This window comes from Antennarius striatus, chromosome 19, assembly GCF_040054535.1.
Source record: "Antennarius striatus isolate MH-2024 chromosome 19, ASM4005453v1, whole genome shotgun sequence".
Lineage (NCBI taxonomy): Eukaryota > Metazoa > Chordata > Actinopteri > Lophiiformes > Antennariidae > Antennarius > Antennarius striatus.
In genome coordinates this window covers 8,649,253-8,721,341 of record NC_090794.1, presented here as the reverse complement: position 1 = coordinate 8,721,341, position 72,089 = coordinate 8,649,253, and the positions used below count along the sequence as shown (strand labels likewise).

The 72,089-nt window shown below is 39.7% G+C and overlaps 4 protein-coding genes across 6 annotated transcripts; 2 read left to right on the top strand and 2 right to left on the bottom strand.

Annotated features, from left to right (window-relative positions):
• Window positions 1-2,446: 2,446 nt before the first annotated feature.
• LOC137613860 (hormonally up-regulated neu tumor-associated kinase) lies at window positions 2,447-12,036 on the top strand. The gene is made up of 10 exons (XM_068343316.1): window positions 2,447-2,707; window positions 3,524-3,646; window positions 3,768-3,937; window positions 6,007-6,062; window positions 6,191-6,329; window positions 6,449-6,576; window positions 8,714-8,849; window positions 9,304-9,505; window positions 10,540-10,834; window positions 10,910-12,036. The coding sequence occupies exons 1-10, from the start codon at window positions 2,447-2,449 to the stop codon at window positions 11,662-11,664; spliced, it is 2,265 nt and encodes a 754-aa protein (XP_068199417.1). The 3' UTR covers window positions 11,665-12,036.
• Window positions 12,037-18,961: 6,925 nt separating this feature from the next.
• On the bottom strand, window positions 18,962-28,725 carry selenoi (selenoprotein I). Its single transcript, XM_068342273.1, has 10 exons — window positions 28,558-28,725; window positions 26,878-26,946; window positions 26,323-26,431; window positions 25,589-25,663; window positions 23,081-23,343; window positions 22,592-22,700; window positions 22,463-22,511; window positions 22,197-22,377; window positions 21,932-22,111; window positions 18,962-21,793 (listed from the first exon to the last, which is right to left on the bottom strand). Exons 1-10 carry the CDS (start codon window positions 28,612-28,614, stop codon window positions 21,686-21,688), a joined length of 1,200 nt encoding a protein of 399 aa, XP_068198374.1. The 5' UTR covers window positions 28,615-28,725; the 3' UTR covers window positions 18,962-21,685.
• ost4 (oligosaccharyltransferase complex subunit 4 (non-catalytic)) lies at window positions 28,010-30,068 on the top strand. The gene is made up of 4 exons (XM_068342274.1): window positions 28,010-28,027; window positions 29,034-29,116; window positions 29,672-29,809; window positions 29,953-30,068. Exon 3 carries the CDS (start codon window positions 29,673-29,675, stop codon window positions 29,784-29,786), a length of 114 nt encoding a protein of 37 aa, XP_068198375.1. The 5' UTR covers window positions 28,010-28,027; window positions 29,034-29,116; window position 29,672; the 3' UTR covers window positions 29,787-29,809; window positions 29,953-30,068.
• A 347-nt stretch (window positions 30,069-30,415) lies between these two features.
• Window positions 30,416-43,533, bottom strand: agbl5 (AGBL carboxypeptidase 5). Of its 3 annotated transcripts, XM_068343241.1 has the most exons (18): window positions 43,452-43,502; window positions 42,161-42,199; window positions 41,923-42,088; window positions 41,626-41,797; window positions 41,368-41,534; window positions 39,838-40,015; window positions 39,537-39,715; window positions 37,997-38,522; window positions 37,700-37,869; window positions 37,301-37,436; window positions 36,749-36,966; window positions 36,443-36,645; window positions 35,767-35,943; window positions 32,994-33,136; window positions 32,829-32,881; window positions 32,419-32,612; window positions 31,653-31,783; window positions 30,416-31,564 (listed from the first exon to the last, which is right to left on the bottom strand). In XM_068343241.1, the coding sequence occupies exons 4-18, from the start codon at window positions 41,734-41,736 to the stop codon at window positions 31,499-31,501; spliced, it is 2,652 nt and encodes an 883-aa protein (XP_068199342.1). In that variant the 5' UTR covers window positions 41,737-41,797; window positions 41,923-42,088; window positions 42,161-42,199; window positions 43,452-43,502; the 3' UTR covers window positions 30,416-31,498. The 3 variants fall into 3 exon arrangements, with proteins under 3 accessions (XP_068199342.1, XP_068199340.1, XP_068199341.1); XM_068343239.1 differs by having other exon boundaries at window positions 41,923-42,199; window positions 43,452-43,533; XM_068343240.1 differs by lacking the exon at window positions 35,767-35,943 and having other exon boundaries at window positions 41,923-42,199; window positions 43,452-43,533.
• Window positions 43,534-72,089: the final 28,556 nt, after the last annotated feature.

Below are 72,089 nucleotides of genomic sequence, written 5' to 3'. Positions count from 1 at the left end.
GTTGATGCACACGTCACTATACTTACACAAACAGCTTTCATTTGTGTATGCATAAAACACAAATAGAATGAGATCTCTGGGGGTGAGAATGACCTTTTCTCAACCATGGAAACACACATTAACACACACAGAGACACACACACGCACAGCGAGCAAAAGAGAGAGAGGGAGAGAGAGAGAGACAGAGAAACCTCTGCAAAACATTTGAGCATGGCAGTGCCAAGGTTATATAAAATACCCTTGAGGTCTTATTAATCCACATTTGTTTTTCACTTATGATGCTCGGTTTCTCTCTTTCTCACTCATCCCATCCCAACAGTTGCCAGTTTTTCCACTTTCTTCCTGTCACTTATCTATCACACTGCCGGACGTGGACGCCGAACACCTCTTTGTCACACTTTGCTCCTTTCTTTCTTTTTTTTTTTCCCTTTCTTGCTTTCTTTCTTTCTCCTGTTTCCATCCACTGCATAGCCAGATACAGCTTGACTCCTTTTCCAGCATTATGGAGGTTGTGTTAACACCTCCTCCCACACACACATGCCGGGGCCTTAAGACCTGTTTATGAAGTGTAGGGCTTCTGGTGTATGAGATGGCGTGCAGACATGAAGAAGAGGAGGAAGACAGAGACTAAATGATTGATTTTCACAGTCGGTTGCAAGCTGACAATGTTGTCGTGGTTCACAAAGTGCTTGATATGTGATTATGCACAAAAACAGGTAGGACTGTTATGGCTGGTGCAACTCTGCTTATACAAAATTAGATTCTAGAATACATTAAATATTCCAAGAGCTCCACTTGGCTAATGCAGTCAGCCAGTTAAAGGTTGCATGAGGCTGTATGAGTGTATTGGAGAGTGTGCTAGTGTATCGAGTTACATGGCGGATATGAGCCTCTATCCCCCTTTTCATCAGCAGAGTGAGGAAGAATTGCAAAGCAACAAACTGCAATGTGACCCTGCCGTACACACACGCACACTTTAATACACACAGTAGCAGTAAAACTGTCATACTTCGATGGTGGCCACCGCTCATCATCATTAAAACCTCACTGCTTTCCAAAGACCGCAACGTACACACACCTCTGTGCTTCACTCTCTGGTCCTACGTCATATCATTAACGTCATTAAAAAACTACGAGTGTGTTATTATGTGAACCAAACATTCAAGTTAAATTGTGGTAATGATATAAGAAAGACATTTCTGCTCTGCTGAAGGTCTGTTGAAAAAAAAAAAAAGATACAGAATCTCCAGTGGCTTGACGGGTGCTGATCTGTTGTCAACCCCAACCTCTGACCTCCATGAGACACAAAGGACATCAGAGGAAGAACATAATACATGAGGCAGTGTAAAGGAGAATGTCTGTGTAATGAACATCACTGCTCCCTCATCAACCATGTTTACAGTAAACATGATATAATAATGAGCAAATTAAGAAAAGCATGAAAACTAGAAATACATTTTAACAACTTAGTCCAAATGGAAGAAAATCTTGAAACTCTAATTGACTTCTTTCACCTGTGTAATCCTCACAAAAACACCTGTGTTAACTGTGTTTGAATGATCTCATGTTCTCACTTGCTACTTAAAAAAGACTTGTTCAATAAAAAATAATGAAGAGCCTCACAAAATACAATGTGTAAAATTGATCATTTTGTGTTTTATATGTTGTTGTTTTTTTAACCTTTGGGACAGGCCAGCTGTTTGCTCATTCTCAGCATTTGTGCTAAGGTAACATCGGCTAACACTTTTGTTTTTTGCACAGACATCAATTATTTTTTTATAATCCCAGGTAAAAAATGGAGTGAAAATTGAATGTACATATTGTGAACACGAACAATGTCCAGTTAAAATTTTTTTAGTTGCTTAAATGATAAAAAATATATTTTTTTAAATCTTTCTTTTACAAATACATGATTGTATGTATTTATGTATTGTATGACAACAAACCTGTTCCTGTCAGTGACGAACAGAAATGTACAGAATTAGAAAAGATGATTTGAAGGAAGTGAAGTAGGGGTTACTGTGTAACTGTGTGTACCTTTAGCGAGTGCAAAAGGGGGGGTAATTACGGTGTAGAATGTCCTCTTCATCGCTAGAGCTGACCTAAGTACACAACAGTTAATCATCCACTAACCAGCAGAGAGAGACAGAGTGAACAAAGGAGAGAGGAGTCAGTGTTGCATGCTGCACAGTTGGGTTTGAAGACAGACGTTCAGGCACCTGCGTGTGTTCAAACTGAAAGAAGAGAAGAAAACTTCCATCGGATGACCTGGAATAAAGGATGCTGTTACCCATAAGTGGAAGTAGAGCAACTCTGTGTCCGTATTCTCTTCATCCGACCGGTTTGAAAGCATCTGTTTGTGTTGGCATGAGCACCGCTGTCCTGTCTTTGGATCTGATTGTATGTGCGTGAGAGGCGGCCCCATGGGGCCCGGGCCCCGTCCGAGATGCCATCTGCAGCAGTGAAGCCCTCTCCAGAGGACATGGTGGCAGAGGAAGGGGGCAAAGGGGAATGTGGCCCATCCCAGTGGGATGCTCCAGGGCCGTCCCGGGAGCGGCTCCCTCTGCCCTCCCTGAAGGTCCCCAGGGAGCTGCTGAGGAGTTTCCCCCACTCCAAACGGGTGGGGTCCTACCTGGTGGGGAAGATGATCAACAAGGGATCGTTTGCCAAAGTGATGGAGGGGCTGCACATCGGCACGGGAGAAAAGGTCAGCTCTTTCTCCTCATTTGAGAATGAACACATGAATTGCGACGCCTCAGACGGTGGGGCCGACACGTTGGATCAGGAAAAGATCACACACACACTAGATTATGATTATATGCTTACAACTTGGGACTGGTAGACTTGCAGCTGATGATTACATTCAGTTGTGTTTGAATAACAGGGTGGACTGTTATTATTCTTGCCATGTGTACAAAAATCCAGTCAGACCTTTCTGTAATTGGTTTATTTATCCATCTCTTAAAGGAACAGAATCTCCTACTGCTCATCTATAAAAAATCTCTAAAAACAAATTGATGAAACAGTCAGAATTTGATTCTGATCAATATTACAAAGCTGTTTCTGTTTGCTGAGTGTTTTACTTTGTTAATTGTATATGAAAATACTGTATATATATATTTACTTATTATGTGTTGGAGACATTTCGTTCTTTCAATCATCACTGACTCCCTGACCCTCACTCATGTGTACCTGACCTGGTTGTCTTGGTAACGACAAACTCATCTCCTGGGGGGTGTTTGCTCCTCTTAGCCCTTGTTAACCTCTGCAGGTACGAGAGCTGTGGAGCAGAGGTCTGGTGATTTTTACACACACACACACACACACACACACACACACACACACACACACACTGCTGTCCACTTTTAAGAACTGGACTCAAGTTTTACCACACGTTTTGTTTTTACACAGAGTGACAATGAAGTTAACCTGGCAAGCTAATTTAGAAATTTGTCATTTTAATCCATCATCAATTCACCAAATTCATTGAAATGTGTATGCGTTCCCTTGTGTTTGCACTCAGGTGGCCATTAAGGTGATCGATAAGAAGAAAGCACGCCAGGACTCATATGTGCTGAAGAATATGAAGAGAGAACCTCGAATCCATCAGATGGTCCGACATCCAAACATTGTGGTCTTGCTGGAGGTAGAACAATAACATCAGGAATTTATGTAATGGCAATAGTAAAACATGAATTAAAGTAAATGTTTCATTTATTTCATTTATTTATTCATTTGTTTTCTGCTTCTGAATGACTGCGTGCCAGACTCTGGAGACCGAGAACAGCTACTACATGGCCATGGAGCTCTGTGGTGGAGGAGACCTGATGGACAGGATCTGTGACAAGAGGAGGCTGGAGGAGAAGGAGGTGCGGCGCTACACCCGTCAGATCCTCTCCGCAGTGGATCACCTCCATAAACATGGCATTGTACACAGGTGTGAATACACACACACGCACACACACATACAGCGCAGCACTCTAACTCTAACCCTAGTTGATACTATAAATATTTATGGTTTAAAGTAATTCATAATTCTTGGAATCTTGTCTTTTGATCCTGGTTCATGTTTAAATCCACATGAAATAAAACCGATTTGCTACTAATCAGATTACTTCAATTTGTTTCAGGCCAAATTTGTAAGATTAAAATTAACCAAATTTTTTTAGGTGAAAATTAGGAGTCATGTCAGGGATTTACTCTCATGCCACTCCTGAATCACCCTTATTGCCTTTTGCCTTATTGCCTATGTCCTCATCCTATCAGAATGCTGGTTAGAGTGATGTTTATAGGGAGTGGCTGGTGGTCACCTGTCCTCCCAGAGGGGCTGACATCTTTATGCACTGCCTGGGGCTCATTTGTCTGCAACTCTCCGTTCTGAACTTGTACACACATCTGGTTGAACATTGTGTTACAATATCAGTAAAGAAAATACCAATGTGCTTGTTAAAAAATTATTTAACAAGCACATTGTCTTGTTTTCCAAAAATATTCAAATATGACCTGGGCAACTATGCTATTACATTAGTGAAACAAACGTGTGAGCTACTGAGCCCAGGAAGAAAAGCACTAATTTGTTATATTCTCAAAATGTCACAGCCCAGTATGGTGGAGCCAAACCTGCCAACCATCGGTAGCTGTTTGTTGCATGCTTGGCCCAGACTTCACACACACATGCATACACACTCAGTTTACAAGGCATTAACAGCTTACATGGGAGGAAGGGCTGTGAGCAAGGGGCACAGTACAGTGTGGGAGTTCAGAGTGTAATTTTATTAACATCTCAGTTGGTGTAGGTGTCAAAGACTCAATACCCAGTACGAGACCTACAAACATAAGCTAATATGTACGGCGCTGTGCTATAGCGTTTAAGACCTTGGCTCCTCTGTAGGTGGGAATGTGATTACCAGGCAATGACCTCATCATCCTGCGCCGCTGCCATGATTCACACATCATCACAACATCATGGACTTCCTCTCTAATGAAGTCCCTCAACGACACCATTCTCAACTCTTCAGTAGCACCTCTCTCTGTCACACACACACACACACACACACACACACACACACACACACACACACACACACACACACACACACACACACACACACACACACACACACACACACACACACACAGACACACACACACACACACACACACACACAGATGATTAAGATGTATATAAATGGAAAATTTGCACTTCAATCAACCTCAATACCACCCACATCCAGTAGGTTTACCGCAAACATTTTATCCTCCATAACAATGTCTGCTCTCACTCTTTCTTGCTCTCCTTCCCCTCTTTCTACCCTCCATTCGTCTTTGAAATTTCCTCTTGTTTTGCAAGTGGGGCTCTTTGGATTTTCTGAAACTCCGGTGTCTGTTTGTTAGATGAAGGCAGATGAAAGGAGCATGGCTGATTCCCAGGCTATGGTTTATAGGGGATCTCTCTCTCTCCCGACCACAGATTTTCATTTAGCTTAGTAGTTCCAGAGCAGACCTTGTGGTTGGTGCTGAGGCCAGGGCGAAGGGATGTCAAGCTACTTTTCCAGGTGAATTCGCAGTCGTCGTTATCGTGGAGAAGAGCGAGTAAGAGATCGACATCGCCCTGAGAAATTCACATTGGCCTGATTTGAAAATCACAATAATCCAAAAGCAAACAAATCCCCAGAGTGATTATTAAATGTTAATCCACATAAAGTGCAAATAAAACCATTTTTGAACAGCACCGTAAAAGTTTGAGCTGTAACCAAATCCACATTAAGCTTAGCTTTTCATTTTCTTCTGCGGGTTCCTCATCTGCTCATGAATAAACAGAAAAAAGCTCAGTAAGGCTATTCACACATTGCTGGAGTTTTAAACCGACTGACCGCCGCAGTAAATTGCTCAGAAACAATAACTCTATAAATTCTTGCATGATTTAAGTCAAAGGTTATGAAAGTAATGCATCAAACCATATTCATCCATTGTGACCTCACACTTCTATCTTCTTTCTGTCTGCAGGGATTTAAAGATTGAAAACTTCCTGTTGGATGAACACAACAACATAAAGATTGTGGGTATGCTGATGTTTCTGCTTTTACTGGTGACATCTGACTAAGAGAGCAACGATGATAAATGTAGGCCGGATCAGTGTGTCAGTCTCTGTAAATGTGCTTCCCTGTTAAAATGATTACGTTTCCAACAGACTTTGGCCTGAGTAACACTCTGAAGGCTGAATCTTTGTCTCTGGAGCTCCTCAGCACGCAGTGTGGAAGTCCCGCCTACGCGGCCCCAGAGTTGCTCGCTCACAGGAAGTATGGACCCAAAGTGGATGTCTGGTCCATGTAAGTCATAAAAGCACAGTGTGTTGCGCTCCATTATTTTAAAAAAATGCACATTCTTTTCTGTTCTAATCAAATCCCAGGCTGAAATTCTGTTTGCATGTTAAATGTCCTGGTTGTAGAGGCGTGAGCACGTTCGCAATGCTGACGGGGACTCTGCCTTTCACTGTCGAGCCTTTCAACATCAAACAGCTTCACCAGAAGATGGTCAATGGTGAAATCAGTAGCATCCCCAGTGATGTCAGCAAAGGTAACGCAACATTTCACCTTGCTAAAGAAAAAAACCCATCAACATATCTATTTGAGTACTGACATGAAAAAAAAAAAAACTTCAGAAAAGTCATAACACAGAAGGAGTGAAATCCAGATAAATGAATAAAACAATACAATGAAAGTTAAAGGGGTCCTATAATGAAAATCACATTTTTTTCCAGGTCTCTACATATACATACATGGCGCCCAACAGGCAGTTCAATATACAGTAGTCGCTACAGTTCAATATACACTGCTTGCTTTGGCTTACCTATCGCATGTTTCACGATAGTTTCACTCCCAGTGATCTCTCATTGTCTGTGACGATTGCCGAGAAACAGTGTACGTCCTGTCTGTGAACATCTGTTGTCTTTGCCACTGATTTTTGTCCCTTTGCTAACACTGTGTTAAATTCTTTGCGATGTTAACTGGTGGTCTCAATAGGATCAGCCCATGTAGTGTCTACATAATGAACAACGGAGTCACGTTCGACTGAGAAAGTGGCTCTACGCTCAGCGCAGAGAAATCAACAATCATTAACAAGAGAGACAAACACGAGAAAAATAAGAGCGAAATACGTAGTACAAAAGTTACTGAAAGTCAAAAAAGTTTCAGACGGAACTCTACTGTGCGCGCTCTAGTTGCTCATGCAAACAAAACACACGTTAACACGAGAGGGGAGGCAGGTGTTGATAGAGGCAGCTCAGAGGGGGTGGAGATAGAGAGCTACGCCCCACTAACAGAGCGTTTGGGGGCGGAAGTAATTTTATCAAAATTCAATGAAAGATATGGAGGACCATGGATCACTTTGGGGCAAGACATTTCAAATACAGTGTAGTTGGACATCTGGCAGCTGAATGACATGACTTGAAAAAAACATAATATGAGACCTTTAATTAAATAACATTTATCAGACTGAATGGTTTCTCAGACTTCCTCAGTTTCACAACTTGAAAGGGACCCGCATTGGACCCGCATTTTTACAACCTGCTTCAAAGTGATGATGTATTGTAATTGTACCGTAAGCGTTCATGTGTTTGTCCGTTCATCCGTCCGTCCATTCATTAGTTAGTCCACCAAATATCTTCGCAACCGTTGCAGATAGAAAGATGAAACAAAAAGCACATTACTCGGGCGGCAAAGGGGATGAAAATGAGATTGGTTCTAGTGTCTGCTTTAGTTTGGCCTTAAGTCACTCTGTTACACTTTGTCATGCTGACCTGTCTCCACAAGCTTAGCTTCTGTTACTGTGCACAAAATCAATTGAGCTTTGATTTGATTTTCCGAAACTGTGACAAGATGAGATTAGCGGCTGTGTTGCTGCCACAGGCGGCAATCTGAGACACAGCATAGACTCAGACTGTGTCCTGACTGCTCATTGATCAAGATCTGCTCAACTTTTACAAGCCAGAGTGCTCCAGTTGTCAACTGGGCAACTAATATATATATATATATATATATATATATATATATATATATATATATATATATATATATATATATATATATATATATATATATATATATATATATATATATATATATATATATATATCGCATTGCTGTCTCACATTTTAATGTATTATTAACATCCACACTGAGTGATGTGGTTAAATGTGAAGTTGTGAAAGGCGTTCTGACATGCTATTTCCTCTGCAAATATTACACAGACATTATTTTTGTGTGGATCAAAACTATTGTGTGCGGTCACATGAAACACATTTGTGGATATCACAACGCAGTAGGGCTCTGAGCCAGCTACTAGTGATCCCTTCACGAAGGAGGTGTGAAAGTGGTGTCCTGAAGAGACGTCCTGCTTCTCTCCATGATGTCATCCCTGATAAAGTTCCAATGAGGTCATCATGAGTGACATCAGTCCAGCAGTCTAGACAACTGTATTTACTGGTAGTTCAATGTGGGTAATAGGAGAAAGGTGAACAATAAAAATAAAGAAAAACAAAACAAAAAATATATACAGCATAGATAATGCACATTGTTAAATTCGTCTAAAATACATCCTAAATTCTAACAGAAGCACAGAATTTGTTGATAGTATTTTTTTTTTTTAAATTACCAAACTACTTACAGAAATCACCGAATTGAAATGAAATGTGTATAATGTGCTCCTGCTTCAGGGGCAGAGGCGTTTGTTTTGTCTCTACTGGAGCCAGACCCTACTAAAAGGCCCAGCATCAGAGCTGCGATGGAGGAGAGATGGATCAATGAAGGACATTCCAAGAAACCACTACACACACTTTCTTATAAGAACAGGTAGAGATCCACAGTGTTACATATTGTGTGAAAAACTGTGTAAATCCTTTCTTGATTTCAACATTTCCTTGAGTGTTAAATGAGACAAAAGCCGTCCTCAATAAAAGTTCTGCAGTAAACGTTATACTGTCAGCAGCAGAGCCGAGCTGGAAATGGCTGAAAGTTCTCTAACAGATCAAAATTTTTGTGGTCGGTGGGTGAACAGTTTTGTCTATTATAACATGACTTAAAAGCTTTTGTCACTTCACGCAGTGTGGAAATGCAATCATGTACGACTCTTCCTGGCAACAATGCTTTTTCAGAAATCCACATGAATGACTCAGTTCTGTTTTTCCCACAACTGAAGAATTTCAAACTAAAATTGTTCAATTACTTAACAACAAACTCTCAATGATCTCACTGTTAAATCGTCTTCTTTCCAATTCTCTGTCTCGTTATTTTTATGCTATTGTAGGTTATGTCCGGAGGAACTCAACTCATCTGCGCTAACGTACATGACGGAGAAGCTGGGCTACTCCCTCTCTGAAATCACTCACACGCTCACCACCAACCGGCCGTCCGCCATCATGGCCTCTTATCACCTGCTTCTCAAGCAGCTCAGCAGGAGCCAGAAAGGAGTCAAGGCCAGCAAGGTTCACAGCTCATTTGCAAACAAGGTTTGTGCCTCATACCTCATTCAGGCTTCATTCTCAAGTACAAGATTTATTGGATAAAGATGGTCGATTTGTCAGATGCTGGAAAGAAGTGACTGGAGTCTTCTGAGCAAAACTAAATGCAGGGAGAGCAATTTTTAGCAATTGTTATATACATATTTGGTTATATACAAATTTATAGGACCAAAAAAAGTCCATAGGATTTTCACTAGTAGGATCCCACACACAGCACAATGATGAGGAATTCTTAATAGAAAAATGCTCTATGTATTAGAAGGAAGTAGCAACAATATTGGCAATTAATCACAAGGAGATCGTTAGACATGAGACTATTTCTCCTAATTCACTAGGAGAATTAAATTTGACTCTGAGAATTGAATAAAATAAATCTCTTCTGAAACTTAAAAGGAGACTAAAGTGAGATTCAATGCATTTTTTTGTTCCTCAAAGAAAAAAAACTGAGACATAGGAGAAATAAGCCTTAGTCTCAGTTTGGCACCCTACAGGAGATGTACTGTAAATGAAACATTTTTGATTTCTGAGATCTCTTTTCAAATTTTATTTTACTCTTGGTTAATTAAACAGAATTTTTATTTCTGACACAGTTTAAGGATCTCAAACTGTTTTTTAATTCAAATGATCAATGACACTGAAGGTTTGAAGGTCTAGCTTTACTTACATTTCTTATGCATGTAAGTTTTGACTTCTTCCCCGACCTGGTGTGACTGTGTCAGATTTACTGTATATGCACAATGATTCTCATACTACTGCAAGACTTGGGTTTATTATTTTCAACCATAGATTCAAATATGAATTTTCGTCACATCTACACTTATAAATGGCATCTCTAACTGAGATCCTCCTTCTTTAAGTAGATGCTAAGTTAAAAAGCGAATTAAAGAATGATCTTTGCTTGTCCTCTACAGAGTGTGCTGTATCAGCATTAAGAGTTGAAGTAATGTGAAAATACAACTCTTTGCTTTTCTACTTTGTTCTCCTCATGAGTCTCCTAACAGCTAATGTCTACATGTTTTCAGGAGGAACCAACCAAAGATAAAAGCTCAAAGCCATCAGGAAGGCCTCTGAGAACCCATCAGATGACGACAGACTCCAAGAGCAACAGGAAGAGGCCAGAGGATGTACACGGGAAGGACCAGCATGAGGACGTGGAGAACCAACCTCCCTCTCCATCTCTACCTCAGCTTCCTCATACTGTCTCCTCATCAATACCCCAGCGGTTTCCTTCTCCCTCCCCCCCACATATGTCTGCAGGGGATGGGGCCACTGATAAGGAGCTTACCCTGGACACTAGAAAGATGCTGTTCCCTGAAGGTGAGGATTCATAGTGCAGAAACACAAGCTGCATCACGCTGCCGTGTCTGACATCTACATATTTGTGTGTTCTAGTGACTGTGTTTCGGGAAGGGGAACTTGTCCAACTCTCCCCTCCTAAAAGCTCTGGATCTCAACTCTGTGAATCTGCCCCTTGCCAAGTTCTTTTACTCACTGAGCCAATCAGAGATAGCGGCACATCCAAGCCGACCCATCTCAGGACAACTCAATCAGACGGGGCGGCAGACCCTGGATCAGACTGCTTCCACAACATCCGCCACCAGGACGACCATTCTCATGACCTGAGTACCAACGAGCGTCTGGAGAAGCAGCAGACACTTTATTCCTTGGAAAAGAAAGAGGTTTCTCCCAGGATGCTGTTGGAGGCCGATGCACAATCTCCAGAAAAAGACCACCTTGGTACCTTAGAGAGGACAAAGACTTCACCCGCTGCCATACTTCCTCGATTGCGTAACGTTGGGTTAAAAGATGGACGAGGCAGGAAGATGACATGGGTAGGGTTGTCTCGGCCTGGACCCCCGGGAATCCTGCTGAACGGGGCAAAACCACCTGTCTTCCCCATGCAGAGACAGCATACTTTGGCTATTAAGACCCTCAGGCAGGAGCGGAGCAAGAGAAGAGATCTGGCTGCAGCAGCAGGAGGAGCCAGAGCGACGGCAGGGGGAGGGACGAATGAAGCAAAGAGGAATTCAGTGCAGTTGCATTCATCTCTCGAGCGCCGGATGGCGGATCTGAATCTGCCACTTCTTCCTGCGGCTCTGCAGGGGAAGACAGACAAGAAGAACCAGCTGCACAGCCTGGACTGCTGATACATAAACATAATAGAGAGGCAGTGCGAGCGGCCGGAAGAAGGTGTCTAGCCCTGAAGCTACTGACACATCAGGGAACTAGACTAGTGATTCAGTAGGATCAAACTTAAGGTAAACATGATTATAGATGGATGCTGGGTAGAAACAAGATGGCATCTGAAAATCGCATAGATTTTGTTGTAAATGGCAGCTACAAGTTCTATTGTTCATTTATGTGCTGCATTGCCAAACATTCACATTTTGATGAAGCTTATTATTATTAAACCTATAATTACTTTGCCCTTTGGTAGTCAGGTTTGGGTCAGGCTACTGTCCTCTGTCTCTCCGTGGCTTCAAGCACATTAGACTCAACCCATACCAATATAAAGTGCAGGACGCTCACAGACAATATTTGTACTAACTGTTCTTGAAAACATTTTTCTACAAATGTAAAAATTAAAGCAATTCTCATTTCCACCTGTTTTCTGTATGTTTTCAGTATACTTAGCAGGTCATGCTAAGTCATTATATTGTTACTGTTGCTTGTTAAAGGTAACTCCGGATTTCATGTCTTCTCTCTACAGTATTTTTCTTACATCCACATTTATTGTGAAAACACCACAAAACATGAAATACATTTATAATCAACATTTCGTAAATGTCCAGTGATCCTCTCTGTTGGTATGTTAATTTGTTGCTTGGCTGGTTTGTCAGCAGGATTGTAATTTTTGGACCTGTGTAGCTCAAGTTTGTGATAATAATCTGGATTATTATCTGGATACATTACTTTAAAAATAATACTATATCATTATGGCATGGTGACAATGCCATGATTTCATGCTTCAAAATTCATGAATGTTTTCTACAATGCATAGAAAAAGAATTACACAATGACATCTTCTATAAGAGCTACCATGAAAGGAAGTATTTTCAGCAGAAACAGGGCATCCTTAGCACAGGTTTTGTGTTCTCTGACACACTATTTCTCAATCAAAATTAACAGAACCTAACTAAGAGAACTGATTTGACATATTGTGATGCGTTGTTAGGGAAAACACAGGTCAAGGAAAACACAGGCTTCAATTTCTATCTTCTATACTTTTTGTTTTGTATTAGCTGCTGATCTGATCAATTCCTCACCAAACTGCTGTGATCGTATAAAATGTGGTTGCCAAATGATTTAACCCAAAATCTCTGAAAAGCATCTATTTCCTGTTTTATAAACTCTTCTTTCCTCGTGTCACTGTTTGTGGATCATTATTAGTTAGATGTGCAGCACAGAGGTGGAGGAATCTGGTTGCTTCTTCGTGGCGCTCTATGTGGCTGCTAAATAATTGAGGAATTGCCATCTGATATACTGTGTGTGTGTGTGTGTGTGTGTGTGTGTGTGTGTGTGTGTGTGTGTGTGTGTGTGTGTGTATGCGTGCGTGCGTGCGTGCGTGTGTGTGTGTGTGTGTGTTGAGGCCCATATTCTGCATGTGCCCAATGAGGACAGATTGAACTCACTGAGGTGGATACTTCCCCCACTTAAGTTACCTCTCTGTCTACTTAACAGTGATATGAACCGCTAAGCTCTGATACTGTATCAGACCAACATCACACGGCACGATGACAATGCACTAAATAAAGACGGTTAGCAGTTAACGTGATCAGCCATGTAAGTTTTAACAACTGTAAAGGACGTTTGTTCTTTAAGTATAATTCAGACACCAATTCTAATCATTTAAGTTTAATGTTGTTGCCTAATATGTTGTAATGTACATGACGTTAGTAGGTTGTGTGAAGGGTCCATCCCTTTAGATTAAATCTTTTAAATACTAGAAATGCTCGTATGTCTACCTCGACATCATCTCTTCTACCTTCTCAGAACTGAGCTCCATCAGACCGAATCTGAATGATGCATATTTATGAATCATACAAATAAGGTCTGGAAAAATGATTAATAATGCATGCAGCAAAGGACGTTCCATCATTTCTTTAGAACATTACATTTATGCGCATCAGTGCAATGATTGTTGTGCCTGTCAGAACTGAATAATTACTATAACGTGTTTACAAACTGGTTATCAATAGCACATGAAAACTTTCACTTTGTTTTCCAACCAGTTAGAGCTAAACCAACTCTGGGTTTCATTATTGAAATGTGAAGTATTTTCACTGCATCAATTTTTATCATGAAAATGTCACAAGTCAGCATTATTTTGTAGCTAATGCCTGTTAATACACATTTCCATGAAAGACAAATAAGTGAACAGGCTATGGATACATTCTTTTTGTGGTTGTGGTTTCCGAAACAGGTGTATGAAAGGCCAAAGGACAAAAAAAAAAGTCCTCTTTATTGTGTCATTAAGCATTAACTGTGTCTAATATTGATCATCGCTACACCAGCCTATTTCCAAGGTGTTGCTAGGTTTCACCCTTTTTGTCCATATTTGCAGGCTCGCTGGAAAAGCAGCTCTTAAATATAACTTACTGGACCTATGGTAGTTCCAGCAGGTTTTCAAAGTCATTTTTCTTGCTTTGTTGCTGATGCAAAGCATAGTAATGTAAAGACTTTTGGCAGGCAACAAGGACATATCTGACAAATGCATGATTTTGCTACAGCAGTAAGAGTCTGATGACAGCTACAGCTGCTAAAACATTTCTCATGGGTTTAATTAAAAATTACACAAGGTCCAAACCTACGGTACATATCAAAAAACTTGTCAAAACATGACCTATGAGCTTCTGTCATTAGGAAGCATGGAAAACATTGGGTCTTTTATTACTACTACTATTCCATTAATATCTAAGGCTGAAATCTGAAAATGAAAAAAAAAAAAACAGGTGGAAAAAAAAACAATCTCTATTTTTCTTTAGAACATCTGAAACATGTCTCTCACATATTAACCCTTTGTTGTTTGTAGGCTCACAAGTAAGAAGTGTATTTAAATAAATGTAGAAATGTGGGATGGCAGTGGATCAGGTGGTAGAGCACGTTGTCCAGACATTGCAGGATTGGCAGTTCGAATCCCCAATCGTGCTGGTGTGGACAAGACCCTTTACTCTCCCTGTTTCCAGTGAGGGCACCCACTGGTATGTAAATGTTCTGATGGTGGTTGGAGAGGCTGTTGGCGTGGATTGGCTGCTATGTTTCTGTCAGTCTGCTCCAGGCAGCTGTGGCTAGACATACTGTATAGTTTACCATCATTGAGTATGAGTGAGGACTGAATTAATAATGGAACCACATGAAGCGCCTTGAGTCACTAGAAAAAAGTGCTATATAATTCTAATCCATTATAATTATTAAAATAATTTTAAATATTTTTCACCCATTGATTTTTGGAGTCTTTGCACTTTGCTGACATCTAATTTTTCTTTCCCTGCTTGCCATATGGTGGAATGTAATATAATGCTTCGAGGTTTCATCTGCTGTCATACTCTGTTAGTTAGATTCCATAGAGATGTGTTTCCATGTGTGTTTAATTGGGTTTCTTGCCATTACTGAAGGGACAAAACATGTCATGGTTAGCGAATCATCAGTGAGGCCTGCAAACAGTAACGTTTAATGTGTGTGTGTGTGTGTGTGTGTGTATGTGTGTGTATGTATGTATGTATGTATGTATGTATATATATATATGTGTGTGTGTGTGTATGTATATATATATATATATATATATATATATATATATATATATATATATATATATATATATGACAAAAGAGTCATAGGGACACAGATGTGGAGATGTAGAGACATATTGATGACAGAGACGCTCCCAGATTCCATTCTGAAAGCTGAAACCTCATTTGATGTGTGTGAGTGTGTGTATGTGTGTGTATGTGTCTGTGTATGCAGACACATTGTGGATACACGAGTATCCATGCCATCCTTTGATGGAATAATCCCTGTTAATGACTGCTGAGAGATGTGACCTTTGTGTCTTTGTGTCAGTTTTTTTCTTCTTCACAGGATTAGGAGACAAAAAGAAAAAGATGAATGCATGAGTGCATCAGCTTCCAGATCCAGTACAAAAGAAAGCCTTATTAATGTAGTATAAATAAAAAATAGTGTAATTAGTTCTATCATAATTCTTCATGTTCAGTTATTGAATTAATGCACTGGTATTTATTCATACTGAAAGTTACAATGGTTATGGAAGGCAGTGGTAGGATGGTGTTACACTATTAGCACTTCAGTGGTCTTGGGTGTCTCTGTGAATAATCACCGTCCCCGTTACAGTGTGTGTGAGTGTGTGTGTGTGTGTGTGTGTGTGTGTGTGTGTGTGTGTGTCTGTGTCTATCAGTCTGGACAAGCCTGTGTTCTGGCGTTTCTGGTTTCTAATGACGGACATCCATAATTGAGTTTCACCTCACAGCGGGAGTGATCCAGGGTGGTTAACTAACTAGTCTCCTCCTACTCGCTGTGACAGCGCGTGTCCATGAGTCACGGGGGTCAGTGGCACACAAAACGTCCAGCGCCGCAAAGCAGCAACTGGAGATGAGCGCTGTTTAATTGATGGCACCTCTGATTAACTGTCAGCTCAGGATCAACACGAGCCAATTCACTAAAAGACACCCAGAGGAGGGACGCTGGGTCACTTTAACCTCAGCACAAGGGAGCTGCCCTTGGCCTTGACATGTGGACTTTGACCTTTAGAATGTGGGTCAAGAAAATGTCAAGACAAAATGGGGTTTGCCTCGAGTGGGGAGAAACACCAAAAAGCTACTCCAACAGGATACTGGATTTATTCTCCTGTAAATAAGAAAAAAGTCCATACATTAGTGATTTTAACACAAATTGAAAGCCATGTTATGTTCATTTTTTCAGTGATATATGTTTTTGTCCTCTTTTTCATCCTTCACGTGTGTCTCATTAGAAGAAAAGACACTGCATCCCTCTGATAGTGACCAGCATCACTGCTCCTTAAATTGTTTTTCAGTTTCACTTCATGAGGCGTCCTTAATAAAGTGTTTATCAGTAATCTACTTGAAATAGTAAGATTTTTTTTTTCCACTTCCTTGGTTACATAAATGTAATTATTCAAGAATCATGGGTTTTTAGTTTCACACTTTATTATTAACCGTAAAATTAAGTGAGTCATCTGCAGTCATTAATGTCAATCAGCGATCAATTTAAGGTCAGTAAAGATATGCTTAGCTTCTCTTAAATCACGCTTTTATAATTTATCTGTTATGAGATAGTCTGGTTTTACAGTATTTCCTTTCTTTCCAGTGTCACTGCACAGATATGGCCTGTTTTAGTGTTTTCGTAATACACTTTAATTAGTAAATGTTAAGATATTTATCTAATCATGTAGTTAACCTTTATTCAATGTTAAGACATAATCAGTCACATTATTAACATAGGTGAATAATGGTTATGATTGCTCAGGTTGCTTTACCATGTGGTCATTTTATCTATATCTATGATTTAAAGGTTCATTCATTGTTAAGCTAGTAATACAGTCAGATCACTGAAACCTATGGTTCTGCATATTCTCATGTGTTTAACACTGAATGTCCTGAAGTCTCAAATATTGACGTGCTCCGACCAGATAGCAGAAACCATCTAATAGTCAATACATGCCAGGATCACTCTGCATTATCTGTGAAAATAGCCTCCCAGAAAGACAGTAAGTTGGTAAGTTGTTTGTTCAATAACCTTGTGATTTACTGAAATCTGACATTCTATTTTGTGCCATTTGTGGAGTAAACAAATAAGCTGTCTTTGTGTCTGAGGACCGCAGAGTTCTGCCTTGCCCAACCCTGACAAATCACAGAAAAAGTTTGGCTCTTACATAGAGGATGCAGCAAAAAATCTTTGGTGTCAGCTTATGGCTTCCTTATTTGTAGAACAAAAACGTTTTTAGTAGAAACATAACAGTTTAAAATAGCAGATAAGCAGTAGTTGCGTTCTAATAAAATCAGTGCAAAATATACAGAAGTACCATTAATAATGTTTTCTCATGTTAAAAATTTTTTTTTTCATCTCTATTTAATTGGTTTTAATGTTATTGTTACGGCCGTAGCTCATCTGTGTACAGTATATTGTACAGTATATCCCTCTGCAAGGCCAACCCATCTCTTGATTGGTGCGCCGTCTCCTTGATTAGCCCAAGCCCTGCCTCCTCACCGGAAAAATGGACAGCTTAAAAGCTCTGCAATGCCATTCACGCAGGGCGACTGTCTGACTGTGGCAGCACGCCTTAGCAAGCAGCATCGAACCGTGACCTAATGATTTTTGACCTTGTGATTTGGATTATGTGATTTTTGATTAGTGTACACTAATTTGTAAATAAATGTTTTATGTTCCCCTCTTTTTATATCCTAGTTATGTTATTTCCCCAGTCCTCTAGCTGGTTTGTAACATTATGATAACACCCTCTAAAAAACCTGTATGATATAAATATATATGATTAAATTGTAAGATTAAAAAGGACAGGAGGGCCATTGTTGCATGGTCTTCTGAGGAAAACACTATATTGTTATCTTAAATGCAACATTTCCAACCCAGCTGCATTTGAATACTCCAGGATCACAGGCAAAACTCAGCAGCCATGCTTTTACAATAGATGAGTTGCATCCAGCACATGCTGGGTCTACGCATTCATATATAACCTGATGATATAAAGTCCTTTAATAAAAGGGATATGGTTTCTTTCTCTGGCAGTTTAACGTAATGTTCACTTGAATCATTGACTCTTCTGTTTGAAAATCAACAATCCCTCCAAAACATCTTGCTCCCTGTGGGTGTCATGAGTCTCTGTGAAAGTGTAAAGATGATAAAAACAAAACACATGGCCATGGTGTAGCTGCCAGGCAAGCTTGTGAGTTGAGAATCAATAACTAATGAAGTTTGTAACAGAAAGTAGAGCTACATGAGTCAAAGGTATTCAGTTCAGCACACATGCTGTTCCCGCTGTGATAAAGGCCGTAAAAACAGTTTTTTTTTTGCCTGTGAAACTCATTTTCTTGAGAAATTCGTGCAGGAACATCCATCAATCTTTTTCATTCCTCGGGGGCGAAACCATCAAGTCAATAGGAAAGTTTCGTGCTAAATGTAGTACTGCAGCGCCATCTGATGGACAATCTGTGTAGTGCATCTTGTTTTCTGATACTCACTCAACACTTGGATTACATCCGTCACCAGAAAACCTTTTGACACTACCTGTTCATGTTGTCTGGTGCAAGTAACAGGTTGAAGCTTTAACTATAAAAATAAATACGTCTCAAACATATTTGTAATATTGTGGTTTACTTTGACTGCATGAAAAACGGCCACCTATGCTTGTATATTGCAAACGTAATATAAATTCAAATTTCTGGTGATGACAAGTCAAGGTTTAAAGAAAAAAAATCATTTATTTGTTTCTAGACAAACGATTCTTTTTACTGGTTAAATATAACATCACAATAGACACACTGGAGCCCTACAGTTTAAGGCAGAGCAGCATTATATAACAACTTAGTCACCATTTGAACAGCTTGTTTTAATTGATCTGAAGGGGCTGAGAAAGTGGTGAATGAAGCAGAGGAGCACACTACAAAAAACACAAAGAAAACCAAGTGAATAAACTGAAAAATTCTGCTGGCTGGAATGAGAATTTCATTTTTTCATGCTTTGTTAGGAACCTCCTGTTTGTTACATTGAATGACACAGTTTACCTCACTTGGTTAACAGTTTTCTGTTAAAACATGACATTTTCTGCATTTATAATTTATAGGATGGACACTAGTTCTGTAGCTTTGCAGAATTCAGGGTCCATTCTAATCTGCACCATACTCTGAGACATTAGCTTCTAGTAAAACAATCTCATTTGTAGTTAAAAACAATTTCAGATATAAACACAGAGTATGACTACATCCATACATAGACATGCAAACAAACATATGCACATACCCAAACAACGGCTGAACCCACCAGTTAGTGGTGAAATGTCAGGAAGATGTTCTTGTGCCACCACAATCTATTGTCTCAAGTCATAGAATTCCTTAAAATCGTGTCCAATATTTACCATTTATGCATTTATGACAGTGTGCAAGCTTTCTCAATTGCAGTGCAGATACTACAGACCTATATAGCTCAGTAAGAGTATTTTACATCTTTATCCCAGTGGCAACAGCACTACTGGGACGTGATGATGCACATCTACATGTTCAGAGGTTATGAGTAACTTAACAGATAAAACTTTGGTAAGTGGCTAACCCCATCCACCAAAATGTGGGTATTTTCCTATTGGTTTATCAGAACATTCCTTTCCTTTTAGTCTTCAAGTATCATCACACTTACAGTGCTGCAATCCACTATGTGTGATAATTACATTCGGACCTAATTTTCAGTCACAGAATGGATACACACGATTCCTATAAGAACTTAAAGTTTACTGAACTGTTATTCTGGTCCTTTTCCTACAGAACAACAGACTCAGACAATATATCAATGGTTAAGCTGACCACATCCACCTACTTTTTTAAGCTAAAAGTGCAGAGTGACTGGCTGACATGATAGGTGGAGCAGACATATTGAACAATTTGTTCCATAGACTTGGCTCCACATCCATTGTTTTAAGTTTCTATCAGCTTGAATTCAAAGTCTTTTGTGCAGCTGACGCATCTACCTTCAGTTTTAATGGATGTGGGGATCCTTGCAGAGATGAGGTTAGTCACTTTAAACAGTAAAGACAAGACTAACAAAAGCTCAGATTACACATTAAAGAAAATCTTTCCTATGAAAGAACACAATGATAAATTGCCTATGCTGGAAGATGAAGACTCAGACGTGACAGACAATTAGTAAGCCTTGTCAAATATTAGCTGGCCTGGCAGTCAAACTCAGTATGATGAGAATTCATGTCCAGTATGCAGACAGCACCGAGGAGTTATCCTCACAGTGGAAACATTTGAAAGACACAAAAGAAGACCTTAACAGACTGAAAAAATGCGTACAAGTTGACACCCAGTATAAAAGCTGTGATAATATCTGTGTGCGGGCAGGAGAGTGATGCCAGGCGGTGTCACGCTGTTTGTGGCATCTTGTGCAAAGGCTTGTTCCCTCAGAGTGAGTCCGCTCCGTTTATGGCTTTTGGACGCACTCTTCATTCAAGCGCAGTGCAAACCCACCACAAGCAGATGCCATGGCAACAGACAAACAAAAACTAAAAGATTAAAAGAAAAATGTAAATAAAAGAATGCATCAGCATGAAAACACGACACCTCGATGGAGGGAGAGCCGGGAGGTCAGTGCTCAGATAGAGGTCCAAGTGGAGGGTTAGCAGTTAGAAAGGTTGGAAATCACCCTGGTCTTGCCATGGTTCATCAAAATCCAACATTTTAGTCTTGATTTTGTTCCTTTCAGATCAAAAAAAAAAAAGAGAAAAAAAAGTAAAAAGCCCCAAACCCCTTTACACATACATATATGTCTTTATATATATATATGAACATTTATCACTGGGATTTCTGACTTGAAATCATCAGATGATAAAAAGGTGACTGAACTGTTAAACTCTGGACACAGCTGTGGATGACTGAGCCACATCTGGCAAGAATGTAAAGAACTGGTCACAATTGAAAAAAACACTATTTGAGGCTTTCCTGTTAATATAATAAAAATTAAGAGTTTTACCCAAGGCATATCATACATTCATAACACTATGTTTTCGATTTTCTGATGTGCGGATGCATTTATGTCTGATAAACCCACCATGAGATAGAAATCTGCATGAAAGCAGAATACTGAACATATGTGTTTGTGTACTTGCACGGCTCCTGTCCTCGTGACTGAAGTACATTTCCGTAGGAAACAATTGCACCTCATTGGCTCAACCAAATCAGCCAATCACCAATTACGAAAGCCAGATCCCCTTGGCCCGCTTAATTGTTGGGACTAGAGATAGTTTTTATCTGTGTTTGTGTGCATGTCTGTATGTGCAAGCGCAAATGTTTGCAGACAGTGAAATAAGAGTCCACTCCATTCTTCAGTGTTCTTGCAGATGGAGGGGAGGGGACGCAGTTTCCGTGGTGATGAGGACAAAGTGTCGATGAAGCAGAGGAGGGGAGGAGCCTAAACCTCAGCTTCTTTCAAGCCGATTCGATCCTCCTCCTGTCAGTCAGTGTTTGGCTTTTTCAGGGAGAAGGCGCAGATGTTGAAGTGTCTGCTGAGTTGTTGTACCTAGTAATAAAAAAACACAGTGATTTAATACCTCATTCAATGGATAACAAAAACAAACATGTGGCCATGCAGCAGAGACATACAGGAAAATTTCTTAATTTGAACAGTGATAGTGCGAGTGAATACGTTTGTTCTTACCACTGATACACCGTAGTGTATGTGTGCTAATATAACAGCAGCTGTCCACAGATACAGCAGTAAGCTCTCATTGGCGACCACCCCAGTCACTGCTAACAACACCACTGGGGTCATGGGTATCAACAGCCAGCTTAGTGGTTGACAACGTGTGTTACTCATCTGACACACAATCAGTTTACACTGCAAGACAAAAACATTCACATGCATAAAAGGAACATTAACGGCTGTCAGTGGAAAAGAAAGAGTGAATACAGCAGATGCTCACCGTGACATTAGCGAAGGCCGTCCCCACCATGAGGTAGAAGATCCTGGGCTGCAGTTCAATGATGTTGGATGGAGAGAAGACAACCCAGATTGTTGACAAGATGAAGAGGAGGACAGGAGAGAGGAAGGGCAGGAAGGATTCATAGAGGCTGCTGTGCTTCAGACTGTTGCTGCGGTGAGCCCTGCAAATCCAAAGAGATGGAAGACTTCAGTGTGCTGTGTGACACGATAACACAATGTGGTAATCACAGAAGACTGCTGACTTACTTTAGCACATTGTAGAGGCTCATGGGTAACGTCACAGTGAAAGAACAAACTGGGAATCAAAACACATTCATTAACGTGCTGCTCCAGCTGGTGAATGACTCTATAATAGTGTGGCCAATCACAGCTTACCTATAATCATAAAAGTGAAGAGGTCTCTGTAAAGGAAGTGCCACAAGATTTTGTCATACCATGTTTCCACGCCAACCACAGCAGTGACCAAGTAAACGAGGGAGATGGTCTGGAAGAAGATGACACCCAATGTCAGTGAGTCAATGGAAGATTGGGGTGTCAAGTGAAGCATTTTCTTGCTGCTTTAGCCTCAGTATTTCACCACGGAGACAGATATATAGTATATGTAGAGTCTAATGATCACTGCTGCAGGGCTGCCACTTCAACACCTCCAGCCAGACACATTGAAAAGACACTTTTCCATCCAAAGCTGACATTATTAACTAGCTAGTTAAAGCATATTTGTGTCTGGATTCAAAGATATACGTTCTTTTAAAACTGTTTTTTTATTATAGGTGTAACAACATTAATGGAGGGGACATGGTTAAGCAAACAAGTCAATTATCCATCAATGGATTCCATTTCATGTTCAGGTATGTGTGTCCTTACCACTTGGCTGATATCGTATCCCCAGGGTAAAAACAAGATGCCGGTGTTGTATTTCTCCCAGTGTGACAGAATGAATGAGAATAGCACCACCCACAGGATGTAATACAGCATAGCAACACCTACGCCGCTTTCTTCACGTCCGAATATGGAGTAAACAGTGGCCACAAAAAAGATGCAGGCCCAACTATCGAGGCCGTGGTCAAACAGCTCCCCTAGAGGTGTGGAGGAGTTAGTGCGACGAGCCTGTTTTCCATCAACACCATCTGAACGTAAAAAAAAAAAGAGAAAAAAAATGTACATGGATCATGACAGGAAGATATTTTTGTGAACCCTAATATAAGAAACATTCAATTCACCCCATTTTCACTCAGCCAAGGCTGCAGCCCCACTCTCACATAAGTGGACAAAGTCTCTGAACAGTCACATTCCTGCTTCCCAACAGTGACGTAACAGCAGCGGATCAGTCATTTCATCCACACTTTAAAATATTCTGCTGATATATATTCAAAAGAAGCACTACACGGAGAGCCATCTTATTTTCAGTGTTCAATTAATGGTTGTCAAAAATTTATCTTGGCCTCGCGATGATCTACACAACACAAATTCACAGAAATTATAACGGGAAAACTTTCAATATAACTGTTCAGAGAATCAGTTCTGACCAGTTCCCTCTAAGCTGCACGCCTGCGCAATCGCACACTGCTCGCAGTCTCAGCGCACAAGAAATTCCCTGCTGCGCATAAAATAACATTCAATGTAAACGTATTGTGATATCCTGTGTGTTGTAAAAGTCAGATTTGTGCATATTCTAATGACATTTGTTAAGATTTTTTAAAAAATTTATGGATATTAAATATTAAATGCTGTTACTACTCAATAATTTATGGATAGCAGAAATGCTAATAAAAAAAGGAGTCATCCGATATTTTACAGACAAAGAGTTAGATGCATTTACACTGTATCACAAGCAACAGCACACGTTATGAGCAAAATGTGAATGTTTTAATTCGAACAAAAAGTCTGAAAGGTGTATACAGTATGTATCATTTCTTTCAGAAACTGATCCTAAGCCAGGCCACAACTGGACCTCACGTATAACATACCACACATTTAATGAGGAACAAGAGCTATGTCTTTTTCATTTCAAGTGGGCCAAATTACTTATATTAAAAGTAAATAATGAAAATTGCTACTGTAGTTTGACTCTTTTAATAAGCCATGTATCTTTCTATGATCCAAGGTTTTGAAGTGTGATAATGATGTTGCTCCCAGTGGTCCTCAGTGTGCTCAGGAAGCTTGTGCTCTTGCCCAAACACACAAAAAATTAGAGGGAACATTGTTTCTGACTGCCGAAAATTTAAGGGCAACAGGAATATGATTAAGTGACTTTCACACACTCATTCATGCCGTACAAAAAACTAAAAAGGCCCAGAATCCGTTTACCTGCAGGCAAATTTTTTTAAATGATACCTGAATATTTAGTTAATACTTATTGATCAATGCTACTGTCTATTTGTTTTTGGAAGACATTTCTAATCATTCATCATCACGGCTAGACGTGACTGCGTGAATACTAAAGTAACTCGTCCTACTTGAAAAGTTGCTATGGGTCCTTAGGACGTGAACACAGCCATTTCTACACTACAAGTAACTGAAAGTGAATGAATTGACTCTTCAGGGCAGTGGAACGAGCTGAAAGCACTACGGTGATACGTTCCCACACTGTTATAATTAACATGCACACACGTGATTAGTCTCTTATCCAAGCAGATGAACTTTGTGTCTTTCTCTCTTCATCAGCTCCAGAAGAATATATTGGCAGAGCAACCAGCAACCCTTCTCACATTAAACACATTCATTATATTCACAACCATTATGAAAAATATTAATTTGTGCAGCATTTAATGACAATTGCATACATGCATCTTTATTGATAATCGTTGGTTAAAAGTATTCCAGGTAGCTATGTTAATACTCTACATTAACTGCTTCTTTAATTGTTAATAACAATTACAAGTAATTGATAGTGTTGCAAACCAGGGTATCAACTAAACTCCTCAACAAACATTTAATGACCTGCTCTTCTTAACTCCTTTCCAGGTGGCACATTTAAAGTACTGTAAACTCTTCTTTAATTCATGGGAAGTACAATTATCAAGTTGTTTCAGTAAAATGAAAAATGCAGATTGTGTTACACCCGACTGAGTAGCTACCAGCTGTCTGAAGGGAAAATGCTAAAAACTATTAGCAATTTCATTGAGACTAGCCAGGAATCCCATTACGTGACTAGTATATGAATGTATCGTTCATTACGAGCGATACATTTTTTATACGAAATGATTCTTTGAACTGGAACTGGACTCAGAATCGCTGAGATCTGAAACATGATCAACTCTAATAATGACTAACATCTTTCCGTCTCGAGACAACTGAAATCTAAAGAACACATTCTATCAGGAGAAAGGCTGAAAAACATAACACACAGGAGTTGCAGGGGTTAGAACTCACCTAGTGTATAGGCCAAAAAGTTGAAAATCCCTGCAGCAACCCAGACCCAACTAGGCACATGTTCATGTCCTGCAGCTGAGACACAAATAATGTAAATGTACAAGACATCAAACACAGAGCTATAGATGAACAATGAATGCCTTTTCCTTAACTGAACACAATGCCTTATTAAAACATATTTTAAAAAAGGAGGAAACACACAAGATGCTCTGTAGTCTTTGCTAAGGGTAATACTTCACAGTTAACAACTAGCCATAATAGGTAAATATTTTGCTTTTGCCATAGAGCATTTTGTGTGTTTTGTCCTCTCTGAATATATTCTAGATGTCCAAGTGTCTGACATCTGCCTGTGCATGTCTTTCATTTATGTTAAGAGTGCCAAAAGAATGAAGTTACCAGAAGAAAACTGACAAATATCTACATGGTTCAACTGTCTGTTTTTGTTGATATCACAGAGAGAGTGTCGTACATGTAAACTAACTTAGTGTGTGTTTGCAGGATATAATGGATTAATAATTACCCCGAGAAGTCACAGACATTCAAGTTTTGGTGAGTGATGGACTTTGTCTTTCATAAACCAACTCACCAAAATTAACTCCTCCAGCTTTTTTATTTTGAAAACTGCTGTTTTCCATTCAACCACATTATAGCATGGTGTACGAGATGACTAGACAACGCTCCCTCATTCCATTCCATTTCAACTAGCAGAATAACAAGTTTTGCAGAGGACTTACCAGAGGCATTAAAGTCAAAATCGTAGAAGGCCAACATGAGGAAGTTCAACACAAGAAACATAAAGCCTGTAAACGTGATGAGGTTTGGAGCCAACCAAGTTGGTAGATACTGTTGTGAAAGAGAGATTGAGTCACAATTAATGAACATCTCATCATAATATCAGCTTAGCTTACTTGTCATACTTGATATTACACATCTGTGACACAAAAATGATTCTCAGGATTTTTCGTCATGTCAATATCAGGCTGTGGTTGGGATTAAGACCAAATAAAAAAAGCTTGATGTACATATATACAGTAGATATGTGATATATACAGTAGATGTGGGTAACCCAAAGCCATTTATCTTAAAAAAAACAACAAAAGAATTATTTTTCTGGGTGCATGACTTTATTCACTGTCTCTACTGATAGAAAAAAGGAAAAAAATGAACCCAGAGACTGATGAGTTCTGACAAGTGGTCAGTGCTGTTGCTGCGTCACAGAAGGTTCAAAATCTTATGCTGATGTATGCGCACATAACAGACACACACATAGTCAAATAACTCATTCTTACCTTCACCACACAGTTCCAGAATGGGTGCATGACGTATATAGAAAGGGGATTTGTGTCCACTGCACTGTACTGAAAAGAGACAAAATTCGATTGGTTAGGATGATACTATGAACACAGCATTAATCTTCATATACAGTAGAATCCATCAAGTACAAGTATTGTTTCTCAAAGCGAGAACAACTGATGTGATTCATCATCACTATGTATGCAAACTATTCTCATTTAATGTATTTATCTTACATAAATGGATCCAAACAAATGATCTAAAAACCTCTGCAAGAAGAGAGCCCTTTCATTTATATTTGTCATCCTCTGCTTTCCTGCAGCCATAGATGCCACTTAAAAACAATGATTGAAAATGGGTCTCTCATGAAAGACAATTCGGGGAAGTGGTTTCTACCCAGTAATAAAAACAGAAATCATGACAGTGCCAGATCCTAAACCACCAATGCTGATCTTATTTTTGGATGTTGTATTTAAGGACAAGAAACATTTGCAGGAAAATATAAGACTAGAGAAGTTTTATCAACTACAAAACGTAAATTGAGACTTAGGTAGCGGAGTATTTGATTGCAAAGTCTTTAACTTTGATAAAGCTTTGTATCAGAATTGCTTGTGTTGCTCATCTGTAAGCTTCAGGGATACACAGTGTGATATATTGATAACGTGAAACACCAATCTAATTTCTTCTTGTTTTTCAGCTTTGAGTTGTGGAGGAAGAATGCTAATCAGGGTAATTCTTTTGCTTGACACATTGGAGATTATATGACTGAATGTGTAAAATCTCTTATATAAATATCAGGATCTCCTCTCTGTTAAAATATGCCCTAAAGTGCCTAGGTGGCACCCACCAAACCACTTTATCCGGTTCTTTTTGAGTGGAGGAGCAGAGGATCTAATTTTAAATAATAATTAATCAAAATTGTATTCAAATTGAATTGAGCATACTTTGTTAATTTACATTTCATCTGTGGTTATCCGAAAGCATCACAGAAAGATTTGCACCACAAATGCTATTAGTCATACCAACTATTAGTGCTTACTAATAGTTGGCATGTGATTCTACCCCCACACCCACATTGCCTGCAAAGAGAAAAACACTCCCTTTTTCTTCAGTACTCCACTATGAAGACGACACAACAGACGTCTTGTATGTATTTTGTTACACTGGTATAATAATGCAGTTATGTGAACACAATCAGGCTTGTGTGACTGACATGCAGAAGGCGTGGTACTGCTTTAATATATTTACCAAAAACAAAACCGTGGTCACTTGAATTCTTGACTTTTTATTATCATCGTTTCCCATAGACGGAATTATTCATGTTGAGTGGAATCCCAATTTTTATGCATTATAGACGCTTTCTATGCTTTCCATTGTGCAGATTAGCGATCGACTGCATAAACAACCACTTGATGTAATAACCATACAAACTTACAAGACACCATCAGAGACGAGCAGATAATACTGTGATTAACAGCATACGAAATTGTGTTCTGTTTTTTTTTCTGCAGTAAATTTGCCCACCATCTACAGTCCTTTCAGCTGGCTAACATTTGGTACCTTCATACACTTATTTGCCAGGCAATTGCACAGCGCACCATGACCCGTTAGCTATTAGCACACCCACTATAAGTCGGTTCAATGGTTAGCTGCTTAGCACTCTATCATTATCATACCTTATATTTGTCGAAGCCCGCAAGCTGCTCCTGGGTGACATATTCGTAAAGAACCATGGTAGCACAATCTGGCTCAACTATTAGATAAATTTTGTTTGGAAATTCAGCCCCCTATGTTAGATGCTGATTCCAATTAGCATTTGGTTTAGTCGCCGTCGTTCACGCCGGGTGAGGTGATCTCCGTACGTTTGGGCCACTCCTACGGGGGTCATAAGATCCAGCTGATTGTAGTTCACTACTGCCCCCTCTGGTCTGGATGACAACGTTACAACAACAAAAAAAAGTAACCACATCCCGTAAAACGATTCAAAACGACATGATTTTAAATGATTAATAAATATTTTTTAAAAATCTAAAAAAAATCATTTTTTAGCTCCATTTGATCTTTCGAGCTATACGCGTTAACTGATGAGGTTGGTTCTATTGACACTATTTCTACGGCGATCTAGACGTGACGTGGCTTTCCTCCCCAACAGGAAGTGACAGACAGAGTTGCTTGTGCTGCTGAGCAGTTGAAATATCAAGGAGCCGAGAGTCGGAGTCCAATTTAAAGATTAATGTAAGTATTAATGTCAATTAAGTTACGTTTTGATTTTAGTTGGCAATTGTCTCAAATTTAATTTCAATGTTTATTTTCATTACCTTTATTTGGTAATTTAGTATAGCCAGAGCTCTAGCTAGCTAGATTTACCTAGCTGAAATGCAACGTACTAGCATGCTGATTTTTAATAATATCATCTGTAACGCATTATAATGATGGTCGTTCGATTCCTACGTAACTCCTGGCCGATGGTTTTTTTTTTCAATGCAGTACTAATTGTAGAGGTTTTCAACGTGAAAAATTATTCTTATAAATATTAAAAATGAGATTCTAGTATGTCACTTCTCTTAAATTTTCTTTTCTGAGATTGCGGACATCTGTGCAGGTTCATGCAAAGTCCGTAATGTGCTTTCAGGTACCCAGAAAGGTGAACTTGACAGATGATGGCGAAATAGATATGGTTATATTGTAAAATTACTGAACTTCTCAAATACAAGGCTGTGTTCCTTCTCTGGGATTTAATAAAGGATCGCGTCGAATCTGATCAGAACCATGTGTCTCTTTCCTTGGCAGAATGGTGACAGACGTACAGCTGGCCATATTTGCCAATATGCTTGGCGTCTCATTGTTCCTGCTCGTTGTGTTATACCACTATGTTGCAGTAAATAACCCCAAGAAACAGGACTAGTGTCTGGCAGTATGATTGGAAGGGTGAGTACATTTTCTGTATATGCCTGTCCAGTTAAGTTTGTCATATACTTGTTCATTGGACTCATATATGTTAGCATCTCTCTCAGTCAGCAACAAAGAGGACCATAACTTGAAAAAGAGCTTAAGTCTTTTTCCTCCAACAGGTGAGGTGGAATTTCTGCCCTGGAAACAACAACCATCTTCCAACTTCCTCAAGAGACGGATTTCTTTGTAACATTGCACAGTAGTGTTTTTTCTAATAAAATGACTTCAACTGTCATTCATGTTTCAGTATACTAGTTATTTTGCATGCACATTAGATGCAATATATATTTTAATATAGTTGCGTGGGTTTTCTCCGGGTTCTCCGGCTTCCTCCCACCTCCAAAAGCATGCGCCTCAGGTTCATTGGCCGGTCCCAAATTGACCGTAGGAGTGAGTGTGTGTGTGTGTGAATGATTGTTTGTTTCTATGTGGCTCCGCGGTGCACTGGCGTCGTGCCCGGAGTGTCCCCCGCCTCACGCCCTGAGACTGCCGGGATAGGCGCCGGCTCCCCCGCGGCCTGCATTTGCGGATTAAGCGGGTTAGAAGATGAATGAATGAATGAATGCAGACAGTAAGAAAACACGCCTTTTTGAAATTTATTTATACCTCAAGTTCCAACAATATTATACCAGTCATATATAAAATAATTGGTTTGGTAAAAGTCATTGGGTTGAAAAATTATCACATAAAACTCCTATAACAATTTTTTTTACATAAATTGACGAGGAAAATGTGTAATTCAGACATAGTACATATTATCAATTCCTTTAGCCATTTTTGGGACTTTTTTCTTACACCATGTTTGGTTACTTTTTCAAAATTTGCTTCACTCTTGACTACAGAAAAACATCCTCACTGTAGCTATTCCCTAAATTTCAAATAACTCCATATGTTACCCCCAAAGCTAATCGGTACCTTGGAAAATTTTTTGCTACATTTGACTTTTCAATAATAGCATTGTCATTGTTCTTAACAAGTAGCTGGGCCTTCCAAGTATAAATATTCATCTTATGGGTCACACACGTAAGTTATCAGTCTGATAATTATAAAAATCTACAGTGGTGATTATGTAATTGTGTTTTAATAGTGAACTTATCATTTTCACAAACTGGTGTAAATGGGTGTACTATTCCTATTTTAGGCATCATATACAAGGAATATCTGGAATGATTACATTAAAATACACAACAGCTTCACTCAAATTTCCCTGGAAATATGGAGGTTATAAAGGTGGTGCTGTGGCTTCCAGCCAATGAGAAGCAAGCATTTCATAGTGACTAAAAATACTAGTGCAAACAGTATTGGTCAGAATAAATTTTCCATTAAAGCGGGTTAAAGAATAAATATAAGAAAAATTTGTAAGGTGAAAAGTCAAGAACTAGAGTGAACTGTTCACAAATAGTTGGTCTTACTCACCCACTGCTCTAGTTTAATTAAGCAAGGCACTTAATGCCCACTAGCTCCATTATAGCTGCTCATTATTGTAGAAAAGCACATGTTTAACAGCATTAGTTGAAGACACCATACATCTACACAATCTAAAATGATGAGAATTTTATTGCACATAAGTTCTGTGGAGTTTCCCAATGAAATGCGCTCAATCACAGTTAACGCTCACACGAGTGCCGTACTGTATTTTCTCTTCCAGACAGTTCTTAGACTTCTCTACACAGGGTCACTGTCACACATGTTCACAGTCTCAGGCAGAGGCATCGCCGGCATTTCCTCGACCTTTGAAGACAACATCATATAACCTTGTCAGATATGAAGAAAGACATTCTCTATACATACATCTGACTGCATTTGTGTGTGTATCAACCTGTGGTAGTGTTTCATCTATCTTGTGCGTTTCTACATCAGTATTTCCTTTGTAGCTGACTCTTCTGTCTGTGTTCTTCTTCATCAGTGCTTTAGATGTCAACTGTATGGCACCTTCTTTCCTTGATACACCTGTGCAGTGATTTTAAAAGAAAATTAAATACTAGTGAGTTAGTACAGTTTACTAACTGGAAAGAGAAAATCCAAAATTGTCCCACAACTCTTGGAAACAACAAAGTAAAATATCCAAATAAGTTGCAAACATTTGGAAATTTGGGACAGTTTTGAAATCAATTGAAATATCTGGAAATAGTGTAGACCTATGAATAACTCAAAATCACGAGAAAATCAGTGGGCATCTCCCTTTATGCTAATCACAACTTAAAGTACAGCAACATATGCACAAGCTTGTCTACATCTAATCCAATCCAATCCAACTTCATTTGTTAAGCACTTTACAACAACCACAGTCGACCAAAGTGCTGTACAGACGAACAAACAAAAAACATTACAGATAAAAGACAAAATGGCTCACATATTCTAAGTAAAATAAATAAATTAAAAACATAAAAATGGGTAAAAGCAAAAGCCATACAATACAATCCAAATTAGTTGAGGGTCTTAGCGCCTCAGACTAACTTGTGCTAGTCAGACTCCAGGGTGACCCATGTGACGTATGTGAAATTTCTTCATGTTTTATGATCTCTTATGTAACATAACTGCTCCATAGATATGAAAAGTGTTGCAAATATGAACCAACTTCTTGCCTGATAGTGACAGACGTCGATGGAGGCCAGGTCTCAGCAGCCTCCAGACTTTCATGGTGGCTGACATGTCCTCATCTCCAGTCGAGTCTGGGTTTACGCTGGTAGGGGATGTTTTACTGTTATGTGTAGGAGAGGTTTTGGTGAAACTCGCTCGCCGAATGGGAATACGACTCGTATGAGGCTGCAGCTCACACCTGGGCAGGCAATAAAGATATAGTTTCACCACACATCAATAAATCACACAGGGATAAGCTTCATATCCATAGTTTGCAGTGCTACATGGTGATGATAGAAGCGTAGAATATTTCCATTATAATTTTCATTGTTATTGTGTAACGCTCCTCAAGTCGATTTCATCTCATCAGTGATTTTGCGAGATTTCAAAACCCCTTAGACAAGCCTGGACTCACTTGCTAAATTTGATGGAGGAAAGGATGTGTTCAGGACCCAAGTCTTTAGCAGCCTGTGACAGATAAAGACAGTGAAGTGACTTTATAAAGTGTTTTGTGTACTACAGAAAAACTGCTAACACAGGAAAAAAAAAGAGAATTTTCTCTGATAGTCTGTCAGCTAACCTCTGTGTGTGCCTCTGTGGGGAGACGGACGACAGCAAGATTTCGGCATCCTCCCCCCACACGTGCAGGACGCATGGGGAAAGATAATCTGGAACAAGTTGCTGAACCAGGACCACCAGCCTGAAAGTCTGGGTAGCTGATGCCTGTTAACAAACGAAGGGACATAAATCACAAGAAAGACTGTTGTGCCTGTGTGTTGTGTGTCATTTCCCCCCCCCCGAAAGAAAAAAGAATTTACAGTTGACCTCTTTGTGAAGCGGATAAATAAAAACTGCACATGAACACAGCAGAGGTAAAGGAGTGTAGAGAACGTTGCTTCACAAAGGAATATTTTTTTATTCCAGAGGTTAAACAGAGAGTAAGAGACAGAAGCACATTCAAGAAGTTATTAAGACATCACAGACAATCATCCTCATATAGGAGGTTAGCACCACATTGAGAGAAACTGAACAATTTTCATAGAGTACAAACAAAGTGTGACGATGTATACAGGGTGTTTTTATCTAACAGTTGCTTCTGCCACTCTGGATGACCAAAAAAAAATTTAAAAAAAAGTTTTAGAAATGAAACATCTGAGAGTCAGGATGTCCAAGTGAGAAGACAGAATAAAATGACACTATACCCCTTTTATAGAGCATAGATTTTAAAAAAAAGATCAAAAATATGTCCTGCCCATTGTGTTGAACTGAGTGGGTCAAGACTCGAGACTACATTAAATACTTACATCCCCAGAACACAATGAACATTTAACCACTGAGTGTTCAAGGCCTGTGTGTTCAAAACAATCACTTAATAGTGAATAAATAATCCAGAGTTTTCCTGTTCATTGTTAATACAGTCAAATATGAAGCTGAGGTGGCAGAATTTGATTTATGCTCTTACTATAATAGATGCCAGAGGTAGGCTGTAACTACAATGTCACAATACTGGAACACAAAAGCAACACAAATAAAGGCCTGTTGTTGTTTTAAAAGAATCAAATAATGATCTGATTTTTCTTCTACTAGTAAAACTGCTCAAGTTCTACCTCTGAATCTCAAATGACCGATCAGAAAACTCAGATCATAATCAAGTTCTGGGATAACTAACAGCACACTAAGAGAATTACAGATGCTATCAGATTCCACAATCTATGTGGCGTATGTGCACACTATGACATCACTAAGATAGATTCTTGGCTCTGCTAATCACAAACTATATTAATGTTTACCCTAAACAGCCCAACACATCATTCATTCACACTAGGAACACATATTTTCTTCACCACTTTGATGAAACGGGAAATTTACTTTAGTTACACTCACACCAATTTTGAAATTTCATGAGAAAATCATAAATGATATAGCTTTTTTGGCAATCGGCTCCATAAAGCACTCAGCACACACACACACACACACACACACACACACACACACACACACACACACACACACACACACACACACACACACACGATTTCCAGTCATGATAAAACATCAGTGCAAAACAGTGTAATCATGGGCCTATCCTTTACTGAAAACTCCAGAAATGTAGACATAGCAATCAGCCTGCAACTCACTCTAATTTATATATACATATACACAGAGGACAGAGTGAAACAGAAACGTGTTGAAAAAAGACACAAAATATTCAACAGGATGGCTCTTCTAACTCTGCTAATTTATCAAAAATCAAATAATAAATTAAGTGCAACAAAGTCAAAGCAAAAGACTGTAATTCATATAACATTTCATATATTAATACTTACTGTGAATATTTATCATTTATTCTGAAATCTTAAGCAACATTGGAGATGATGAAGTTGAACAACCCTCTATTGTTGCTGAACATTTTCCGTCACTACACCGTCTGCCTTGTTCATTAAAGACCATTAGGAGGCACTACAGGCAACATTTAATTCAAGTCAGCAACCACATTTTTAGCATTTTTCTGCACACTTCAATCATAATTATTTTTTTAAACATTGCAATCTCAACTGTATTATTCATCCTAAAGCCCCAGACACACCAGACCAATGTGAAATAACTATCAGCGATGAAGGCTGGCTGTGACATCACAAATCCCATTTGATGGGGTCAAAAAGTGACAATTTCATTCATGTCTGGGTTATGCTCTTATGTTTTCAAAAAATCTATTAGAATCAATGACAAATGAGAGCTGTCTATGGACGCCTTCTTAATGCGATCAATTGATCACATTCCTCACCTTTGTTTCTCTTCACATCGTCTGATTCTTTCTAATTTAACAAAACCAATGACAGTGATTTCTCTCTGTGATGGTCCAATGCTCGATTGGCTGAAACACTGCACGAGATGAGCTGCAAAAACTACAATCACAAATGGTCTTACAGTGGCCCATGGTTTGTTGGGGCTCTAAGGTGCTTATACGGTAGATACATGTAGTTACACAGACATGTTCAGACAAAAATATCAGATCTAGCACCAATACTGTGTGAGACGCACACAAACACTCACAAAGTCCAGATCAACTAGTGCTTAGGAAGTGTTTTGAGCTATGTGAAGAGCCAGGCAGGTTTATCTCTGCTTGTCTGGAACTCCACTCATTACACACTCTCAGTCCACCCACACACACCCACACCCAAGCTCCCACAGAGGTTAGATTCAGTTCTGCGTGGGCCCGGTTGAAGTGTTGGTGGATGATGGTAGACCTTGAAGGAGCATGGGACTCAATTTGGAGAGGAGCCTGGGCCGGGGCAGAACCTGCAGGGAGGGGAGCAGGGTGGAGAGGCTGGGGGGCTGGAGGGAGTACAGACCTGTCATACTGACGGAAGCCGGGAGGGGACAGGAGCCTGCCGCGCACACTGAAGAAGACGAGGAGGAGGAGGAGGAAGGGGGTGAGAGTGGGGGGCAGGAGGGTGTGTGGCTGTTGCTGGGAGACCGTAGGATGGAGCGGTGATGGTGGGGGTGTCTCTTCTCTTGAGGCTTATGGTCTACAGAGAGGGAGACAGATACATGCAGGGGTTGTGTGCTACTACAAACACAAAGAGGCTAACTGCTGAAAGTGTCCTTAACAAAAACCTCATGGTGGGACAAGATGTTCAGACATGCTCACGAAGAAAAACCTCCAGATTATAAATATTCAAAAATGATGTTTTAAGTGTTTTTTGACCCTGAGTCAAAGCATGCATACCCATTAGCAGACAGTAGACTCATGCTCAGGTCATGCAGGGGTCATGCAGACATCCATGACTTGGATGTTTCTCTTGATACCCAATTTACAATGTCAGTACAAAAAGCCTGTCCACGGAGTCAACACAACGGCCACCTACGAGTCTTTCTTAAAAAAACAAATTCAGCAGGAAGAGAGGATGGGTTCAAGAAAGAAAGAACCAGATGACAGCAAACAAAAAGAGGAGCTGGTACACCCACAGGAAGGTGGCAGAAAATGCCAGCCAGCATCACAAGCAGATGGTTGAGAGGTCAGCTTACCCCTGACTGGCCCGAGTGTCTTGTTGCCTCCGCGTCCACTGGTGTGTGTGTTGCTGTGATGGTTGTGAGTTCGAGGTGGGGGGCAGCCAAAAGTGAAACTTGGAGAACTGTGCATCTTTGGGGAGGGTGTCTGGCTGCTGCTGCTTTGGCTGTTGCAGCGAACGCGTCTGAAGGTGTTCTCCGACGCTGAGCTGGACAGACAGCTGCTCGGAAATCACAACACACTCAGAAACGATGATCCAAGTTTCCACGTGTCAAAAAATGAAAGGATAGTGACACATATTGTATTTTTAGGTTTAAACTCACGTGTTGAAGCTCTTCGGTGGTGAAGCCTTGCTGCCATTGTGGTGGATTCTAGGTGGAGGATGAGCATGGACGTGTGCATTCAGGCCTTTGGTATTGCGGACGTGCTTGAGAATCCACGCTCGAAGGTTTGTCAGGCAGCTGTGCTCAGAGAGCACCAGCCGTGACCAGGGGTTACACTCGGCCATATCCAGGGCTGATATTGCCACGGCACGGCCCACCTGATACACAATATGTAAACTGACTTCAGACTGTCCATATAAATGTTAAGTTAGTTTTGCAGTTATTAAATAGGACGAGCAATAACCGGGATGATGGACTGGATTGTTATTGGTTTTATTTCTGCTTCAAATGACCAGAGTGGGTGGGTGATGAAGTTACAGTATTTAATTTATTTTCTCATTAATATGAGAACTACTTGCAAAAAAGACTCACACTCAGATGAACACTCCCAGAGTAAAAGGATTACTTTCGTGGACTAGAAACCTATAATTCATGGGAATGCAAAAACTATATGAATACTATACTTACAGAAAACCACTGTTGTTTTCCTACCTGCTCAAATATTTCAGGAGTGTATTTTGGAGGGAACGATGGAGGCGGAGGAGGGGTTGCTCGGCCGTTGTCATGACAAGCAGGCGGGATAGTGTTCATGATTTTTCCTGTGTTGTAGTTGCACTCCAAAGTGTAGCTGGTGGGGACCAAACAACAGGAACATACAAAGAAAAAAAAAAGTGTGTATTGGGGTCACGTCAGATTGTTATATTTAATATAGAGCCTGAAGTTACGACAGCAGCTTGTTTTTTTTAGTGTTTCTTCGTGAAGTCTCTGAAATATAAGCAAATTGCCTTAAATGATTTCTTTCCTCATCCCATTTTCTTCAACTCTCCAGAATAACAACAACAAAAAAAAAGACAAAAAAGTAACTCTTATATAACGCCATTAAAATCTCACCTGTGCAGCAGCCCGATGGCTTTGTGAACAGCCACTCGCCCACTGCCTTCTTTAGACTGCCCGTCTCTCTTGTCTCGTGCATACATATTCTTCTCCGAGAAATTACATCCAAGGAAATCAAAGTGTGCGGAGTTCACAGCGATCAGTCTCGGATAAAGCATGTTCTCCACCTGCAGATGGAGGATGCAGGAGCTTAGATGCATATCACACAAACTCTGACTATGATAGCCATTAAGTAATTCATTAATTTATTGCATTACAAAAATACACTGAAGAGGGGACAAATAGAAATGTCACCTGCTGTCCCTCCTCAGGAAGGTTATTTCCATACATGAAGCAACCCCGTTTAGAGGCATGGCCATGCAGGTCCACATAATAAGCGACACCTCCCTCCTGAGGAGGAATGAATTCCTGCTCCTCCACCTGTGGTGCGGTTACCTCTACAGGAGGAGGAGCAACAGTTTCCGAGGAGCTTGTGATGTCAGTGTCGCTCTTCTCCATCTCTGTGTTGACCCAAAGGTTCTCCTCCATCACCATTGGAACTTCTGGCAAACAAGGGTTTGCTGCCTTCTCTGCATTTCGTTGGTTCAAGCTGACTTCAAGTGCGGTAAAGGGAGGTGGTTGGTGCTGATTGGCCGGTTTGATGTTAAGGGGAGCAGTGTGTGTCGGAGGGGCGTTACAGTGCGTGTTGGACTGAGACCTGTGTAAGCGGTTGTGTGTGTGATGGTAAAGCAACAATGTTTTGGCTGCATAGATAGAAGGGTGCAGCTCTGGGCTAGGGTTCAGGTATTGTCTGTTCAGGTTGACGCCCCTGGAATCCGTCCTACAGAAAAGACACAAAAAACAGATGTTTAACACAGTGATTCAAGTTCAACCTTTGGCTGCTGACAGTCATGATGTGACTTACAACCTGGATCTTTAAGCCTCTGCATAACCAGCACTCCCTTCACATGCACACAGAGCTGCACAGTGGTGTTCCACATTGCAATACACAAACCAAATATTGGTTTCCAAAGGAAGGAATTCAGAAACTCTCACACTGTGAGAAGGAACTGTTTGTTGCCTCGCACATGCAAAAAACCCAATATTTCATTTTAGAATTAAATAAGAAATTATGTTTCCAAACTAAGTTTGCTATAGGGAAGAAATGTACTCATAAATGCTTTTTGTGCATCTGAAATTGACCCTATAACTTGAAAACGTACTGAACAAAGTTAGAGAGGAATAAAAAGTCTTTTGGATTAATTCTTAACTACTAGTTAAGTACTTAATTTTAGCCCCATTACAGACTGAGACAAATTCATAGCATAACAAAAACACATCTCCGTATCAATAAAATGCTACTACACTTTTTTATATAGTCACCAGAGATAGGTCTGTTTATTCATTCATCTCACCTGGATGACAGTCAAATGTTATGGTTGACATGAGCATAAAGGGTATAAGATATAAAGGGTAAAGTTTGTTGGAGACAAAGAGTTTGATTTGGAAGATGACCACGCTTCAGGCATGTCATGAAACATATGTTTCCATGAAAACAACACAAAATAAAGTTGCAAAATATCATGTGGTACAACTACTTATCGTGGTTAATATATGTGTAAAACTTTGTGAACATAGCATTTATAGTTTAGGAGATTGCGAGTGGACAGGATTATAAAATGCTGACAATAAGTGAAGTGATTCTTTGAATGGAAACTACCAGTATCCTTCAGAAAATCTATCATGTTTTCAAAAAATATTTAGTACGATAAAACATAATATCATATTAAGGATGTATCATTGTTTCCAACACTGCTGTAATAGTTTACACTGTTGTTACACATGCAGTTCTTGCCTGTAGTGCCCACGAATGACACCATCTGGGTTGAGCATGGGGATGAGCTTGAACACAAACATTTTCCGTAGTGCGTGAGCACGAGGGTCGTCTCTTCTTAGGATAAAGTTCAGGAAACCATTGAACACAAAGGATGAGGGAGTCTCCCCGGGGTGCACTCGACTGCTGAGAAAAAACACCTGAAATACATGAGTTACACATGGGCCCAGGGTCAGGTTCACTGCTGGTGTTCTCATCCATTAAGGGTATTACCTTACAGGAAAGAATACTGATTGGGTGTTCATGTGTGACTGCGTAATACCCTTTTGCCAGGGAAACGGTGTGCTCTTGGCGTGCTGGTGTCCGGAAACAGCTTAGGCAAACGGGGTTCTCTCTCCTCTTGCATCCCGCTGCAATTGGTCACAGTGAGCAGGTCCACTCTATTGCCATCGAGGGAGTTGCAGAGCAGTTCTCTGTGATAATAAATGGTGTCCGGAGCACTGCCATCAAGAGCAGGAAAGGACGGAAATCAATGGGAGACAGAAATTATACAAATTAGACAGAGATTTTTGCTGGTGCCCATTTACAAGAACAAGGGAGATGTGCAGTGTTGTGGCAACTACAGAGGAATAAAGCTGATGAGCCATACAATGAAGTTATGGGAAAGAGCAGTTGAAGCTAGACTAAGGTCAGAAGTGAACATTTGTGAGCAGCAGTATGGTTTCTTGCCAAACAAGAGTACTACAGATGCAGTATTTGCTTTGAGGATGTTGATAGAGAAGTACAGAGAAGGCCAGAGGGAGCTTCATTGTGTTTTTCTAGATCTGGAGAAAGCCGATGACAGGGTGCCCAGAGAGGAACTGTGGTATTGTATGAGGAAGTCTGGAGTGGCAGAGAAGAATGTTAGAGTGGAGTAGGACATGTATGAGGACTGTAAGACAGTGGTGAGGTGTGTGTAGGTGTGACAGAGGAGTTCAAGGTGGAGGTGGGACTGCAGGAATCTCCATGGAATCTCCATGGACTACGATTTTTGCAGATGACATTGTGATCTGTAGTGAGAGCAGGGAACAGGTGGAGGAGAAGCTAGAGAGGTGGAGGTTTGTCCTGGAAAGGAGAGGGATGAAGGTTAGTCACAGTAAGACAGAGTACATGTGTGTGAATGAGAGGGACCCAAGTGGAAGAGTGAGGTTACAGGGAGAAGAGATCAAGAAGGTGGAAGATTTTAAGTGCCTAGGGTCAACAGTCCAGAGCTATGGAGAGTGTGGAAAAGAGGTGAAGAAGTGTGTACAGGCAGAATGGAACAGGTGGAGAAAAGTGTCAGGTGTGATGTGTGATAGAAGAGTTTCAGCAAGAATGAAAGGAAAGGTGTACAAAACTGTGGTGAGACCAGCGATGTTGTTTGGTCTAGAGACAGTGTCACTGAGGAAAAGACAGGAGACAGAGCTGGAGGTAGCAGAGATGAAGATGCTGAGGTTCTCTTTGGGAGTGACCAGGAAGGATAGGATCAGGAATGAGTACATCAGAGGGACAGCACATGTTGGAGGTTTTGGAGATAAAGTCAGAGAGGCAGACTGAGATGGTTTGGACATGTCCAAAGAGAGATAGTGAATATATTGGTAGAAGGATGCTGAGTTTTGAACTGCCAGGCAGGAGGCCTAGAGGAAGACCAAAGAGGAGGTTTATGGATGTAGTGAAAGAGGACATGAAGGTAGTTGGTGTGAGAGAAGAGGATGCAGAAGACAGGGTTAGATGGAGGCAACTGGTTCGCTGTGGGCCGAAGAGAGAAGACAGAGATTTTAAAAAAACCTCTGAATGTGTGTGTGTGTGTGTGTGTTTGTGTGTTGTGCTTTACCTGCTTGGACAGAGTTGATCAGCTTTGGGGTACGTTTTGTCAAACTGCTGCAACATCTCCTGGCATTCGCTGTAAGAGAACGGGTAGCAGAAGGAGAAGTAGGTGGTTGCCCCTCGCACTTCTGACAGCCGGTGAGTGAATGAGAGGATGAACTGGTTATTGACGATCTGTAAAGTGACAGATGAAAGAAAGAAGACAGGTTATTACAATGATTACACTCACATGTCCACCCTGAAAATCTTGATGGTGTCTTTGTACCTCAGATACGGGTCTGTCCCGGACCCGTTCCCACCGGGTTTTGCCAGGTAAAGTGCGAACAAGAGGAGCCATGCCCTGGCTGTAGAGCTTCCTCTGGTTGTTCATGTTCATTACGTTGATCTTTAGTATCTTCCCAGGTGTTACACCTCTTACACTGAAGTAAAACCATGATCTGAAACACAAAAAGGTGATTTGAGATACTCTAGTAATTTAACTACTGGCAATTTTTCCAGTTTTGGTTCTGTGCAGCCATGTGACTGATATGAAATACTTGCTACAGATGCATTTATTTTATACCTGTTCCCATTCTCATGTTCTGTCCCGCCACAGTCTGGCTGTGTCCACACATTAAATTCATAGTCAGAGCTAAGGTTTGATGCTGGCGGGCCATTTCCACTCGGAACGGCATCAACAGGAGGACTGGAGCTGCCCTTTTCCACCTTCTCCACACGCGCCAGATTCCCTGAGTCAAATTTGGAGCTGAATACAATATTACCGAAGCGAGTTTCCATGGTTCTAAATAGTAGTCTCTCACTTCTTGTCCTCACAGGTTGAAGCACAGACCTCTGACAGCCTGGTGGATATCAAACAAACAGACAATAAGGTGAACATTAATTGTGAATCAAATGAGCCTGGCCATTCATGTTGCTGCACCATATTTATTTTTGACCTGCTGCGATATTCCAGAGGATCACGGAGCTACTGCCATGTTTTATTGTATGTGGGTTATCGGTATGCATGTCTTTCTTCATCTTACAAACACACTGCTAATGTTTAGCCGGAACAAAAAAATAACCCTAACGTATATTTATAAAGGATGTCACTGTGTTTTAGTAACATTTAATTTGCAGATGCATGTGCTTACAAGAGAACATTCAGGGATTGAATCTCTTTAAAGACTGCAGAATTCACAGTAATGGAATAAACATCTATTACACTGAGGTGTTGAACTTTTATTCTGTGATTTTACCATATATTTAATATACAAGGGTAGTTAAATAATTACTCTTAAACTGCAAATACAGCTTTTGGAGTTACTTGAGAAAAAAAAACCAAGCCAGACATAATCTAAACTGGTTTTATGTATGCAGCTGAAGTCACAATTCATACATTTTACAACAAGCAGACATGTGTGTTGAGACTAAAATTAAATACCAATGTCACCAATTTCCTATAATCAGCCATACCATGAAATGACATGAAAGTATTTCTTATTAATATATAGTTTCAATAACATTTCATAAAGATGCAAATGTAATTACTGTACTTGCTTAGATGCAAGTCAACACAAAACAGCGACTACGTGAGGCCGTAAAGGAAATTACAGAATTTATTCAAACAACATAACAAGCACATTCCTGTATTCACGGTACCGTTAACGCAGATAGAGTGCGTCACTGATGCTAAGCCACAATGTCTGACAACACAACTGTAGTCCTATTAGATAAATAATGGTTGCAGTGAAGCAATAACAACAGCTGACCGACACCTCCAGCACAAAGCTAAGCAGAAAAGGAGAAACACCAGCGTGTGCATTTATTACAGTTGCTTTATTTTAAAACTACTGAAATAATTTTTTTTTTTTTAAAACACTAGCTAGCTTTCACATTAGCTTGTCCTATTTGTCAGTATTGTGACGCTAGTGTTGCTCAAAGCTAAATGCTAGCGCAGGTTTCTAAGCTACCGAGGCTAACTTAGCTTCAACAGTGGCAGTCGATGCTCGAAACGAATCTTTTCGCTGAAAGCAAGGTTTTTCGTCGCTACATTCTCACACCGCCTAATCTACTTCATTGCGTATACTCGTGACAAGGAAATTTCGGTCTTACAACAGTATTTTCAATCGATGTCCATTTTTTCATCGTCCTTTTCGACCCAATTCATTCCTCTACATGCTGCGTTCACGGCGTCCTGTACAAACGAAATGCACGGAATTTCCAGTTCTGCTCGTAAACAGTCAACAAGTCGTAATTTTGTTGACGGGCAATATTCCTGCAAGAGCAAGGGGATTTAAACAACAGAGAAGTATTTTTCAGTGATAGTAGCGATAAAATAGTCCGATGACAATGAATATATTATTTATTCATGAAGAATTTAAATGCAATGCAACATTGAATACCGTTGCATGGTTGTGACACATTATAGATTCAGTATGGTTTCCTACAGTGCAAAACATAGAAATCTTATTTTATTTTATTTTTAAAACTCTTTAAAATTGACATTTCAGTTCGCATGTATCTGCAGCAGCCAACAGCTCCGTCACCTTTTGTTAGATCTATTTTTTTTCCACAGATCCACCGATCAAACACCGATTTGCCTGCATGCAGGAGAAAGAAACCCACAGACTCCGGTGATTGGGGTGCAAGGTTTGAATCAGGATGAGCAGATTTCTGGGATGATCGCTGTTCATTCAAACCCTCAGACCATCCGACAGCGGTGGACTCACGCTGTTGGAGAGTCAGGAGCAAAAAAAAGGCATCAGCTGCGCGCTCAGGCGTAGTGTTTTAAAATGCCATGGTAAAGCTCTGGTTTTATTAAATGTCAGTGAAGTTGTTGGTTTATTACTGATCGTATGGAAACAATCCATTCTTTCAGTCATAACTCTCCCACATTATTTTTTTTTTTACACAATCTCCTATATTTAAAAATAAAAAAGGAACAGCAAGTTTAGATTAAATTCAAAAACACAGCAATGAGGACGGAGCCAACAATACATTTTCCTAAAAAATGTTGATCGCAACATGCTTCACTGTCAGGAGTCTTATAAGGGAGACTCAAATTAAAATAAATTCATGCAGTACACACACACGCACACGCACACGCGCACACACACACACACACACCATTGTCTCATTTTATGTATTTTTGCCACGACTCTTTATTTTAATCGTCTCACATGCAGGCTGCAGACTAATGGAAGAGTTCCTCTGTCTTCACACCTTCTGAGAACCATCAAGCTGCACTCAACAGGCACTCAAAACGTGGGTGGAACATACACAACTATTTAAGTTCAAGTTAATTGCTGAACACTTTCAACAGGAGGATGATTATTGCAGACTTGTCCCTGTGGCTGCAGCAGTGTTAGGGCAGTTTACCACTTATCAGATGGTTGGTTACAGTCCCTGTAGTCTACATGTCAAAGCTTCCTTAGGCTTGACACTGAAACCCTAACTGCTCCCAGCGGCTGTTCCATTTATGCGTGAACAATTGTGTGAATGGTTACTGCTCCTAATGAGTAGGTTGCAGATTTTCTTCGGGTTGATTAAGTGAATTTATATGTACACACATATGCTGTATATAAATATACACCCAACACTGTAATTTAAATATATGTAAATGACAGTAATGTGAACACTTCTTCAGCCCTTTCTAAATGATAACTACTGTCTGCGGTATGTTTAGCATTCATTATGGCATTCAGTACTGACTGTTTTGTAGAATGAAGTAAAATGTGACAAGCAACAGATTTCAGCCACTTTTTAATTCTTTCCCTAAACTGTAGTGTTTTAGTTTGTCATGCTACTATGCACATTTAATTTGCCTTGCTACCAGTAACCACAGCTTTTGAATGAATGGTGCACAGGTTTACACTGCTATGTAGCTAGTGCCTTTTTCTTACATAGATATCACTTTTTTCCAGAAGTTTATGTTGTTATTATTTTTCTTCTTAATTATTTTTTTAAACCATGTAGGAAGCATCAGTAATGGAAAATAAAACAGGTAGGTAGTCAATCTTATACACAGGTATTATTTTTTTATGTGTAGTAAATTTGCAGTGTCTACAGTACTTATGGAATTCTTTAAGGATAAACCATACGGTGAATTGTCTTCTTTCTGGTGTCCCTCTGAAATGGAAATATAAACCCTGAATTAAGTTGCTTGACTCTGAGTCATGACAACAAATGACAATGCAGCCACATAGGGATGCTTTGTAAAAGGGTCAAATGAGAATGAGAAAATATTGCACTCAGGGAGTGTCCTATATAAGTTTTCTTCAGGACAGTAGTGGCTATTTCCTTCTCATGCTTTTTTCTTCAACGTACACACAACCGATTAAATATTAGTTATATTTTTATAACCAATTTTATAAATCATGTAATTCCTGTTGTTTTAGGTTTCTTTAAATAATGCCACACTGCACTCACACATTGTGTTTTATAGTGTATGAATTGACATTTAAGTTCGTTTTGTTTTTTTAATCATTGACAATAACATTGGCCTGCTTTTGTTGCGTAAGGTTTTGTGACTGAAATGAATTTCTAAATACTTTCTGTACAAATACCAAAAAACAATTGTTACTATTATTATAGCTAATTCTATGTTGTTTTAATATGTGACTGATTATCATTATCAATATTTAATTAACAAACCAGTTTTTTAGCGAAACTCCAAAATGAAACTCAGTCTTGATAATTGGTTTATTGACAGGATATGAATCCAGACATTTATTTTGAAGTAGCCTCGGATCATCTCCTTGTATATGTATGTATTTACAGGTTTCATTGCGAGCAGTTGTTTATGTTCTGGTGCTGTAAGAGGCTGCTGTAGATTTGAATCTATTTCCCTTCATATGCCCTCTTAGACTTAAATAACTTGATCCTAAATAAGTGTGGAGTCATTTCTATAACATTTCTTATATTGTTCTGTTGAAATAAATATGCAATGTGCTCTAAACATTTAGACTGAACCTCTTCATAATCTTTTTTCTTATAACGATTATGTAGGTTGATGAAGAATTGATAAAACAGCTTATGACGAGGATTATGTGTTGTTATAATTTACTGATAAATACTCGCACCTTCATCTTCATTACAGGGTAACATAGATGTTTTCTGCTAATATAAATTAATTATGTTTAACGTTCATAATGATGTAATGAAGACCATCTCATTGGCCTTCTTTAAATGCTCTTACCTCTATGAATATTGATTAATGTAGTTAGATTCCAGCCTGAATATGAAGGCACGGCGCTGTGAAATTGTTCTGTCTCATACGTGCTAAGGCATTACATTCAGCTACAGGGCAGCAGCATCTTGAATGGTGAGCACACAGAGCAAAGAAGATGAGATGCCACATAGAAATAAAACTGGAGCGAATGTAGACATTTTTGTACACAATCTTTTATCTGTGGGTGAGAATACTTATTATTAATGCCTGCAGTTCTCTTTGAGGGAAAGAAACAGTTTTAATGATTTATTTCCAACAGCTGTAGGGCTTTCCTCTCTCTGAAAACTACATTTAGTTCACTTTGCCAGGCCTGGTGGAATAAAAAAAAATGAGACTCCTGGTAAGGAATCTGGAAAGAAATGTATGCATTTTCCCCACAAAATCTACAGTTTTTCTTACAAACACATGGTCTTTTTTATTTTAATTACAGTTGTTCATTTCCAGTATGTTACCCTTTTGAATTAGCTCATTCTTTGTCTTGAATTGAATATCTTACTGCGTATTTGTGTTCAGTGTGCAGTAAAAGATTTTCAAGCTTGATATTTTGGTGATTAGATGTGTTTCACTTTACTCAATCTATTTCTGTAGGTTTGCTGTTACAGTCTTGACTTGGCAGAGCTCTGACTGTGAATCTGATTCAACCAGCTGGGGTATTCAAAGTAAAGATACATGTAAAATCATTCTATATCAGTTAAAATAGCTTCTGAAAGGATTCAAATGTCTTAAACATTAGTTTTGTAATTTTAAAGGAATTGTTCCACATTTTGAGAAATAGAAGATAAATACCACTAAAGTTCTGATGAGTACCATATATTTGTTTTCCCTTTACAAAATCCAATGCATAAAAAATGAATTGAAATGTATTTTATTATAATGTGTTGCACTGTGAGTGTGGTGCAGTTACTTCCTGGTGTTTCAGTGAGTGTTTGAAGATATCATGGCAATGTCAGGAGTCCAAGTAGTTGCTGATCACCAAAAATCAGTCCCATAACCTCCAGAAAAAAAGACGAGAGATTTGTACACCACTGTTTTTACATAGATTGATCATTTGGACATTTGTCCAATCATTTTGCGGTCTTTGTACAAAGCTAAGCTAATCAGCTTCTGAGTTGCTTCATGTTTATTGCACACATTCGGTATTGATCTTCCCATCTAAGTCTACAAAGAAAGTCAGCATATTTTCAATTTGTGGTGGGATGTAAATCAAAATGAATTGGACCAAACAAGCTTTTGCTTGTTCTGAAATCTGAAATCAATGTCTGGAACAAAAGACTCATTTGTCCAAGGATCCACATCAAGGAGACAAACTCATTCCTCCTTGCTTCCATAAAAAGAGTCTTCTCAAGTTAAAAGATGATGAAGAACAAACTCTAATGATGAAGACACCTGTGCTGTGAAGGGTCCTTAGCAGGTGTGTTCAGAAAGAACACCACTCCTGATGCCTGAAAAAATGCAACTTGACTTACAATATCTAATGATGTCTCTATTATGTTATTATAATAAACTGAACCCAAACTGATCAAAAGATGTTGGCACTCTGTTCTTGAACCCACCCACTGCTGAGCTGTCGGGTTTGTCTCCCAGGCCTCGACAAAGCTGGCCATAGTTATAAAATGTGCAAATGAAAAACATCTGAAGAACTGCATTGACTTAAGAATAGAAACGTGAGACTTCCCTCCAGCTGCACAGATGTTTTCACTTCCCCATCATTTTGACAGAAATCCTCACAAACAGCATTCATGTTGAGATTCAGAGAAGGCCTGTGGTGAAGCGGACTGATGAAGCTGGACAAATGTCACTTCTTTTCACCACAAGAGGGCAATGAAGCTATTCTGCTGGCCTCTCTCTTATACACAGCAAGCCACTTGGCACCAGACATACAGTTCAAAGAGACACTAGTCACTTACTGAAGGTAAAACCTGATGCACGGTTAAGAAAGCGTCTTTAAATTCAGTTAAATTTTTATTAACAGCATTTTTTGTGTGACAAAAATGAAATTTTTTTTCATTTCATTGCCGATTTTCCGACTACATAACACCTGTGATATGCTGATTATTATTTTTTGAGACTGATCTATCATGTTGTGGGTTTTTTTTTTCATGTCATGTTGTTTGATCACTTTTCTGGAAATGCTCTACCCAGAAAACAATGTTTTGTCAGCTGACCTATGCAATCTCCTTGCAAAGTGTTGCTTTTAAATCACACGCTGTCTTTGATTACTTGTAATTAATGACAGGGAGAAACAAACATCCCTCATTTTTGAATAGTAATTGTTTTGGAGTCTTTGTGGATGGAGACAACAATATCAGGGCTTTCGAAATGCAAACATTACTTAATCTCACACCATTAAAAACACACACTCTGCCAGATATAACTCTTGTATTGCGCTCGGATTTACATCATACAGTTCTCCAAAGCATAATATGCTAATAAAATCCTTAGAGGAAAATATAACAGAATACTACATTGCCTTATAAGGTTGTTTCATATTTTGACAAGATTTCCACTCACTTCATTGGCTTTGTGATTTTTATCTCCACCAAATGCAACATTTCTTACATTTAGTGATCCCATGTTGGAAATTCATGGACAGTACTCACCGATTAATTACATGAAATGGACATAAGACTTCATCAGTGTGTCTCAGCTATCAGTTTTCTGATGAAACTGATCATGGAAGATGGTTTCTGAGGACTGCAGGGAACACAGGAATTAGATAGATGGCTGTTCGGTTCTTGAACTTTGGAGCGCTCGTCTATTGTACAGCTTAAAAGGTATGAAAAATAAGACAAGACCTTTACCCCTGATGGATTCTGGAACCTCAATTATATGACCTGTAATCATTCACAGATACTCTGAGCTGGAGGACTACTCAAAAAGACTTGAGATTTGGTTTTTAAAAATACCCACCCAGCTTTTTTTCCTTCTTTTTATTGTTTTTTTGTTGAAATGCAGTACGTATCATTAGTTGGGGGATTTGTGCCAGATACTCAGCCATAGGGAGCAGACTCATAACATGGCCTAGTTAAAGGTTTTCTGTTGTTTGCATCCCAATCCGGTCAAAATTTCCCAAGATGTAGCTTGTAAGAGTGTGTATGTTGTTGCTTAGGAACAGTTTTTCCTGTTCCCCCAGTAGGTGGTCGTTTTATGAATATCATTATTTATCAATTCAGGGGAGGGGAGACATCTTTATCCCTTGCAGACCATATTTATCACTGTTCCCTCCTAAATTTGGAAGATGTGTCTGTACTAACTGGTTTTTGACCTTCATATATTTACTCATAGCTGAAGTTTTGATATGAAGTTGCTGGCATGAAAGATTAACTGTATGAATAGAAAAAAACTTTAAAATGCTTATCTAATTATCAAGCACTTCCTTTTTTTCTCACACAGCCTTAACAGGGTATTTACATTTGTCTCTAATTAATCATGGACAGCATTAGGACTTCATCCAGAGGTGTATCCACAGGAGGTCCAGTCCACGGTATGGGTCTCCCCTGTAGTTGTGGCCCCTTTTTCTCCCACCGAGTGCACTCTGTGTGGGGCAGAGGCTCAGGGCATGGCCCCCTGTTTTCCTGCTGGGTCTCCATCTGCTGTTGAGGTGGTTAGGTCTCCGGATTGATGGCAAGACAATGCATTTATGACATGTGTCGCAATGAGTGACAGAGGGTCTTGTCCCAACTGGGCCTCCAGACAACCATGGATCCCACATTTGTAGTCGGCGCAATGCCAACGCTAATGGGAAGAGTGAATCTCCTGCTGTGGAGGGGGACTTGTAGTTTACAGCTGGCTGGTAATTCAGGACAAGTAGAAAATCTCTCCAGCTCCTGTCTTAGGACTCTTCAGTGACACATTAGCGAGCTTTACATTAGATAGCTAAGTCTGAATAAACAATAATATGTTGTAAAAACTTGTGCAGCATCCAGAGAAGGTGTCTTGTGAACTAACGTGTGATTTGTACATGAGTCTTTATGCCAGTGAGATTTTATGAAGCCTTCCAAACTGGTCTCTGAAGTTCTTCAGTTGACCCAGCAGCATTCTTTACACATGCCTGTCAACATGCCGTTTCTTTTCACTTTGGTGGGTCCAAGTTAAAAAGAAATTGCTCCCTTCATCTCCCACTCTTTTCCTCGTTGCCCAAACTAAGAAGATAAAAGCTGGAGTTTCACATCTGATAAACTGCAACAATGCTACTGTACCTTCAAAGGAAAAGATGCCACATTGTGAGATGACAGGGTGTATATATGAAAGTGTTGTCTCCTTCCTGGGAGAGATTAGAGAAGGCTCAGTAGATTGTACCATTCTGTTACTTTGAGTGATCTGACCAGCATGGTTGCGGAGAGTCATGGTGGACAGACGTATATACTCTACCGAAGAATGTCTACAGCTGTCAGATCATGGATAATCAACATGGATAATAACAACAACAACAACAACAACAATAATAATAATAACAATGAAAATGATAATGATAATAATAATAATAATAGTAATAATAATAATAGTAATAATAATAATAATTATTATTATTATTATTATTGATACGTATATATTATTATATACGTATCAAAGTTTCCATTGTGCATTGATTAAACATTGTCAATATTCTGTTGTGGTGATGTAGTTGAGCTGGTCAGATTGAAGATCGAGAGGGATGGGAAGAGATGTCTTCCTCTCTGATAAAACACTTTAAATAAAGCTTCAAAAATATATTTTCCCCCTCAGGCTTTGAAAAAGGTTTGCCAGATTTATAGAGCTACTAATACTCGGTGATGTCAAAGTAATTCAGTTGTTTGGGAGTCATTCAAAACACCAATACCTCATCATGACAAAAAGCAACAAGATCTACATAAAAAACAACACATGGAAAAACCTGAACAGCATTTTCTTGTAGTAATCTTATATTGAAACTTAATTAGTCCCTTCCTGTATTTTCCCTAGGGTTCACCGAGTCCTAGTCTTTAAAAAAGAAGCATCTACGGTATAGTGTTATGTGGAAGCAAGATGGTGCCTCAACAGTGATTCTCTCTCACAGGACGTTCAGGAAGGTGTAAGAGAACCTGATCTGAATGTCAATCTGTCAATATTGACAACTGCAGCCTATCAAGAGATCCACAGTGGAGGAGAACAAACAGATACACTGAAAACTGTTTGCGAGTAACCAAACAAAATTCCAGTGTGAGGTGTGAAATGAAAATATTAGCTCAGCGATTCCAACGGTTAAATGAAGGCTATAAATTGTTAGTGTGACCAATATCTGATAATTTCGTCACAATGACTCTGTTATAAATTTGTTTGTTAGAATAAGAAAACTTTGAGTAATTGAGTCTATTACTTTCTGTTTGATGTTGTTAGCTAACTACCTCACAAACATGGTCACCGCATTAAAAACAAACATACCTAAGTTAGCAGAGGACCCAAATGAAGCCAAATTCTGCTCCCAAATGTGTGAGGAGATGTTATGCCCAGAGCAGAGCAGCGAACCTTTTGAAATGCTCCCAATTTAAAATCAACCCAAAGGATGTAACTGAGGCCTACGGACACCATAAGCACAACATGGATGAGCACCTGTTCTGTGGATGGCACCCTGCCACTGCTCTCTGTCTGCCTGCTGTGGATGCCAAGTACCCACTGATGAGGAATTAGAAAGTCATTAAGGAACACAAATAGCAGGATGGCACAGTCGCAACCAACTCAAGACTTAATATGTCTTCATATATAAATTTGTGGAGGCAAAAGTAACTTTTTGTAAATGCTTGAGAACGGTCATATTCCAAATTCACATTCATGCTTGATGTAAGACATTGATTTTATTAGATCACACCCTGGAGCATTGCTCTTCTGTGCAAATCAAGATGTAATACGCAGCAAAGGAAAAAGTTTTTTTAAAGGTCAGCTTGAACTGGTCACAACAGATTCACTCAAAGAATTTTCATGGCAGGATAGTTCTCCAGTGCCCATTAATTTCCAAAGATAGCCAGTACTGATAGCCGCATGAAAACTGCTTAATGCTCACAGATGATGGTTACTCCACTCCACTACATATCTGCAGGATCTCACATGAAAGGCACTCAGGGCCTGAAGCAAGGAAGAAGCAACAGATAAAGTCATCTCCCATGACAATGCTTGCGCGATGATATTTAGCAGATATTATCTGTGCCCTGTTCACCATCTTATTTTAGTATGTTCATATTGCTAATTAGCCCGCAATATTCAGCATATTTCTTTTCCTCGGAATTTCAACAAAAAACAAGTAGAGGACTGATTGTAATTTTGACCTGGTTATTGAACTAGATGAAAAGTAAGAGAAGTGTCAAAGTGACCAACAAAAAAAAATTATAAAAGAAAAAAATCTATGGCTATCAATCCAGTAGTCAATACACACGCACAGCTCTGCACACAACATACTACATTTTCATAACTTAGTATCGTGTAAAACACCTTTCTGTAAGTTGTTGAGGTACTAAAAACCACAAGCCACTTCATTTTATGGCATTAGATTCTTCTTTTTTGTTTTTATTTTCATGTCTGATATACAATTGATTCTATGTTTGTACAAGATAAAATAAAATTTGTTCCAAATTGCTCATAGGAGTGAGTGTGTTCGTGCGTGTTTGTCTGAGTGTCCGTGTGGCTCTGTGGTGCACTGGCATCGCGCCTGGGATTTCCCCCGCCTCACGCCCTAAGACAGCTGGGATAGGATCCAGCTCCCTGTGACCCGCTACAGCAGATGAAGCGGTAGACGATGAATGAATAAATTTAGCCCCATTCAGTCCCATTCATTGAGGAACACGTCAGGAATACCCTCTTGGTGAATTGTATCCAGTTTGATCCATCCACCCGTCCATCCATCCATCCATTTTCTTGTAGGTGATCATCTCATTTACAGCTGCTTATCTGCCTTGCAGGTCACAGGTCTGCTGGAGCCTATCCCAGCTGGCTATGGATGAAAGGCGGGGTACATCCTCGACAAGATGCCATCTCATCGTTGGGCCACATGAAAGACAAAAAACACACACGTTCACACCTGCAGATGATTTGGAGTGATCAGTTCACCCAAATCACATGGTTTTCAAGGGGAGAGGAAGCTGACGAATCTGGAGCGAACCCACGCATAAAAACACCACTCAGAAAGGAATCAAACCCAGAAGCTCTTTTGCTCTAAAGCGACACTGCCACTGTGCTGTCGGGCCATATCAAGTTTCAGTACAAAGAAATCAAAAAGGAGTGAACAGGTTTCACGTAGAAAGAATGTGAAAGAATGTTTTCTTCTTTATCTTGAAATGCATGTACGATGTGTAGATGTATTTCTTCTTCTATGAGCTAGCTGCTAACTGCTACTACCTAGTTTATAAATCTTAAAAAATTATTACCCTATCCTGTTTTACCGCCTTGTGTTTATACAGACGTCAATTGCTTCATTTTGCTACTAGTGCTTTAATAGCCTGTTGGTCACAGCAGACATCATATCCTGTCATGGAAGGATGAGTACAAATAAACAATCACATTAAAGTGGCTCAATACCATAAAGGTGAGCTAGATCCAGCGTCCTGGCACTTGGTATGCTGATGTTCATTGGCATGACATATTGGGACACTTGCAATTATTAAAGAAATTTGTTTCACATGTGCCTTTCCTTCTATGACAAGTTATGACTCTGGTATCCCCATTGTCACTCTCTTAGCATGGCTAAAAAAATAATGCTTTCAGTTCTTTAATATGATCAATTTCAGTTTGGTATAGATATGACTTGCCTCACTTGGGTGGAAAATGTATTGCTGTTTCCCAGGTGCCATCTGTCTGGTGCTCACTGGCCACATTATCCTCGTATAAGTGCTTGTGGTACCTAATTAAAGGCTTCAAATGAAGTTGCAAATTAAGATTTTCAGTTGTCTCCACAGCTGGCAAGGCTGGCAGCTCTGACTTTCCAGGGGTTCAACTGAAGGGCACTGAGGCCTCGGGTTCACAATGACGGGTTTGCAACTTCTCAGAAGTTTTGCCCGGAGCTGAATTGTTCTGTACATATAGTAGCATGATTAGACAGACAACTGTAGATTGTTGTTGGGAATGAAGAATGAAAGGGGCAAAAAAGAACCGGATATGATTTCAGATCAAATTTGGAAATTGGAAGTTGTCATGCTTTCCCTGGGCCCTACACTTTCCCTGCGTGACATTTTTAAATCCATATTTTTCGGCATATTATCCGCCTCACGAGTGGCTTCTTCAAATAAGAATCAAAGCATCTAGTCTTGAGTTGATAGTTTGATGACGCTTCTAGAAGGCAGTTCATCAACATTAAGTTAGTTATATATAATCATATTATGCACAAATACAGTGTCAATGCTAAGAATTAACACTGTCTGCATATGTGGGTGATCAATAGATCAGTGGTGGCATCAGTGATTCATGTGTCCAGTAACTCTGGCAGTCTGTCTGATTACCGCATGATGAATGTCTGTTTCAGTGACTCCTTTAAATGTATCAAGTGCATTAAAGCCTGGAAATCAGTGCTTGAGAGGTCAAGGAACATAAGAATCTGACAGATATCATGAACGCAGCTATAACTCCTTCCTTTTACACTCAAAATTGGAGCCATAATGCATTGTACTTTGCAAGTTACCTCAAGGCTCACTACTTGTCTGAGTCATTGACACACCGGTGACTCTGACTGCACAGTCAATTACCCATCTACCTTTCATGGACCAGGAGTAGGAGACAGGGAATGAGTTCATCCATGCATTCAACCTATGCCAGCCATGCCTCCACCAGAGGTGAAAATGCATATGCAGACAGAAGAGACAAGAGGATATTGGGTTAGTTTTTTTTCTTCTATGTGGAGAATAAAGGTTAATAACAGTCCTTTCCTGTGTCATATTTGACATGACCAGTCATCGCAGTAATTACAATCATTACACTCCAAAGGATGTCTAGTTATCCCTCTTAAACACAGGCCACACAAAGGAAATCAATTATTCAATCAGAGCTCTCCCATTCATCCCTGCCTGGGTTCACTTAATTTTGGGCCTGGGTGAATCTGCCGCAAATAAACCCCACGACCGGAGAAGAAAAGACGAACAGGGCCCTAATTTGTACCTTTTCAGACGGTCAATCACTTTTCAAAGGAATGCGAGCTTATTCTGTCAATCAGGGCGACGTCAATGGGAACGAGTTTCATCTGCTACTTTACATAAGTTATCTTGTGATAAAGAGGGGAGAAGAGGGGGGGGGGGACTTTCCCTCGACAAGTGCAGCCTCTAGCCCCCCCCTCCCTTGCGGTTAATCTCTCAGCCCCCTTTCTCCTTTCTCTCATCCCCCCTTTCACCTCATCTCTCACCCATCCTCCGCTCCTCATCTTGCCCATGCCCACTAGGATTGGCAGCATGTAATTTAAGAGCATGGGCACAAAGACCAAATGCCAAGCCCATAATGGAAGCTGGATGTGTTCTGATTTAAATGGGCTTCTGTGCACAGGGCCCTGGGCCTGTAATTAAGATCACAGGGACAAAGGAGAGGAGACAGTCTCACAATGCATTCGGGACCTGGTTGAAGTAGAAGGAGAAAAAAAATCAGCTCTTTCCATCTAAAAATGGAAAGATTTCTAAAATGGACACTTCAATGGTTATAAGGGGAGACGGAGGAATGAACATATGGATTCAAATAAGGCCTGTTTGGTGATAATCTGATAAATTTACAAGTGCTTGTGGTGTCCATGCAAAAAAATGACAACTTGGACACATAGTTGAGATTAGTCTTGGCTAACTTTCAAGGATCCACTACACTAAATGTGTCTCTTTGATAGCTTCGAAAGTATGACTAGTTGCAAAAAGCAGTTCAACTTCAGAGAGACTAAGTATTATAGTACCAAGCACTGATTCCATCAGCGTTACTGCAGGGATATTTGATCAATTCAAATGATGTAAAGACTACGATAGGCCTTCATATCCAGATGGAGGGCTGAAAGTCTTGTCGTCTATATCCATACACCCGCCATCACTCTCTCCTGAGCGGTTTTAGTTCCAGAGGACACACTCTAGCTCCTACTGCTCTGGGTGGTTGTGTGTTCAGACCTTTTTCCGTTTAATTAGATTTGTTAAAACAATTTTTGGAGTGCTTTATTCAGTAAAAGCTCTCAGGGGTTAATATCCGCAGAACACTTCTGTTCAGCTTCTTTTCACCAATGGAGCATAAATTATTTAAATTATTCAGAATTGTGCGACCTTTTATCTCACCCCCTTTGAAGGCAGCAAATTAAAAATGCAAATGGGCTAACTAATTAATATGCAAATGCATTCATTCCCAGTTAACAATTAGCAATTAAACCTGCAGTGTCTAGAAAGAGCACTGACAAAATTAGCAACTTATTTTTTCATTTGAAAAATAGACAGTCCGAAAAAAATTGATTGACAAAATGACTTTTACTGACAACCACCTGCCTTGATATAAACAAAATTAATAGGATGCCATGTAAGAGATGGAGGGATCTGTGTAGAGTCATGTCACAAACAACAGAAATGTATGTTATCCTGTCATTATTTGCCTGCAAGACTTGTATATTCCATAACTCAATCAAAACCTAATTGAAACATGAAAGTCTGTAAATTATACTTTATATGTGTGTGTGTGTGTGTGTGTGTGTGTGTGTGTGTGTGTGTGTGTGTGTGTGTGTGTGTGTGTGTGTGTGTGTGTGTGTGTGTAGGCGGGGGTGGGTGGGTGGTAAACAAAAAAAGGTCAAAAGCCAGGTTCACACAAATCTTACTTAAGAAATTGCATAACACAAATTAAAAACAGGTTTTCATAGATATGGTCAGATATAACAGAAAAAGACCAGCAGGAACCATAAAACACAAGGAGCTGTCAAACAGTTTTGTATTTCCTTCAGCACGTTCAAATACAATCTTACTCTTAACGGTATCTCCTATATTACACCTTATGATACCTAATGTTGCAAACTCGACATCAATCATGCATGCCAAGCCCTGACTACCTCTCCAGTGACTGGATTTAACCACATCCAGATCTTTGATGTGATAGTGAGAAGGTGCGGGGGCTGGGAGGCGTGAACTACACCTCGTCGTAAAGGTTATCTGCGATACACAGACCCGGGGGCAGCTGCCTCATGCAGAGTTCACGCACGTCGCTGCTATTCAGCCGAGAACATACAAAGTGATGTATGTGTGGAGATCAGTCAGCTGTGGAGCTATGACAATAGAGGTCAGTTAGTCAGTCAGTCAGTCAGTCAGTCAGTCAGTCAGTTAGTCAGTAAGTCCGTCAGTCAATCAGAGAACCAGGAAGTGAAGGGGAAAGAGAACAAGAAGGCCTTTTTTAACATTGTTTTTATTAACATTCCCACCTCATATACTGATAATCGCTGTCAGTGTTCAACTTGATCTCTTGTCACCCTGCAACTTCTGCCAGAGGGCTCAGCGATACGATCATCACCGTTCGACAAACGCACGGTGATTGCCGTGCCTTTAAACATGGTTCTTGTGTTTCATTAACTTGCATTAAGTGCCAGCGTCCCTTGATGTTTGAACGTTATATTGCCAAAGAAGGTTCATATTTTATTTATCGCAGTTTAATATTGTTTTTGAATATTTGCGGTGCCTTTAGGCCTTGCTCTCAGTCACGTTATGCTCTTTAATTTCTCTTTGGAATTGATTTGCTATTGCTCGGAGTGACGTTTGATTAAAAACATTTTCTTGCATAAAAATGTAAACGAACGCAGTTATTCTTCACACTGCAGCTGTTTGCTACAATATCTTTCGATTAAGCTCGCATTTTATTTAATGCACCCCTAAATTAAATTGTTTCTTGTTTGCGTTGCACAGCACAGGAAAGATTGCGCACCATTTAAGAACGTCTCACCTTCCTGACCATTTATGCCAGTGACACCCTGCAGCTCTAATTTATTCGCTGGTTTTCATATACATACTGGTAATATACTAGCAACTGCATAATTACTGCACCCCACACAAGACACTTCACATGCATCTCTTTATCCGCTCACTCATGGAATAAATAGAACTAAAACACAAGAAATGCAGCAAAGAACCTCTTTCAAGTAAATAGGCTGGGGGTGGGGTAGATAATTAATTCTGAGATTAATGTACTGTAGCAGTGGTGTGTTATTAAAACGCTATTTTTAAATTACAGCTCAGAAAGCACCCCCTTGGGATTAAGAGTGTTAGCCACTGATCTCTGCTTAAGTTATGGATGGAAGGGAGGAGGAGGAGGGGGGGTTTGTTTTACATGCCCAGGTCCTCTCTTATGGTTCATGCTGTGGGCTGACACTGAGAATCTTTTTGGTGTTCGCTCGCTTCAGTGACTCATTTAAAAGCCTTTAGTCCCTTTATCAATGGAGTTGGAACTTCCTTTTCAATATGTGTTTAGTGTTTGATAGGCAAAGGCCACTGAGGGATTACAAGTGGCGTTTGATTAATTGATCTTGCTTTGTCTACTGCAAAACACTTGTTTGCAGAGCAAGTGAATGTTGGAGTGTTTTACCATGAACATGTACAGATTAAATGTACACAGGTTAAAGCACGACCTGTGAAGCTTGAAGGATGGAATGACTAACTTTTTTTTCTGTATTGACTGTTTGGTAACATTTTAATATACACATGTGTGTACTGCTGCTTTTGTCCTTTGGGCAGTGCTAGTGCCATCACTTATTTTCAGATAATTTATTTTATTTATTTAACCTTTATTTATCCAGGTGAGTCCCATTGAGATTACAGATCTCTTTTGCAAGGGAGCCCTGGCCACATTCACGCTCACATTCACACCTACGGGCAATTTAGGCTGACCAATTCACCTATGGTGCATGTTTTTGGAGGTAGGAGGAAGCCGGAGAACCCAGAGAGAACCCACACAGACACGGGGAGAACATGCAAACTCTACACAGAAAGGTCCCCAGGTGGATTCGAACCCACGACCTTCTTGCTGTGAGTCGACAGTGCTAACCACTACGTGTCAAAATTGATTAAGCGATACTAGACAGGGACATGCTAAACTTTGTTGATATATCATTAAGACTATTAACTTGCAAATCCTTCTAAAGTTAGACATACATAACACAAGATAATGTCCAGGTCATCATGAGTGTTTACATGTAGGCTTACCTTATGGCCCCATTTGAGAATTGTAAATTGTTTAGTTCCTGAAAAGTATTTTACTTGTTACTATCTGATTGTCACAGAAGACACAGAGCTTTTTATTAGTCATAAATTGCATTTGATAGTTGTGTTACAAATCTTGTGAAAGTGATGGGTGACACAAAAGCATTAATCTGTGCAAACATGTCTCCAACAGTTAGCATTTAATTGAATGGGTTTGGGGCGGCAGGGTGGGGCAGTGGTTAGCACTGTCGCCTCACAACACGATGAGTCTGGGTTCAAGTGCCGCTCTGTGCGGAGTTTGCATGCTCTCCCCGTGTCTGCGTGGGTTCTCTCCGGGTTCTCCAGCTTTCTCCCTTCAGGTTGATTGGCCGGTCCCAAATTGCAGGAGTGTGGAGTGTGTGTGTTCGTGGTTGTCCGTCCTTGTGTGGCTCCGCGGTGCACTGACGTTATGCCCGGAGTGTCTCCCGCCTCAAGCCCTATGTCAGCTGAGTTAGGTTCCAGCTATCTGTGACCCGCTACGGCGGATGAAGCGGTAGAAAATGAATGAATGAACGGGTTTGGATGAATTTTAATGGTGACCGGTCCAAGATGGGACATTAGTATCCAGTAAGCTAACAAAGTTTGTGCTCACCAATGGAACTCCTCTGGTCCCTTAATAATTGTCTGATGCTGGTCCTATCATGTAGGCTGAGCAATAAGAGCAGAATGACATGCTGACAAAGGATATATCACAGATAGATGCATTTGAATAAGATAACCTTTAATTGTCTCACAGTGGGGAAATTTGTGTGACTGCGGCTCGGGGGGGTGGGGGGGTGTCATACATAAATACTTAAATAATACATACATATTAACATCTGTAGCATATGAAATAAATATATTCACATATGATATACATATTAACATATATTATATTTTCAAAAATTTACAATTTACAGTTACACTATAAGCTACAAACTACAGACTACATTGGTCATCCGGATTTCGAGTGTGATGTTCTATGAGCGGTCTGCTGGGAGGATTGCTGGTTGTAGAGTCTCACAGCCAAGGGCAGGAAAGACCTGTGAAGCAATAGTTGTGGCAATCTGACAAAAACACAAGTGACATTTTTTTGCAGTAATTTGGTACTTCTAGCAGGACGTAAAACCAAACCAAAGAGCTGAAAGTAGCAAAATAGTCTTGCAGGCATAAGGGAAAGGCAGTTTTAAAAGGTAGCTTTAAAACCTCCCACTGGACTCGACATATTCTCATTTGTCAGCATATAACTTGCTGATAAAGAGCATTTACATTTAGCATTACCATGGGAACAATACGAGATGTTGTAAAATGTACTATACATATAAGATTGAGCTATAACTGTAAAACCAGAACAACATAAAGAAAGGTTTAGTCCTCTAAATCAAAAGGTTTGCTTCGTACATCTCTCTTGCATAGCTGTCCGGTGATAATTGGTCAACATCTCTGACATCTCTAATAAATATGTTTACAACAGGCTTTTGAAATAGGACCATCTGCATGAGATGACCACAACATGACAGACAAAGTAGTAGTCTCTGTCTAACAGACCACATATTTGTGTGCACACTATATTCTGTTTTTAACATTGGCAGTGAGAGCTTCGCACCTGTGGCTGCTGGCAGACCATCCGGTGTGTTGCAGCTCCAGAGGGACCTTGAAGCCCATCGCAGTGGGAGAAGGGAGTCTGTCCTGCTAGCCATAATTAGCACAGGCCTGTTCATTCACTGATAATGAGAGGGAGTTCATTAGCACCACGCTAATTGCTGCCTACTTCAACACCATTGCCGCTGTGCGAGCCCCCAAATCTCCCCTGCACTCCAAAAAAGTTTACCCATCTCACTTTAGAGATGAAAAATAATAATAAAAAAAAAACCCTGCAAGTTTTCAGGAGATTGGAGTGGAAACAGATGGAAGATTGTGTTTTGAGCATGTAACAGAGTCAGAGAGAGAGAAATTGAGGAAGGGGAGAGAATTGTTTTGATTTTGAAATTTTGGTGTGATGAGCTGCGTGAGCCTCCTGCAATAGGGCAGATGCATGTACCATTCTGACTGAGGACATGATGGGAGATTCAAAGGCTTATAGCCAGAGCAAGCAAACAAGAAAAAAAAAAAGCAGTCTGCCTGCTGATTCAGCTAAAGACCCTCCTCACCTGTGCATATATAAACACTGTGTCCTGGGCATATTTCTGTTTCATTCATCAATCAAATTTACTCCAAAAAACTTGAACTAATTCTTTGTCAAAATGATTTTACTCAATAAGAACAAGTACGTATGCATGAAGGGTATTTCTTACAGCAAACCCATTCAATGCACCCCTAATGTTCACTCATAGCCTTCTTGCCTGTCGTTGTTTGGAGCTGTCCATTGAAATAACAGGAAAGATACAGGATGATTAGATAGATACGGTTTGTATATAATGACCTCCAACCCCCCAGCCCCCATCCGTGGTTCTGTCACTGCTTAACAGGTGGCACCTTTGTTGTTAGCCTATCGTCTTTCTTTTTGTAATTCGGTTCCCTCTGCCTTCTCTTTGTTCTTTTGCTGCCAAGCCCCCCTCCACCCCTCTAACGCCTCCCAGTATTTTGAAAATTCATCAGCTTTATTATTTCATCAGCTTTGTTAGCATCAGTAATCAGTCTCACTGGAGTCATCAGCCATCACCACCACCAAGTTTTGGACTCCATGGGGGATGTTGTTGCTGCTCAGAGAAGACAGTCCACAAACATCTTCTCATATTATTTCAGCACCAAAGCCTTTCTATCAAAAACTAATTGTCACATATCATCTGTGGTAGTACATATTTATCTTTATTTTTCATTTACTTGTCCTCACTTTAAGAACTGGAATACATACATACACAAAGACAAAGTCAACATTTATCATTATTCTTATGTTCTTTTCCAATATGCTTTTATGATCTACATTATAGGCCTAACATTTGTTGCCAACAACACTAACACTAGGTAAAGATAATTTTTTTGTGTTGTCTTTCATTTGGTTTATCCTCTGCGACTGATATATGTTCTTTATGCCTGGCTCCAGCTGAACAGGAAAACATCTGTTTTGTATCATAAAGGTAGCTCCTCCACTTCTGTAGCGAAAAGCTGTTAAAACACACTGCAAAACATGCTGCCAAGGCCAGTAGATAGGGCTGGTCTTAGTATGGATTTGTTTACAAGCTATTATACAATAAACAATTGAAAGCAAAGCTATTCAGATCCCGGTTCATATTAACTTTAGAGGCTATATTATAAATAAAGTATGTATATATATACACACACACACACACACACACACACACACACACACACACACACACACACACACACACACACACACACACACACTTGATATATACATACTTGATTTTATATATATATATATATATATATATATATATATATATATAATATACTATGTTAATTATTGTTTGTATAAACAAATAAATACCTCAAAATTGTTGAAGTAGCTTGATGTAACAAAATCGTAAATAAAAGTTTTTTCCCACTTTCAACATGTCTGCAGATGGATGCTGTTCTTTGAGTGCCGAGACAAAACTGTACCTTTTTGGTTCCATGGATCAGCTGTCCGTCTGGAGGAGGAAGAATGAAGCCTATGCTGGAAAGTGAAGTATAACAGTTGCTCAGTGATGCTCTGGGGCTGCTTTACTTCCTCTGACACTAAACACCTGCAAAATGAAGAGGATAAGATGAATTCCATTCAGTATCAGAAAACAGCTGATAAATGTTATATGTTAAATTTTACTGTGTAATTTTGATTCCCACTCCTTGATAACAATAGATAAAATGAGTATGGTATGATTATGAAATCATGTAAAACTACTACCACTCTGTCCTTCTTTCAATTTCCACAGAGCATTTCAAAAAAATTTTGTATGAACCAACCTCCATTGATATTATCTTTCCAACAATACCCATATTACGTTTCTACTTCAAACAAGATCAGGTATATATTTGAATACATATAGAAAGTTTTCTTTTTTGTTTTTCAAAATCCATTTATTTTCCAATTGCAGATCACTATCTGCTCAACATGAATCAATTACAACCAGACAAAAAAAAATCACTATCCAGCAGCACCAAAATATCACTGTGATCACATATAAATAATCAAAAAGTCATCTTTCCCCCGCAAAGCACAACAACCCCCCCAATTCCATATATACAGTATGTCTAAAAACAAGGAAAATAACTGTTATTGGCTTTCACCAATCCCTCCATAACAGGTAACAGTTTGGTGCTGCTAGAACCCTGAGTCCGGTTCCTACGTGTGAGCCAAATGGCCAGCTTGTCAGCAGCAGACGAAATATTTAACATTACCACAGACTTATTTCTTACTTCTTATTTCAAATCTTTGACATGCACTGCATATAGGCCTTGTTCGCTGCCTCTTGAAAGTTCCCAGTTTGGGTATTGTAAAGGTTCGAAGTTGGTCTTCTCCTTCCCTCTACTCCCTTACAGCTGGGGGGATTGACACCGAGAGGAAGCTGTAATAACCCTCTTTGCTCCACTGTTTGAAGAGGTCCTGATCTTCTGTGAATCCCCTCAGTGATGGTGGCAGGGCAGTGCAGACTTCACTCACCACTCTCTTAACCAGTCTGATGGAGGTGATACCACAGTTATCTTCATCAAGTGACCCAGTGTAGTGCAGGCATTCTACTGTATATAAAACAGTGTCTGCTGCTGATGACCAAAACTAAGACCTATGCAAGCTCGTTACGTTGTTCTGACCGACGTACGGCTATTTGGTTCTCTCAATAAATACGATTGTTTGGTCACTAAAACACTATATGCCATTTGTTTATAATAAATAATGAATCATAAAATAGTATATATTATTTGTTTCTTACACCATACAATGAGAGAGCGAGAGAAGAGTAGATCAGTGAGGCAGATGATAAAGAGACAGAGAGAGAGCAACATTCAGGCATTCAAGCCAGAGCAGCAGAATCTGAAGATGCTTCTTCTGATTTAGAGAAGAAAGACACAGGTTGTAACCAATTTAAGATCTTTCAGTATCCACAAGATCAGGTTGGTTCAAGCAGAAAGAGCCTTCTAACAAAACGATTCCCTTTTTAGATGGATGGAGCACTCACCTGGAAGAAACGCTGCTTTCTGTTTTGCTTACAAAGTGTTTGAAACAAATCTTTGTGAGGAGGAACGTGTAAATGTTGGTGTCAAGAATGGGAAAACAGCACTCAATATGTTTCATGCAAGATACAAACAATTGGATCTCAGTAGAATTGAAAATCCCATTCAATATGCCTGCAATATGCAGTGGAATGTTTACTGATTGATTACTTTTACTTAATTTATTTATTCTTTCATATTGAAGTTGACGTATTGAGCAGATATTGCCTTTAGCTGATGATTGTATATCAGTCTGATTGTGTATATTTTGATATACTAATGGTGCATTATTGTGGCGTCTCTGATAACTAATTAAAACATAGAGTAGATTTAAACTTGAACAGATGTAAGGGAAATAAAACCAAGAATATTAGTTTTAAAATATTAGCTTTAAAATAAGAGAACTTAAAATAGAAACTGAGGGTCCTACAATATAGATTTAAAATATACGGTAAATAGCATTTAAAAAAAATTGAGCCAAAGACAAGGTCAAAAGATTTATGAAGTGTTTAGTATTGTTGTGTCTCTATTTATGTCTTATTGTCATATTGTGTTATTTTGTCTGTCTGGGCTTGTAACTATGTCTAGATATGTAACTATGCTGGCAGTTCACTTTCACCCATTTGTCTGTAGCCTTTGCTTTGTATGTTTAATTATAACTGCTAGCTGAGCATAGAGATTGACCCTAGTTTCTTATAACGTCTTCAGTGCTACATGAATGATGGGTATAATGACGAGAAGTGCAGCTACTTGCTAACACCTTGAAACACTTCTAACCCTTTGCAATGCAGCATTATGCTCACATTATACTATAATTCCACCAAAAGATGAAAAAAGAGCAAATAATAAAGGCAACATCTAATTAATGTTATGGATGATTTGTAAAGAAAATGTTTTACTATGTGAAAACTTCTTTCCTAATTGTCATGAAGCTTTAATCAGTAATGCAGTCTGCAGCTCATGGTCCCAAGAGAACACTTCATATTCAACCTGAGGAAATTGTGGAATAGATGGATGGATGGTGGATGAATGATGGAGGGATGACTAACCAGTCCAAAAGTGCTGTGGTAATATCCGTCAGTATTGTGTATTTCTACATAACAAGTGTCCATCCACAAGGCAATCTCACCTCAAGAGAGTGATCTGTCTCTCCTTTCCCCTTGCTAAGAGGCTGAGGCTTTATCAGTAAGGCCATGATGAATACTCAACAGACACCCTCTCCGTATGGGCCCTGAGTGAGCATGCATTTAAATGAACCCTCTCTTCCTCTGCCTCGTACTACACAAGGATTTCTAAACTCTCTCTCTTGTCAAGCACTACATCAAACACAATAATAACAGCCGTCCTAGGCCTCCTTCATCCCCATCCCCTCCCTTATCTACCTCTTTCTTTAAGTCGTTTTCGTCTCTGACATTTTTCTTCTTGGTCCACATCACCAAAGATTCTTTTCATCTGTTTTTTATGACGGACTCATCTACCTTTTTTAAAGTGCCTTACGTCATATCCAAGTTTGTTCCTGCTCTCAGTCAAACCACAAAGAGTCTGAAGCCATCATTCTTATCCACTTTGCTTCTTGCATCTCTTCTATTCTACTGCTTTTGAACCAGAAGGTGAAAGGCAGAATCCTGGTGATTAGAGCATCAAAAACTGCCAGTCATCCCAGAGGCTGGTGCATCATACTCACGGTGAATTACTACAATATGAGAACCATTTCCTCCATGACCACTTCTGTGTTAGGCACAGCATGTCAACTACTGCTGTAATTACCATAAAAACACTGTGATCTTACCTGCTTTGTTCCTCTGAGTGCTCAGGTTAAAAGGGAAAGTTTCAGGAGGCCTTCTCGTGACTTGAGAGATTGTAGAGACGTTAGACTTGGATGGTGTGAGCGGTTGTCTTCTCATCAAAATGCAATTGTTAAGTCCCCAGCTCCAGCAGTCTACATAGTGAAATATTCTTGAGCAAGATCTGAATTGACAATGCTCATCTGGACCTAGACCAGCAAGGAGGGTTGCATCAGATTGGCATAAAAACAAATATGTGGTGACCCTGCATTGGGAGCAACTGAAGTACTAGTACTGAAAAGTACTATTTCATAGTATTGAAAAGTATTTAAAATCAGTATAGTTATTTTTGCTTTTGGCAGCTCAGGTCATTTAAATGTAGACAGAAAAAAATAGGAACAAGTGCAGAAATATACTGACCAGTAGAAGAGAGCTTAAAACTGGTAAATCCAGACAGGAGCACCAAGTTGAGTTGAAAACCTGACACCAGGTAAATTCTGAGAAGTTGAATACATCAACATGCCTCTTGGCTGACTTTATCAATTTATGCTACAGTAAATTATTTTTTCTTCATTTGAAAGCATTACCAAGCTAACATGTCAAAATCAAACTGACATCGAACCAAACTGATAAATCTGTGGAAAGACAAGCCCAATGATTCATAGTAATAGAATATTACTGGAATTAATAACTGGACATGCTGCACTAGTTATTAGTGAAAAAGGTATGACACGTCTGCAGAAGTTAACCAATTAATGCACACTGTTCAAAGCTGTTCATTAGCTAAGTATGAACCAACAGAGATTTTTAGGGAAGGCTTTGTTTAAAGTCACGTTGACACCTCAGCCAAACAGAATTCAAGCCTTTCTCCTGACAGAATGTATGTTGAGTAAAACTAACAAGGCTCTTCGGGAGATCTGTCAGGTATTACTAGGGGAACTAAGAAATTGTTTCAACTGTGGGCTCCTTCCATGTCTCCTCATTCAAGATGTAAAAATGTGAATAGGTAGCTCCTACCTCCAGCCACTGCAAAACGATAAATTCACACCACGTTTGGATTTTCCTCAATTAAACCACTGAAGTTATTGTTTCACAAGAAATTGAAGAAAGTTCCATAAAACGTGAGGTAATTATTCATAATCCTGACAATTTGAGTGCAGCTCATTTGGCTCAGTAATTTTGGCTTTTCTCAAAATTTCTTGCATACATTTGCACATTAATGCGGGCTGTTGTATGCAGACAGGGAGCATTTCCTGTGTGATGCCTCACACCATGGTGTGGCCCAGTTGGGAGGCAGGACCAGCTGAGACATAAAGATTGGTTTTGTTCTGCTTTCACCATGGAGCGCTTTAACATATTCAGTGTTATTACCTCTTGTCAGTTGGGTTGTGATAGTAAACAAACACCTTTGCAGTTGGTGTTTCTCTACGTGTAGAAATTTCTGTGCATAGTGTAAGACAGAGTTTTGGGGAAATTTATTGTCTTACTTATTAATTGTTCAATAGCACATACCTGTACATTCACACAGGAAAAATTCAATCAAAAACTGAGAGATCTTTAAATATTACAACAAACAACAACAACAACAACGACAAAAAAGAATAGATACCAGATACCTCTGCTGTACATTCATACAATTTATTTACCACAAACTGTAAACTGAACTCCTTGACTCTGTCACTGTGCCTCCAGTATTTTACAGTTTTGTCCACACCTTTCATCTTGGTAACATTTTTCAAACTAGTGCTAGCTGGGAGATATGGCCACCAGTCTCTGTGGCTGACTATGCTGCGACTCTCCCTGACATTTGCATAAATATGTTTCTAGTCCCAGCATGCCCACGTTGTTGTCCAGGTGCAAGGACATTTGCATATAGAGCTGTGATAGGGCTCCCCTGGGTCCCCTTGGCAACTGCAAAGCGGGTAGGGGGCCAGCAGCACCACAAATGAGTTCTGAATTGGAACCTCACCGTTGCCCTCCATTTTATGTGTGGAGGCTGGGTACAAGGCAGAGAGTGACCAGAGTGAGAAAAGGGAGATAAAAAAGGAGTGGGAGAAAGATTGAGACAAGCATATAGCACAAATAAGACAACAAACCACTGGTTATATAGGAGTAACTCACATGTTTGATCCTTAACTTGGTTTACTGATGAGTATTGACACGCGTGTCTCAATCAGTGGTGTACCTACGTCATGTAATGAATCCCATGAGAGCTTTGCTGGTATATTACCCACATATTGTGTTGGACATCGACCAAAGCAATAATTCCACAATATTTCTCGACTTCCTCTGATGAACCTATCATGCTTTCCATTACCATGGAGTCTCATTGGCCTTTTGAATCAGCAGAATATGGTTTGGGACAGAGGGAGGCAAGCCCAGTCCTGATTATTCTCATGGAGCTCCTCTGGCAATACTCTCTCCATCTGAGCTCTATCAAACCATCTCTCATTCAGGAGACAACACCTAATGGGAAAGCCAGAGGAGTCTACTGGGATCGACAAAGATTTAAGGCATCAAACACAAACATAAATGTTGTGCAAAAATTATATATTAGTAATTGGCACATGACCCTTTATTTATTGTCATTTTAGTTAACCTTTAACTCTTAATAATTTTAGATCAAATTAGGAAAGGAAAAACATAAAATCAACATGTCTTATGTAAAATTACAGTTATTAATACACTCTACTGTATTAAAAAATATTTTTCTACTGTATCAAAATATTTTCCTTGCCTAATCACATTTTGTGTGTATATACTGAAAAACATTGTGACACACATGCTCTTTGTATTGCATTGCTGAGGGACTGAAGTTTATCACGTATTACTGCCCTCTGCAGTTGGGAGCAATGTGTGTCATGTCAACGCTGACCTCATGGTGACTGTGTGTGATGGAAGAAATAGAGTTGTTGTGTGAACCTTCTAACTGAAGTCTGTATTCAGACCACAAATGAATGCTTTGTTGGATTCTTGGATGCTCTATAAACATGTTAGCTGTTCTTCTGATAGCTCCCTGGGTCCTGGTTTTAGGGGTACCCATCGGTTTCCGGACTAGGATCAGACCTTTTGGTGTTTCAAGAGTTGGACTTTGGACGCACAGTCACACTTCCTGCTTCTGTAATTCTGGAAGTGCCTCGGTGCTACCTTCCCCACGTGGGTGCCAATTGCTTTTATATGTTCTCATTTCAGAATTTGTGTAAATGAAAAAGAAAGGCTTCACTGCCATGTTAATCTATGAGATGTATATACATTTAGTTTGTCAATCTCATTTGCCTATTATAATTACTAATGTTATTGTTATTATTGTTAATAATAGTAATTAATGTTTAACATTGCTCACTAGTTGTACTGTGTCATATTTTATGGAAAAAAGGAACATCTCAATAAACATGTTGTTTAAAAAAACAAAACAAATGCAAACCTGGGTGACCGCAGCCCCGCTCCAAAAACCACCAGTGTTTACAAGCTCCTCGGGGTCCTGTTAACATGTTAATTTAGATTTAGCTCAAAGGTTAAAGCTATATGGAATAAATATATGATCCCTTGTTAAATGAAATAAAGTCGTGATCACACGTTGTTTCCCCCACACAGGAGACCTCTGTTTACATTTCATATTCTCTCTTTTCAAGAACAGCCAAGAAGTGTTTGATATGAAATATTCAACTGTGTGTATGATCAATCCATTTACCATGCATGATTGATACAGTATGCTTGGCCTTGTCAAAGTGTGTCACGGTGCCAAATGGGCTGGAAGCTGCTGGTCGCAGACTTCGCTATTGAAGTCTGTGTTACGGACATGACATGGCATTTTGTGTGGTTCTTTGTTGGGCTCCCGATCCTAATAGCAATCAAAAGGGACATGGTTGTCCCTCTCAGTCCTTAGCACTAATGACATTGGCACAGAGGCAGAAAGACACTGTTCATCAAATCCTTCGGCCTCCCAACGCAGTCTCATTGCCGAACACGATCCTCTTCACAGTCTCTTCGGGGAGATCTCATTTAGCCATTCTCTGTGATTTCCCTCTCAGGAAACAACCAAATCATTTTCTCATAGACATGCTCATTAGCTGAAAGCCTGTTTCCTGCCAGTTTCAACATTTGAATATTCCCGTGTGTACCTCGGCAAACATCGGAGGTCCCATCGTTTCCAACCAAAGCCAGAGCTGGCATGCCTGTAACACACTCCGAGGAAGAAGATCTAGTTGCCAAAGCAATAAGATGAGATAGAAAAAAAAAGTCTTGAATAATTTGATACCCAATGATATGATGAGAATATGTCAGAATGTAATTAGACATTTGGTTAGAAGGAGCTGCATATTAGGTTACCATGGAGATAGTCCCTAACCTGAGAACACTGGTGACAAAATATAGGGAAACAACCTTTAGCACAATCATGCACAAATACACACGAGAATTCATATGCATACCACCGATTTCTGTGAGTTTAGTGCTTTAGACTGATTTTTATTTCCCTAATATGTTCTGCAGTAAATCTGCATTGTCTGTGGCTATTGAAATACAGAGAAAGAGAGATCAATATAATAGAATAGGTTTGGCATTTGGCCAAAATCATCCCTGACAATGTGCGAGGCAGGCATTTGAAATCATTGGTGCATATCCGCCTGTTTGGGGGATAAAAATAATTCTTCGCCTCTTTGCCAGGGAGCGAGAGGCACAATGCCCAGGTCTGAAGGGATGGGTGCCACATGGGTCTGCAAATTGGCTCAGGCGATCAGACACGGGCATCTCATTTTGTAGAGGAAAAGAAGAAGGAGGGGTGGGGGCTGGAGGGAGGGAATAAGATGGGAGGTGCATGGTGGTGGTATTTGGGGGTGGGTGTGTTGGGGTAAACAATTCCAATGATTTCCCCAACCTGGCACGGTCCGGGATGTGGATGGCTGCACTGGAGAGGAATTGCGGCGGGTTTATTTGGCTCTCTGTTTGTTTCTTTATTGGGAAAAGAGAGAAAGAGTAGAAAGACAGAGGAGGGAAAAGGAGGAAGATGTCTTTTTTTTTTTCCCCAGAGCAGTCAGATGATGGAGGATGTTCAGAACAAATCATTTCATTCAGATGAACTGAAATAATTTTTGTAGCCACATTTGAAAATGTTTGCCGTGGAACTTGCCAAGCTACATTTATGAATACAAAATCCTGATCGCTGCAGAGGCAAATTCCTTTGCCGAGGTGATAATGTTATTTTCAGGTGTGATGTCAATTTTAATGTCATCCATTTTAACTTGTGGGCAATTATTACATAGTCATGAGTTGAACACCAGATTTTAATACCCAGTAGCATTTCACTGCACACACATAAACAGCTGTAAACACATGTAAACACTCCGGTATTAGGTATTATTTATTACACGGTGTGTTTTTTTTTTTTTTGCTGCCGTATTCATGTGTGTGTTCTGACGCATACTCGGCTAACCAGATATACTTACACAAA

Coding starts and splice junctions, on each gene's coding strand:
- agbl5 (XM_068343239.1), bottom strand. CDS start 42,137: ATGGAAACTCGCTTCGGTAATATTGTATTCAGCTCCAAATTTGACTCA. Junction 36,967..37,300: donor CTCCTGAAATATTTGAGCAG/GTAGGAAAACAA, acceptor ATTGTGTATCAG/GTGGGCCGTGCCGTGGCAAT. Junction 33,137..35,766: donor GGCTTCCGTCAGTATGACAG/GTCTGTACTCCC, acceptor GTTTGTTAACAG/GCATCAGCTACCCAGACTTT.
- ost4 (XM_068342274.1), top strand. CDS start 29,673: ATGGTGACAGACGTACAGCTGGCCATATTTGCCAATATGCTTGGCGTC.
- LOC137613860 (XM_068343316.1), top strand. CDS start 2,447: ATGCCATCTGCAGCAGTGAAGCCCTCTCCAGAGGACATGGTGGCAGAG. Junction 6,330..6,448: donor AAAGTGGATGTCTGGTCCAT/GTAAGTCATAAA, acceptor TCCTGGTTGTAG/AGGCGTGAGCACGTTCGCAA. Junction 8,850..9,303: donor ACACTTTCTTATAAGAACAG/GTAGAGATCCAC, acceptor ATGCTATTGTAG/GTTATGTCCGGAGGAACTCA.